At 40.9% G+C, this 72,089-nt stretch overlaps 1 protein-coding gene and 1 pseudogene across 1 annotated transcript; both read left to right on the forward strand.

Moving 5' to 3' along the window:
• The first annotated feature begins 10,865 nt into the window (after positions 1-10,865).
• Positions 10,866-12,026, forward strand: LOC142440640 (ZZ-type zinc finger-containing protein 3 pseudogene; annotated as a pseudogene).
• A 157-nt stretch (positions 12,027-12,183) lies between these two features.
• On the forward strand, positions 12,184-37,709 carry LOC142440641 (cell surface glycoprotein CD200 receptor 1-like). Its single transcript, XM_075542951.1, has 3 exons — positions 12,184-12,223; positions 37,079-37,333; positions 37,456-37,709. The coding sequence occupies exons 1-3, from the start codon at positions 12,184-12,186 to the stop codon at positions 37,707-37,709; spliced, it is 549 nt and encodes a 182-aa protein (XP_075399066.1).
• Positions 37,710-72,089: the final 34,380 nt, after the last annotated feature.

The raw sequence follows: 72,089 nt of genomic DNA on the forward strand, positions 1-72,089 counted from the left end.
GTTGACATATCTGTTTATGGCCTTTGCCCATTTTCAATAGGTTTTTTGCCTTTTTGTTAAGGTGAAGATCTTTCTATATTCTAGATACTAAACTTTTATCAAACCCAGACCAAAGCAATCCCATGGCTATCACATTGGTTCTGACGCATAATGGCCTTGTTGGGCAGAGTAGAACTGCCCCTTGGGGTTTCTGGGGCTGTAATATTTTTATTACTTGTCAGTTAGTTTGCAGCAGGCATGCTGCTGTGATGCTGAAACCTGGTATTTCCATTACTGGCAGGGCCAACGGAAGTGAAAATGTTTTAGCAGAGTTTACAGACTAAGAACAGACTACAGAGATGAAACAGACTGTCCAATTAAGAGGATTTAGCCACTGAAAACCCTATGGGTAATATTGAAACATTGTCTGTTACTGAAAAACGAATCAACAGAAGCAGAGCATTGTTAGAGATGGTGCCAGAAGATGAGACCCGCAGGTAGGAACACGCTCAATATGACTGAGGAAGAGCCGCCTTCTCAAAGTGGAGTCCATCATAATAGCGTGGATTGAGTAAAGCCTACAGGAGTTAATGGACCTTCATTAGCTGATGGGGCATGACTCAAAGTGAGAAGGAAATGAGTTTCTCAGTTGCAAATATCAATTAATAATCAGAACTTGGCACGTACAAAATATGAATCTTGGAAAATTGGAAAGTCATTAGAAAGGAAATAGATTGCATAAAGACTGATTTTTGAGTCTTGAGGTGTGTTGAGATTAACTCGTACAAGCCATTTGAACCATAACATCATATGATTTAGTATGCCTGGAATGATACATTCAAGAGGAATGGTGTTGCTTTCATTGTCAAAAAGGGCATTTCAAAATCTATCTTAAAGTGCAATGCTGTCTGTGATAGGATACTGTCTATACAACCACTGGGAAATTCAATAAATACAATTATTATTCAAATTTATGTACCAACCACAAACGCTAGTCATGAAGAAAGTGAAGAACGATACCAGCACCCTCAGTCTGTAATTGATCAAACATACAATCAAGATACATGGATAATTATTGGTGATGGGAATGCAAAAGCTGGAAAAAAGAGGAAGGAACAGTAGTTGGAAAATACGGACTTGGTGATAAAATAAGTCTGGAGATCATGATAGGAAATTTGCAAGACCAATGACTTGTTCCTCGCAAATACCCCTTTCAACAACACAAAAAGTGACTGCACACATGGACTTCTCCAGATGGAATACGCCAAAATCAAATGGACAGCCTCTGTGGGAAGAAATGATGGAAACGCTCAATATCAGCAGCTAAAACCAGGCCAGGGGCCAACTGTGGAACAGACCATCAATTGCTCATAGTAGGTTCAGGTGGAAGTTGACAAGTTTAAAAAATCACGTGGGCCTAAACATGACCTTGAGTATGCCTGACCTGAATTTCAAGAACATCTCAAAACATATTTGATGCACTGAACATCAATGGCAAAAGGCTTGATGAATTGTGGCCGGGAATGAGGAACATTATCTATGAAGAAAGCAAAAGGTGATTAAAAAACATGAGTGAAATAAAGATCAAAGTGGATGTCAAAGAAACCGAAACTTACTTTTCATTGTAGAGTAGCTAAAGTAGATGGAGGAAATGATAAAGTCAAAGAACTGAACAGAGCATTTTGAAGGGCAGTTCGAGAAGAAAATATTATAAATACTATTATAAAGAAATGTGAAAGATCTAGAATTAGAAAACCAGAAAGATAGAACATGGTCAGCTTATCTTCAACTGAAAGAACTCATGAGGAAATTCAAGATGCCTCAAGTTACATTATAGAAAAATTCCCTGGGCAAAATATTGATGCAGGAAGTATACAAAGAAGATGGAAAGGATAGAGTCACTGTATCAAAATTAGTCAGCATTCAACTATTTCAGAGGTAGCCTATGAGCAAAACCCAACAGTGCTGAGTTTTACCCATTGCTGCTGTTACCAAGGCAGGCCATGGAACTTCCAGGCAGGCTATTCAACTTTAAAATTTTCTGTTTGACTTTTGACTGTATCATTAAATAGGCATTGAACAAAAATATTAAGATGTTTTGATGGCAAGGGAAATCACTTACACATAATCTTATATGGAAAAAAGCACATACCTGCTTGAGATATTTGCCACTGTCATTGCACTTGAAATCACACAGTAGAATCTCCACTCTAGGTCTGTCTGTTGCTAAACCCCCGGATCTAACTAACCACTATGTATCTTAACCTCTATGTGGTGAAAACCAGAGTGGTATTTTAAAGATTGTTTCTTCACTCATCTAGTTAATTTTTTTCTGACTATAGATATATATGGCAACAGAAATGTTACAACTAGTCATTTAAAAGAATAACAATGCATACTTTAAAATATTTTTCTATCTGTACTGTTTTTTTCAACTTCTTGAAAATGTTTGCCTTTGGGATTAGAAATTCATAACACAGCATTCTTTTGTGTTAAAGATGATCTGAATGAATGTTAACTAGCAACACTAAGGTACTGTTTTTCTTGTTCATTCAGATTCCAAATATGTGGAAATTAAAAAGAGAGTGTTTAGTTGCATCTCTTTAAAATAATCAGTTTAGCTGTTCAGAAGGGAAGGTGAGTGGTAATTAATTATTCAATATTTAGGTAAAGAGAAGAATATTCACCATGTTGCCCACCACCTAATCCTTGAAACTTGTAAATAAGTTACCTTATGTTATATCATTGACCTTGCAGATGTCCTTAAGCTAAGGATGCCCTTGACTGGGTTCAAGAGTTCTTGGAAGAGAGGAGGTGTGGGGCAGTCCATAGGCAACATAATCAGTTAATTGCTCAGCTCCTAAAGTTTTCTTCATCTTTTCCATATTCCAAGGTGCTGTGAAAAAAAGTTTTAAAGACATTTCTGAAAGATCTCAACCACGGAAACTATTATGGAACACACCTGTGCTCTGACAGAGTCCAATTTATTGGATTCCAAAATCTTGTTGCGAAGGCAGTCATAATCAAGAGAACATAACAACTGACTAGAGGTTTGATTTGACTGCCACTGTCATCTATAAATTCACATATGATTTGGAGAAACTGTTTTATTCTAAGTATCATACTAGAGCTATCCAGTTTTTCTTTTTTCATGCCTACATTGTTATTCTTCAAATAAAAATCTGGAATTAATATGTTCTCTATATAGCCATCATGATTTTCCTAACCTAATTATATTGCATTTGATCATAGTAATATTTTCTCTCATATAGTTTACTTTAATAGTTTTATTGAGATATAATGAACATATCATACAAATCAATAGTTCAATCATACTAAGGAAGATTGTACATTCATCACCACAATCAATTTAGGAACATTTTCTTCCTTATTATACCCATTGCTGTTGACTCCCCATCTCTACCACCCTCTCTGTGTCCTCAAGTATTTATTAATCTTGTTTCTGTCTTCCCTATACAGAAAAACATACAAGGCAAAGAAAAAAACAAAACAAAACAAACCCTATCAACAATGACCAAATGAAACAGAGAAAAATACCTCAATTGAAAAGAAAGCAGAACATATAAAACAAAACGAAAGAGAATAAGTTCAAAATGGGTAAAAAAAATTACAAGGAGTTACATTCTAGCCTAACTATGGCTGAAAACACCCTTTACAATGCTCTTGGTCTGTTATGCAGGCTTTTCCCCATTCCTACACTATGGTCAGTGGGGGTTTACTGCAGAATCAATCCACACAGCGACCCTGCAAAGGAATTTTTGGTTTCCGCCACCATCCTTAATGTTACACAAATTGGGTGTTTAGAGCCTCTGGGACCACTCCCTCCTCCAGCTTTGGATTTTATTATTTGCAACCTCTGGATTACACAGGGCTTGTGTGCTTCTCCTCTAGCTGACTCCACATTTAGATGGCTGTTTACTTTGAGACAAACCTTATGAACTCAAATGCTATGTTTTCAGTGATCTCCTCAAGAGTGTCAGTGCCCAGCGGGGGCCACATCACAGAACTAATGGTTCTCATCTTAGCACTATGATCAAGTGGGAGCTCACAACCCATTCCTATAGCTAGGGCTCATATAGTTCCACGACCTGCTTAGAGACATTATTATTTTATTGGAGTTCATTAAAAAATCATCTCCTTGGGGCTTAGGTAATAATATTGTGAGATAGTTAAAGTTTATTGTGCCAATCTGGCTGATAAATACATGCGGGATTAATTTAATGGTGAAGAGATAAATGGCTCAGTGAGCCTCACCTTTCTAGTTCTCGGGTCTCTTGCTTTCTCATGGTTGGACCAGGGTGCTGCTGCCGTAGCCAGTTCCCTGTTTCAGCTTGCAAGGCTCACTTCCTGCAAGACATTCCTGAGGAGAAGCCACATGGACCTACCTTGATGTAGCCCTGGGTGCTGGAGCACCCATATGGAGACCCCTGCCTGCGCTGAGATGCTTACATGCTCACTGATTCAGCTTTCTGCTTGCAGCCGGCATCATTGCGTGTGTTTTGTGAGATTGGGGAGGACGTTCTAGATCAGTGTTGGACATATGGGTTAATATTGAACTTGTGGGCTTGGACCGCACTGAGTTGGGATGCTTTCTTGATGTGCACTTACCCTTTATATAAAACTCTGTCTCATTCATATATGAGTTTCTGTGGATTAGTTTCCCTAGTTTACCCAGACTACCACATATTGAAAACTAAAAAATAATTTAAAAAAAAGATAAAAAGCTTCACTATCAATCAATGTTGACTAATGGCAACCCCATAGGTCAGGGTAGAACTGGCCTTTAACTCTTTATGGGACTAGAAAGCTCTGTCTTTCTTCTGTGGAACAGCTGGTAATTTTGAACTGAGGCCTTGCAGGTAGCAAATACAAGTAAACCTGTGCTACTAGGCTTTAGTTTTATTGATAGTGTCATTAATTTAGTCAAGGTTATGGAATTTAAAACACTACTGAGAAAAAATACTTTATATATGTGCAGAACATCCTTTTAGACTATAATATAAGAATTATTAACTTGTGACTGGACACTAGTTACAGAAACATTGAGCCTTGCAGATATAGCATTACTTTTAGTGAGATTTATTTATAGAGGCAGAACCACACATGTCAGAAAACAGCAGAGAAAGTATGAAAACACTTCTATGTTGGTTCCGGGTGGCCATTCATAGAGCACCCAAGAAGCAATAGGTTTGAACCAAACCAAATTCCAGTACCCACCCATTCCCTGACCTTGGGATGGCGATCATCTGCTTCTCCAGCTAGGGCATATCCTATTGACGTCCAGGGAGTATTTTAGTTCCTTTAAATCTGCTACAAGTAAATTCAAGGTAAAGTCCATTTTCCTTAGTCGGGTCTTCGATTCGGGTCCTTTGCTGTGGTCTAGGCAGGATGTGGTGAACCTATGAAAGGACAGAATCTAATGTCTCAGTTGTCTATAGCGCCTTGCCTGTGCTCACCAGGGACTGCATAGAAAAAGAAAACAAATTCCTCCACAAAAAATTTTTAATGAAAATATTTAAAAGGAAAGTAGGTCACAAGTGCCCAGTTAGGAACACAATGTTGGGAGTCTTTTCCCCTTGGAAGTCTATGTAATAATGTTAAGTATTTTTCATACTGGCAGGTTGCCTCCCTCCTGGCTCCCCCTGTACACCCCACCAACACATACTACCTCCATTTCACCCACCATCAGAAGTATAATTGTCTTCTAAGATGCAGACATGTCCCCCACCGGCCCCCTCCGCGTGATTGGAGTTCCCAGTAAGCCTTACTAATTACTCTTGTAGGAGTGTCTGTTGAGTTGGTATGATCGTAGAGCACCACTATATGGCGTGATCTTAGAGCACCACTATATGGTGTGATCATAGAGCACCAGTATATGGCGTGATCTTAGAGCACTACTATATGGTGTGATCATAGAGCACCATTTTTTGGTATGATCATAGAGCACCACTATATGGTATGATCATAGAGCACCACTATATGGTATGATCATAGAGCACCACTATATGGCGTGATCATAGAGCACCACTATATGGCGTGATCTTATAGCACTACTATATGGTGTGATCATAGAGCACCATTTTTTGGTATGATCATAGAGCAACACTATATGGCATGATCATAGAGCACCACTATATGGTATGATCATAGAGCACCACTATATGATATTATCATGAGCACCACTATATGGTATGATCATAGAGCAACACTATATGGTATGATCTTAGAGCACCACTATATGGTATGATCATAGAGCACCACTATATGGCATGATCATAGAGCACCACTATATGGCATGATCACAGAGCACCACTATGTGGTATGATCATAGAGCACCACTATATGGCATGATCATAGAGCACCACTATATGGCATGATCACAGAGCACCACTATGTGGCATGATTCTCCCGCTCCTCATAACATGAGAGACTGACCCTCATCAGGAATGAGGCCATCTCCCCTGAGGTAGTTTTAAAAATATTCCATGTGTACATATGTTGCCATCACCATTTCTTTCCACTGGGGCCCTTGGTATCAGCTAAGTTTCCCTCTTCCCTGCCCTCCCTCCCTTATGAACCCTTGATAATTTATATATATTTTTCATATCTTATACTGAACAGTGTCTTTCTTCACCCATTTTTCTGTTTTCTGTCTCCTGGGAGGGGGTTATAGATAGATCGTTGTGATCTGTTCCCTCTTTCTCCCCCACCTTCTCCTTCCCCTCTGGTATTGCTACTCTCATCATTGATCCTGAGGGGTTTTTCTTTCCTGGATTCCCTGTGTTGTAAGCTCATATCTGTACCAGTGTACATTGTCTGGTCTAGTCGGATTTGTAAGATAGACTTGGGTTCATGATAGTGGTGGGACAGAAGCATTCAAGAACTAGAGGAAAGTTCTATGTTTCATGGGTGCTATACTTCGCCTTGGATCATCTCTTCCATGTGGCCCTTCTGTAAGGAGATGTTCAATTGTCTACAGGTGGGCATTGGGTCTCCACTCCGTGATCCCTCATTCACATTGATATATATTTTTTTTGTTCTGGGTCTTTGATGCCTGATAGTTGATCCCATTGACACCTCTTGATCACACAGGCTGATGTGCTTCTTCCATGTGGGTTTTGTTGCTCCTTACAGCTAGATGGCCACTTGTTTGTGCTTGATATAGTGGATATGTGTATGGACTGTGATAAGAGCTATACAAACCCCCAATAAAATGATTTTGAAAATAATGATCTCCCAATAAAGAGGGTTTAGATGTTTTGTGGGCAGTGGACAAGCATGCTACCTCATTGTTTGGTGCACTATATTAGAAGATTATAATGCTTGAGTATAGAAGCGATTACTTGTGTTTTATCCTTATAGGAGGGAACTCATACAATATTTGTCATTTGTGATTGGCTAACTTTGGTCAGCATAGTGGTTTCTAGGTCCATCCATATAATGAGGTGGTTCATTAGTGTTTTTCAGGGATGCATAGTGAGATAGTTAATTTTGCCAACCTGGCTGATAAACACATGTGGGTTAATTGAAGGGCAGAGAGATAAATGGCTCATTGAGCCTCACCTTTCTAGTTCACGGGTCTCTTGCTTTCTGATGGCCAGACCAGGGTATAATTTGGATAAATGGTGTACTTATAGGTATTTTTCCATTTCTTCTAAGTTATCGAACTTGGGTGCTCTTGACAGCCATGTTTTTTTAAATTTCACTTGACTCTTTTGTGGTGTCATCCATTTCATCTCTAGTTCTATATATTTACATCTTCTTTTTTATTTCTTTGTTCAGTTTGCTGTTTGTCAATTTTCTTGATCCTTTCAAAGAATCAATATCTTGTTTTGTTGATTTTTCCATTGCTTTTCTGTTTTCCAGTTTATTAATTTCTGATCTAATCTTTATGATTTCTTTCTCCTGTTGTGGGAGGGTTTATATTGTTGCCTCTTTATAGTTGTTGGAGATGTTGTGTTCTGGTGTTGATGTTTATTTTCTCCTCTTTCCACTAGTGTTGTAAATTGCCTTCTTATAACTGCTTTTGCTATACTCTAAAGGTTTTGATATTTATGTTATTGTTTTCATTTTTCAAGGATTTTCTTATTTTAGAGGTCCCCAACCTGTGGGTCGCGACCCCTATGGGGGTTGAACGTCCCTTTCACAGGGGTTGCCGGCTTCATAACAGTAGAACAACTACAGTTATGAAGTGGCATCTAAAAACATTTTATGGATGGGGGGGTGGTCCCCACAATGCAAGGAACTGTCTTAAAGGGTCGTGGCATTAGGAAGGTGGAGAACCACTGCCTTATTTGGTCTGTTACTCCATATTTCTTAAGTCGTTGCTGTTCAGTCTCCATGCTTGTGTTTATGTTCCTGTTCTTCCTATTGTTGATCTCCATTTTTATAGTATTGCGATTTGCGAAAATGAATTGTAGGGTCTCAATGTATTGAACTTGTTCAGGTTAGATTTGTGGCCTTGCATGCACACTATTGTAAAGTATATATCATATGTATGTACTGGGGAAGAAAGTATAACATGCTATTGCTTGTTGAAATACTCTGTATGTATTGAGGAGGTCCAGTTGGTTGATTGTATTGTTTAGTTGTTCTGTTTCTTTCTTGAGTTTCTTTCCTAATGATCTGTCTTTCCTGGAGAGTGGTGTATTGAAATCTTCTACTATTATTGTTGAACTTTTTTTTTCTCTCTTCAGTTCTGTTGGTTGATATATTTCAAGAGTTGTTCACTGGATGCATATACATTAGTTATGGTGATATATTCCTTTTCTATTGCTCCTTTAGGCATTGTGTACTGCCCATCCTTGTCTCTCCTTATATTATTTGACTTGAAGTCTGTGTTAGACAGGGTTCTCTAGAGAAACAAAACCAGGCCACTTATGATTGTGTATGTATATATGTAAATATATACAGCATGAAGGAATATACGAGCTAATTAGTCCACATAGCATGATAGATGGCTCAGTTCAAATCACTTCCGTGAAACAGTTAATATGCTGGAAATCCTTCCACTCAGGAGGGCTGCTGGGTCCAAGGTTAAAGAAGCAAACAACTGAGTCTTCTGTAGGGCAATGAGGGCAATCCAGCCACAGGCAGCTGACAGCAGGGCTGGTCACCAACAGACAGCCAGATGACAGACTCATGAAGCACTTACAATGATGCTGAATGCAGGAAGATCACAGGCCAGTGGGTGGGAAGTCTTGTGGATCCAGTGACATTGGAAGCATCTCCGTGCTGGCAGGGTTCTCCATGTGGCTTCTCCAGCTCAGGGCACTAGCATAATTTGACGTGTCTTGTCAGCTGCTATGTCTCCCAGGGAGCCCTCACCTCCAAGCCAAAAAATAAAGGAATGCCCAAATTCCCAGGAGAAGTCCATGTCCACACAGAGGCCTCATTGGCTCTGGCCTGATTGACAGACTAGACTCCACCCCTTCCCTCTTAATCCTGTTAAGTCCCAAATTGACACCAGATTATATAACTACCACAGGGTTCTCTCAGTTTCTTCAATGGTTATTTTCTCCAGGTTGATGGTATTGGGGAGGTATTTTTTCATGCATTTTCATACTATTTTGTAATTTTTTTTTGGTGTCTTCTAGCTCTGGAAACCTGATGGGATGTAGATTGTTTCTCTTGATAGTTTCCAACATTATTCTCAGTTTTTTCCCTGAATTCTTTAACTTTTTGAGTTGATGTTTTTATAGGGTGTAGTCAGATGATTGTGAGTTCCCGGATTTGATTTCCCCCCCCCTTACATTCTATTCCTTAGATTTTTTTTTACCATGTTACAAATTCTGTTTTCTCATTGTTTATCTTTTGGGATTCTTTTTGGCTTGAGGTTTTTAATTTATTAATTTCTTTCATTTTTCATGAGGGTTCCTTGAAGGGACATAAACACCATTCTTTTTCTGCTAGTTCTAGGACCTTTCCCAGAGTACTCTATTGGGCTTGGATGATTTTTGATAATGTGATTTTGTTTTTCCTTCTTTTTGTCTTATGGTTGACAATTGTTTCCATGGCACCGTGGTACAGTTTTTAGTAGTGTGTGGGATATTGGTTTGTGTGAGGGTACTTGGATCTTGAGTTACAAGAGAGCTGTCTAATGGGAGTGGAAATGAAGGAAAAGGGAGAGAGATGGGTAAGTGGAGAAGGTGGGAAGGGAGAAGAAAGGATGAAGTAAGCTATAAGTAATGATTCTCTGCCATCAAGTTGATATCGACTTCTAGAAATCCTTTAGCATGGGGTAGAATTGCCTCTGTGAATTTCCAAGACTGTCAGTCTTCATGGGCCTAGAATGCTCTGTCTTTCTCTCACAGAGTGGCTGGTGATTTCAAACTGCTTACTTGCCAATTCGCAGCACTCTTGTGTTGGGGAGGATTTCTTTCATGAATTCTCATACTATTTTGTGTGTGTGTGCACTACACCACCTGAGTTTCACCTGATAGACCAGAAAGATTGAAGAACAGATCGAAAAACAGCGGTAAAACATGTCCTAAGAGTTATAAAGCTTGGTAGAGCTTTCTGTGGCAGCGGCTCCCACAGCTAGTGCCGTGGCAGGAGCGTAGAATGGCCAGGGTGGTGGTGCTTCCTTGAGCATCTGTGGTTTCCAGGCCCGTGCGAAAGATATCAAGTTGTGCTAATACAGCCATATAAATACTTAATACGTGCAGTCTCAGTGCAACCTGGGCATTAACAATGATGATTTATATATGCAAACACTGGGGAATCAAATACAAGACAAAACATTTATAACTAGACATGACTTCAAGGGGTTTTAGTGTTCTTCACAGCTGAAGCTGAAGCTCTAATGCTGAAGCTTTATTGGCCATCATAGCTCCAACTCCTTCAGGATATAGAGAAAAGAGATAATGTTTCCACAACGAGTAGATCTTTGGTTGTACGGTTACAGAGCAGAGACTTACAGACGATTGCTGTACTTGAGGCTCGGTGTTCTCAAGCAGTTCAGACCTTGAACGTTTAGGCAGACACCAGATAGAAGCATTAAAATATCCAATTGGATTTGTGAAAGAAAAAAAAACTCCAGAAGAAGGCTAATATAGGGTTTCCATATCAACAGAGAGTTGTTCAGTTACCTCACATTTCATGGGACCAATATCCCAATAGTTTTGGAACTTTTAAAGAGAATTTAAAACTGTAAAAGACATACTAGGAGAGTTAAACTAGTTTTTGATAAAGTAGGTTTGCCTGCTAGACCCAAAAGTCTTTTAGATTCTAAGCAGGATGGGCAGTCTCCTTCATATTCTACACTGCCTTTGAGCAATGGTCCAGAAGGCTCAAGCAGTCATCCTCAAATGATAAGGGGACACCTCTGCGGTGATATCAAACCTGAAACATTATCCAATTACCGACTGTAGATGAATGATAAAACTTGAACCGTTATTCCTGAAATACCCTCCTGAAGAAGCAGAATCAGCACTGGCCGAAGATTGCAGAAGAATTGGGCAATAGGACAGCCAAACAGGTTGCCAGCCCAGTGCACAAGTATCTCAAAAAAATAACAAAAGCTGGCATTTCAGTCCCAGGGAGAACACCAAACTTATACATGTACTCCCCACAGCTTACATGGATGAAGAACATGCTTGATCCTATTTTCATAGCCACCTGGGCACTGCTGTTGAAGAGCCATCAGATGAAGAAATTATTCCTATTTTGTATGGAAATTTACCTGTATATGAAGAACCATTACAGTTTTAAAAGTTAAAGAAACAGAAACATCAACAAATGCAAACAGAAAATGGATTTGTACAACATGTGGGCTTTAAGTGTGAGAACTGCGGCATAGAACCCATCCAGGGCATTCGGTGGCACTGCCAGGATTGTCCTCCAGAAATGTCTTTCGATTTCTGAGATTCTAGTTCCAGCTACCTATATGAAACAGATATTCACAGGAAGATCACCAATTAGAACCTGTTCATAAGTCAGAGACATTAGAAGACAGAGACTACTGTGTGTCCCAGGGCACCGGTTATAATAACCTTGACCCAAACTACTTTCCAGGGACCAGATGACATGGAGGAGCCCATTGTTTATTAGTCCTCTTCAACACATAGCAATGGTCTCATTGCTAAATATGTGCACTGTCTGGAAAATGTCCCTGCTTTCCCTGAACTGACACTCACTGCATGACAGCTTCCTGAGTGTTCTCGTCAAGTACAACTCTGCACGATGCGGCTCCAGACCACTGTTCAGCAGCTGAACATTCCTGGTGAGCAAAGAGTTTCCCTGGTGAAGATGGTTTCTACCCACTTTTAGGTAGTTGCTCTTAAATGGGTGAGATGGGGATGTGAGCACATAATGAAGAGAGAGGAAAATTCCAAAGGTTTCAATGAACTTGGTCCTAAATATGATAATGAGAAGACAAAGTATTTATATAAAATAGTTTAGTAGCATTCGGTTTGCTGTGTAAATAGTTTTCAGCACAGAAACTGACTTCTTGAGACAAAGTTTTAACCGTAATGGTGTTTGCCTCTAGGATATTCACTTTAAAAGAACTCAAAGTCCCAGTAGTGGCCACTATGGCCATTAGTAAATCAGAGCTGCTTCACCATATTGATGGCTAATTCCTTTTAACCACATGAACTGTCCTCATTACCAGCAGTGACGCCCTAAAGGCGGCAGCTGTGGCAATACATCCTTAATCAGCATAATACTTCCTTAATCAGTTAAAAAAATATCACTCAGATATATTTTTAAGTGTAATATTATACAAGATGATCATGTAATGTGTACACACTGTGGTGAAAAGTGCTTGTGGTATTAATGGTGTAAATTCTCTAATGCACAACATTAATTCCTTTAAAATACACAACCTTCTGCCTCTGTATTTGGAGTTGTTGGTACCACTCATCAAAGAAAACTGCCTAATATAGAAATCATGTATAGGGTAATAATTTTCCTCTTATGTAGTCTGCACAAGATCCATAAAAGGTTGTACTATTATTACTATTTAAACAAGTGATTAAATGTAGTCTGCACGGTGAGCAAGAATTCACATGTATTCTTTCATTTAAGAAAAAGCGGTATACGACTTAATAGCTACAGTGAAAATATTTGTCACTAGGAGAGGAAGTGAAAGAGCAGGAGGAGATCGTGGGTTGGGGAGGAGGAGAGTGGAAGCACGTAATTCCCCCTGGAGAAGAGGAGAGTGTGTGTGTGTGTGTGTGTGTGTGTGTGTGTGTGTGTGTGCGTGTGTGTGTGTGTGTGTGTGTAGGGAGGAGCAGGGAGGAGACAGAAAAAGAAAGGGGAGGGAGGAAAAGGAAGGAGGGAAGTAAGGACAGAGGGAGGTAGTATCTATGGGAGCTGGGCTTAGGTGTAGTTAAGTAGTTGTAATGCTATGGCAGTGTGAACATGCGTGCATCTGTGCCCTCAGAGGCCGGTGTCTGTTTGTGTCTTCCTGAGAAGCGTGTTTACTCACAGAGGAGGGAACATAGCATCCCGGAAGTGAAAAGTAATAAGTCCCTGGTTTGGGTGGGGACTGCTGCTGCTTAGGCTGGGGTGGTTCAGGCAGCCATCTGTTAGATGGGGTAGGGAGGTCGGGACGAGGGGCATTGAGTGAAAGGAACTTAAGGAAATCTAAGAGAAATCGACAAAATGGCAAAAATGTGTACCAGGCTGCTCAGGTTGTCCACCTTCCACCCCGGGCTCCCAGAGGCCAGTGAGGTAGGGCTATGGCTGCCTTGAGACAGAGTGCCGGGCAGTGCATTGAGTGTGGCTCTTCCAGCCCCAAATCTCTAACTCCCACCAAACGACCTTTCCCTGAATGTGGCTGGTAAGAGGGTTGGGGAAGACGCTGATAGGATTCATATTTAGTAGAGGATTATAAAAAACAACCCGGAAACAATTAAATGAATTGACACAGTGATTTCCACAATGGCCATTGTGAGCATTGTGCCAGACCTGAAAATATTTTGTACTGTTGTTCATACTATTGTGATTTAGAACTAACTTTATGGCTCCTAACATTAGCAATAATACATAGCTTTTCAATGTAAAGAAAACTTCTAGAAGTCATCATGACTGGAAATTTAAAGGCATAAATCCAAGTTAGATAAATATTCTGCTTTACATTTAAATTCAAATTTCCATGATTCTGCTTATCTTGGGCATCTTCAATGCCACGTGGTAATGTTTATCGATGTCAGAAAGGAGTGTAAAGCATGAACTTAAAAATAAATCAATAAATTGTATCTTCTGCTTCATTTTTGTGCAGGTAGATATCTATTTTTTCCAGCGCCATTTATTGATGAGGGCATCCACTTCCCATTTGATATTTTTAGGCCCTTATCAAAGATCAGTTGTCTGTGTGATAATGACTTTATTTCTGGGTTTTCAGTTCTTTCCCAGTGGTCTGAGTATCTGTCGTTATACCAGTACCACACTGTGTTGACCACTGTGTGTCAGGTAAAGCAAGCTCTCCCACTTCGTCCTTCTTCTTGAGGAGTTCTCTGCTAATTCTGGGCTTCTTCCCTCTCCATATGAAGTTGATAATCAGTTTTTCCAATTCTTTGAAGAAAAATGATGGTATTTGTGTCCGGATAGCATTAGATTTATATTATGCCTTGGGCAGAACTGACATCTTTACTATATCAAGTCTTCTGATCCACAAACACGGGGTATTCTTCAATTTGTTGAGGTCACTCTTGGTTTCTTGTAATTGTATTCTATAGTTTTTCTTGTACAAATCTGTTTTTTTTTAGTCAGGTATATCCCTAGATATTTCAATTTGTGCTTGGCTATTGTAAAGGGTACTACCTTTATAATCGCCTCTTCTGTGATCTTGTCTGATGTGTATAGCAGTCTGGTAGACTTCTGTTTGTTGATCTTATGTCCTGCAACTCTGCCATATTCCTTTATTGCTTCCAACACTCCACTTGTGGAGTTTGGGGAATTTTAAATATATAAAATCATATCATCTGTGAATAACGATAGTTTCACCTCTTCCTCAGATGAATGTATTTGATGTATTTTCTTTGCCTTATGTTGTTAGCTAGGCCCTCCAGTTTGATATTAAAGAGGAGTGGGGACAAGGGGTATCCTTGTCTGGTTCCCTTTTTCAGTGGTATTGTTTTAATCTTTTCTCTATTGAGTACTATGTTGGCTATTGTTCTTTCACATTGTGTTAGACGAAGTTCTCTAGAGAAACAAAACCAAGACACTTACAATTATATACATATAATTGAGAGATATAATATATTAATACACCGATAATATTAACATTAATAATATACTATCAATATTAATATATTATATATTAATGTATAATAATATTATATATGTAATAAAGAGAGAGAGATACATATATAGAGATATATACAACACAAAGAATTAAACAGCTAATTAGTCCCCAGAGCAGTACAGACGGCTCAGTTCAACTCATTTCCATGAGACAGTTAACACACTGGCAGTCCTTCAAGTCATGAGAGCTGCTGGGTGCAAGTCAAGGAAGCAGACTGCTGAGTCTTCTGTAGAGCAATACAGGCAGTCCAGCCATAAGCAGCAAGCAGCAGGGTGGGTCACCAACAGTGAACCAGTCAGCCAGATGGCAGGGTCCAACAGTCCCCAGATCAGGTGATGCATACACCAGTGGTGTGGCAAAGCAGGTCTCGAAGGAACCTCAAAGTATAGCGACAAGGTCCATGGGTTGGATGTCCCACAGGCAGTGTAGCTCGCAAGCTGAGGCAGACTGGTCCGATCATCAGAGAGCAAGAGACAGAAAGGCAAGACTCGCCAAGCCATTTATTTCTTTGCCCTTCAACTAAACTGCAGTATTATTAATCCCACGTGTGTTTATTGGCCAAGTTGGCACAATAAACCTACCTATCACACATATATAGCTTGCATTATACTGAGGATTTTTCCTTCCAGTCTTATTTTCTTGAGTGTCTTAAACAGGAATGGGTGTTGGATATTGTCAAATGCTTTTTCCACATCTATCGATATTATCATGTGGTTCTTATACTTTCTCGTGTCAATGTGGTAAATGATACTAACGGACTTTTGTATTTTGAACCTTCCCTGCATCCCTGTATGAATCCCACTTGGTCATGGTGAATTATTTGTTTTATATGTTTTTGTATTCTATTGGCTAGTATTTTTTGTTTGTTTGTTTTTTGGCATCGATGTTCATGGGGAACATTGCATCAAATTTTGCATCAATGTTCATTAGGAACATTGGTCTGTAATTCTCTATCCTTGTAGGATCCTTGCCTGCTTTAGGTATCAGAGTTATACTTGCTTCATAGAAAGAGTTTGGGAGTTTATATAGTGATAGGGAAATGGATCTATGTACATATATTTATATGTAGAGTATTAAGGTAGCAGATGGACATTGGGCCTCAGCTCAAGTATTCGCTGAACACAAGAATGCTTTATTCTAATAATCCAACATTCTGTGATTTTCACCTTCCCAATACAATCGCTGAAGACAAAATGGGTGCATAAGCAAATGAAGCAAATGTGGTGAAGAAAGCTGATGGCGCCCAACTATCAAAAGATATAGCATCTGGGTTCTTAAGGGCTTGAAAATAAACAAGTGGCCATCTAGCTGAGAAACAAAGTCCACACTAGCCTGTCTGATCATGAGGTGTCAATGGGATCAGGTATCAAAGGCCCAGAATAAAAAAAATCATATTAATGTGAATGAGGGAGAGCGTGAGTGGAGACCCAAAGCCCATCTGTAGACAATTGGACACCCTCTTACAGAAGGGTTACAGGGAAGAGATGAACCAGTCTGGGTGCAGTGTGGCACCAATGAAACATACAACTTTCCTTTAGTTATTTAATGCTTCCTTACCCCCACTGTCATGACCTCAATTCTACCTTACAAATCTGCCTAGTCCAGAGCATGTACACTGACACAGATAAGAGCTTGCAATACAGGGAATCTAGGACAGATAAACTCTCAGGACCAATAATGAGAATAGAGATACCAAGAGGGTAAGGGGAAGGCGGGGGAGAAAGGGGAACCCGATCACTATGATCTACATATAACCCCTTCCTAGGGAGATGGACAATAGAAAATCAGATGAAGGGAGACCACGGTCGGTGTAAGGCATGGGGGGGAAATTTAGAAGTTATTATGGGTTCATGGAAGAGAGATGGTGGAGAAGGGGGGACATGAGAAGCTGATAGGAAGGGGTCAAGTAGAAATAGAGTGTTTTGAAAATGATGATGGCAACATATGTACAAATGTGCTTGACACACTGGATGGGTGGACAGATTGTGATACGAGTTGTACGAGCACCCCAATAAAATGATTTAAAGAACTGTTATCTTCTGTCTTTGCTTCAATTCTTTGCACAGGGAATCGATTGCTGTGTCAGAGTGCAGAAGTCTATTTCCTGTGTCAGCTGACTAGCCAGGTTCCAACGCTTAAAGTGAAACAAAGAGGCAAAGAGGAAGAGGTGTCCACTCTTCTAGGGCTAGAAATAACCAGCACAGAGCAGTAGGAACACCCAGAGACAGCCTCACCCAATCTACATCTGGTGAGTGGAGGGCAGGGGGAGAGAAGATAGAAATGTTCTGTAGTAGGAGAACAGCTGACCCACGGCTACTGTCAGTTATGGCTGTTTTCTTAGTTGGTAAGTTTGCCTTCTCTCTTTTTTTAAATTTAATAGATCTTTTTGTTGGGGCTCATACAACTCTTATCACAATCCATACATACCATCAATTGACTAATGCACCCTTATAGCTTCTTAGCTAGATGGCCGCTTGTTTACCTTCAAGCCTTTAAGTCCCCGGACGCTATAGCTCTCAATAGCCGGGCACCATCAGCCTTCTTCACCACACTTACTTATGCACACATTCGTCTACAGCGTTTATGTGAGGAAGGTGATCACACAATGATGGTTTTTGTTCCTTGGTGTCTGCTACCTGGTCCGTTCAACACCTTGTATTCGCTTAGGTTGTGCACTTCCTCTCTGTGGGCTTTGTTGTTTCTGAGCTAGATGGCCGCTTGTTTGCCTTCAAGCCTTTAAGATCCCAGACGCTATATCTTTTTGATAGCTGGGCACCATCAGCTTTCTTCACCGCGTTCGCTTACACACACGTCTGTCTTCAGTGATCATGTTGGGAAGGTTTGTATCATGAAATGACCGTTTAGCTGGGCAAGGTGCTATTGTATTGAGGAAGTGGGCGTGAGGAGGCCCAATGTCCACCTGCTACCCTACTACTGAACCTATAAATATATGTACATAGGTCTATTTCCCCCATATTCATAAATATATTTACATATGTACATGTCTGTATTTAGGCTTCTATGTATGCCCTTTGCTTCCTACGCCTTTCCTCTATTTCCTTACACTTTCCTCCTGTCCCACTACCATGTTCAGCCTTCATTCTGGTTTCAGTAATTCCTCTCAGTTACCTCGCCCTTGGTCACTCCCTACCAGTCCTCCCCTCCCTCCTCTGGTTTTGAACCACTCGCTTTTCCCTTGTCTCTGTGTTGGCCAACACCTCCTCCCTTCCCCTACCTCCCACGCTCTCATGTCCCTCCAGGACCGTTGGTCCCGTTATTTTCTTCTCACATTGTTTGTCCAGCCTATCTTGTCTAGGTGGACCTGCAGATATAGTAATATGTGCATACAAATGCAGATGACTTTGACAGCACCCAAGTGGCACATAAGAACATGGCTTCGACAGCAGCAACACTGACATGCTGATAGACAAAAAAGCCACTAACATACAAAGTTTACAAGGTAAAAAACAAAAAAGAAAAAACAAAACAAAAAGCAAAAGAAAAAAAGAAAAAGATTCTGTTAGTAGTTTGATGTCTGTTTGTTGGCCTTTAAGAGTGTTTTCCGGATGAGTCTTGTGGGGTGCCATGTCCTGGCCCCAAAGTCTATCCTTTATACTCCCTCGGGATCTCTTTGCTTTGCTTCCCCCGCTGCTCCATTGCACGCCCCCAGTGTTTGCCTCAGTGTGGTGGGGTCAGCTCAGTCGCACATCCCCCACTGTGTCTCAAGTTTTGTCCCGTGCAGGGCTATGGGTCGGTGCAAGATGTTGCATCTTGCAGTGTCGCCAGCTGTAGGGTCCTCTCTGTACGATGGGCCCTTTGAGCCGGGCTATCATCCTCTGAGCTTGGTGGCCCCAGCTGTACACCACTACATCCTTTCTCCTTCCTTTGTTTCAGCTTCCTTCTGGGTCTGGTGTGGTGGGTCAGTTCCTTTCCCACACCAGATGATCTATTTTCATTTTCTGTATTACTCCCTTCGATTGTGGGCGTCAGGCTAATTCTGGATGGGGCCAGCGTATGGTCCAGTCTCTTTGTGTAATCCTCCATACTTTACGTTGCCCTCTTTGTTTGGTGTGTCATGGTGTGGTCTGTATGCATGTTCCAGTTCTGTGGGGGCACAACCAATACTCTCCCCCGGGTGGGTTAGTGCCCTGTTCCCCCCATACCATCCACTCGGATTCTCCCCATCCCAGTTCTTCCTCCCCCTGCCCTACTTCCCCTTCTTTATGCTGGGTTCTCATGTACCTCCCTAAGTGTGGCCTGCTCTCCCTCCAACTATCTATGCTTCCCCCCGTTTATTGTGGGATGGATGTTTATTCTTCTATTTCTGTCATGCTGATTGTACTTACCTCAGGGGACTCATGTTATACCTGTCCCTTTGAGTCTGACTTACCTTGCTTAACACAATTCCTTCCAGCTCTTCCCATGAAATAACGTGTTTCATGTGCTCATCCGTGCTTTTCAGTGCTGCATAGTACTCCATTGTGTGTATGTGCCAAAGTTTACTAATCCACTCGTCTATCGATGGAAACTTAGGCTGTTTCCAAGTCTTTGTGATTGTGAATTGTGCCACAATAAACATTGGAGCGCAGATGACTGATCGTGTTTTATTTGTTGCTTCTACCGGGAATATGCCAAGTAGAGGAATGGCTGGATCAGAAGGTAGATCAATTTCTATTTTCTTTAAATATCACCAGATTGCTTTCCACAGTGGCTGTACAAATCTACACGAGCACCAGCAGTGGAGGAGGGGTCCTACTTCACCACAGCCCCTCCAACACTGGCTGCTCTCTGATTGAATTTCTGGCAGTTTCTTGGTCGCATATTGCTGCGATCCTGTCTGAATCAACTTCAGAAGGGTTTAACTTGTGTGTTATATTAGGATCATTGCTCAATAATTCCTACATTCTATAGCATAACACTGTTCTGCAATGGGCACAAATATAGATCTCCTCCCGTCGGTTGAGCAGGTAATCACTTCTGAATTTGTGGGCAACACAGAAATACAGTCCCTCCAGTGCCGTATTAGTGTGCTGAAACATTTCAGTTAGTAGCCTGTCAATTCCTGGAGCCTCCATTGTTTGCTTTTTGTTTTTTGTTTTTGTTAATACCTCTGGTGCAGCTTGCGCTTCTTCTTTACATACCAGTGGTTTGTGAAATGGTTGATTGTCATCTCAGTTACTGAAATAACCCAGTTTCCATTTATTTGTTGCAGCTAAAAAATGAGTTGGAATCAGGATTAGGATGTGCCCTGTCAGTATCACTGCATTTTAAACACACTATACATTAATTTTTTTAAAAGTTTTAACAGTTCTTATCAGGAGCTCTGGTGGCACAGTGGGTGAAAGATACGGCAGCCAGGGAAACTCTCTGTGGCAGCTCGACTATGTCCAGAGTCACTTTGAGTTAGATTGAACTAGATGGGAATGGATTTGTGTTTTAACTATCTCTCTGAGGGATCCTCAAAAGATTCGTCAAAAAAAATGGAATGAAAAGATGACAGAACTTTCCCCAAGGACAGGGACTTTGTTCATTCACCTGCCTGGTGTCCCCATGTTTGCACAGCGACCTGATGCTCATACTCAGAAAACAGTTGGCTAACCTATATCTGCTGTACCTATTATCTTTTATGCCCTTCATTAGAAGCATCTGCTGTGCATTCTTTGATGAGTCCTTTCATTTTTTAAAATATCATGTTTGAGATTTATCCATGCTGAAGTGTACAGCTGTTCATTAATTTAGGTAAAAATTTAATCATAAAATTTTAACATGTTTGCACACTTTTTCCTTCCACCAGCTTTGGAAAAAATGTAATGTGGAGAAAAGATATTATTTATAATAATAAATTGCATATTTTATAGTTCGGCCCTTTCCTTTTGTTGGTAGCAAGATTTTATGATGATGGAGTGGTACTAATAAAATAGATTATTTTAAAAGTCATATTGTATTTTATATTGTTAAAATGGCAAACATTTTATTTTTCTATTTATTCTCCTTCTAATGCATTTTTCTCTGGGAAAAAAATTCCAAAATCATTCTGTGAGGCAGTGATTTTGTTTGTTTGTCTGTTTAGATATACTAATTGAATAAACAAGTATCAGCATCATTTCTCTCCTTCCTCCACAGCTGCTTATTTACTTTAATATGTCACTCAGGAGTGAAAGCCTGATCATGAAATTCTCAAAAAATAAAAAACTCAAACTCTGATGCTGACTCAGAGTGACATTTCTTTTGTTTCCAACATTTATCTTAAAATGAATGCATTGGTCTGACATGGCTTCAGTAGGAAAGATCTTATGGGGCCTTATAGCCAGACATTACTTTTGCTATTTAGTAAAATAAAATTTGGGGGGAAAACTAATAATCCATAAATCTACAAATTATATTGCTTTTGAGTTACTTCTGAGCTATACCATAAAAAACGGCAAGAGCCCCAACTTGACCAGTCCATCTTACTTAGACCGATTGAGAAAGGTTCCGAACGTCGAGAGGGGCAATCTCACAAATTTTCTGTCACCCCTTTTGGCAAAGGACATTTGCACTGTCCTTCTCTGGCATCGTTGGCGCTTATAGTCGCCGACTTTCATAGATTTTACTGTATGCCAGAAATAAAACATTCACTTAGGCCCCCTCTCTTCACATTTCTAACATTCATAGACTTTCTGCTTGGCCCTTCTGGGTTTCCATGAATTTGCTGACCACACTTTGAGAACCACTACTTTAGATGAGATCTATTTTTAGGCAGACATCAAGTTAACCCATTTTCTTGACAATTGACCCACATCTTGACAAAGTTGCGGCAGTCTGCTTCATTGAACACTTTCAGGCTTAGGAACCTTGTATGGCCGTTTCTGCTGTCCTCCTGGATCTGGAGGCGTTGGTCCCAGGCAATGGGTGAGAAGTAAGGAATATCACTGAAAAGCAAAACTCACTGCCATTGAGTAAACGCTGACCGTCTGTGGATTTCTGAGACTGCCCCCATTTAAGGCATAGAAAGCCCCGTCTTTCGCCCATGGTGCTCTTGGTGGTTTCAAACTGCCTACCGTGCAGTTCTCAGCCCAACACTTAACCACCGCATTACCGGGGCTCAGTGAAAATGAGGGAGACCCTCAAGGCCACGAATTGAACCAGTGGCTGCAACAATGGGTTGAAAACACCAATGATTATGAGGATAGAGCTGGAGTGAGAGCGGACTTCAGCGTAACTGACTACGAAGAAAATAATGAGGCAAATAAATGCCATGATTTCCAATGTGTATTCACTCGTAGCTTAAAAAGTGTTGGGAAAGAAACATTTAGATCGTACCTACATTCACACTCTTCGGTTTTTAAAAATGTCGGACAACCAAAATCGCCAACCACAACACTGAGGTTGACATTTTAACCTTTCTAGAACCAAAGAAATTCATGAGAAAAATTCTGTTTTGTCTTTTTATTTATTTTATTTTTTTTCTTTTCTTCTGCTTTGTCTTTTATCATATCTGTGATTAGAAAAAAAAACAGCTATATGCTAAAAGTAAGTAAATAAAACTGCTCTGCCAATGTAATTTGAAATTCCTCTGGGTAATAAAGCTCTCGGTCACAAAGTTGCACTCATTTTAAATGAAAACAAGAATCTTTAGGAGAAATCATTTTAAATTCTAGCCACTTAATGGCTCAGTTTGTAATGTCCTCTGAATATCTTTCATTAGTTGTGATAAGAACGATAGTCCAAGTTTTGAAGACACGGTTTTGCACATAAATTCATCTCCTTACATCAAAAGTTAAATATGCACTAGTATGCATTAAAGTTAATATGCATTAAAATCATTTCCTCATATTTTGAAACCATTGCTTAAGTTATTGATAATTACTTGCATTTTGAAGTTTGAAACTTGAAACACCAGATGAAGAGTAGAATAATTCTGTTTCTTAGTTTTTCTTGTTGAGATCAATATCTTGTCACAATTTTAATGAATATTTATATCACTCAATTTTTCATAGCAAATTTATTAAATGCTGGGTAATTAAAAAAAATCATTAGTTGCAAAATTTATAAGGAATAAGGAGTGCTAACTGTCTCAGTCCTAGTGTAGAGGCCTTTTTGACATCTTGTCAAGAATTGTCAATATAAGTTTCAGATAAAACGAGTCCATACTATTCTCTTTGGAATTTTATGGTCATCACAATAAAGTAACACTCTATTTTTTTAGTCTAAAATGTTGCTCCAAATTAAGTTTTCTCTTAGTTTAAATTTCTTGTCTTCCCTCAAAGTCCTTAGAACGGTTTATATTCTCCAGAACAACCTGCAAATTGATAACCAAAAGGAAGAAAACATTATTTTTTTGTTTTCCTTCTCAAATGCTAGAAATAACAACTAAATTGGATCAACTATACCACTACTGAAATCTGGCACTATCCAAGCTCTAGTTTGGTTCATAATCGTTAATAAACTAACAATTTAAGTCGAGAATGAAATAATACCAAAAATCCCAAGTGCTCCTGTCAATAGAGCACAGCGGAGCATAGATTTTATCGTAGACACTGTTTGCATCCCAGGAAAACGTTGTGCTGTTCTGAGGACCCTTTCATTCTCACTAGAGGAAGGCTTCTGAAAAACAGACTTGCACGGTCATGTCCATGGCAGACTTGCACGGTCATGTCCATGGCAGACTTGCACGGTCACGCCCGTGTCAGATTTGCACGGTCACGCCTGTGTCAGACTTGCACGGTCACACCCGTGTCAGACTTGCACGGTCACGCCCGTGTCAGACTTGCACGGTCATGCCCATGTCGGGCCTGTGGGGTGGATAGTGGGGTCTTGCTCGGGTATCTGACTGTGAGGCTTTGAGGAAGCAAACTTCTGGTGCTCAAAGTCAGAAGGTTCAGTAGTATCGAAATGACAAAACAATCTTAATTCTACTAGTGATTTCACTTAAATGTAAGACTTTTCTTTTAGAAGGTGGCTTTTACGTGTCATGAATTTCTCATTTGTATTTTATGTGTGTTCATTGGTGTGGGTGTGTTTTCTAGCGTTACGTGACATCTGAAAGCTGATGTTTGATACTATTTTCATTGCCATGTTTAACTCATTAAGATGTGATTATGCAAATTTACTGTATTGATTTAAAATGTACAGTTTTATGAGTTTGGACAGTTGCACACCCCTGTAAATGGCCACTCCAAGCCAGACACGAAATATCACTTTTAAAATATTACTTACGTATTTTCCAGTTCTTCCCCGCCTTTTTCCCAATTTGCAGGCAACCACCCATAGGTATTTATCACAAAATCAGTTGGATTTTAAGTGAATTATATATGTTCTCCTTTGTGTCTGTCTTGCTTCACTCAACCACATGTTTCTGAGATTCATCCATGTACTCTACTAAGTGGGTAGTTTAGCCATTCACCTGTTGAAATGCATTTTAGCCATTCACCTGTTGAAAAGCATTTATTTCCCGGTTTGGCTACTCGATTATTTCCAGGTTGGGGCTATCCTGAATATTCACACACACGACCTTGAAGGTGCATACCTAGCCGCATAATGGCCAGGTTATATGGGAAGCATATGTGTGATTTTTCAAAAAACTGCTCAAAGTTTTCAAATGTGAATATAATTATTTGCATTACAAGCAGCAATGTAAAAAATTCCGGTTGCTCCCCAGCCTCGCCAGGACCTGGTGCTCTGTAGCTCATTCTTCCGTGTGTAATATCTCTTGATGACTGAGATCCAATTTTATTTGATGATTACTATGAATTGAATTGTGCATACTGCCAGCCCCCGCAGCCCCCCTGCAGAAAATATATATAAATATAAGTTGGAATCCTACCTCTAGATCTGTAGATGTAAGCTATATTTGAGAACAAGGTTGTCTTTGGTGCTTCAATGAGACCGCATCAATGTCAGATGCGTCTTGTCTTAATGAGTCCTAATGATTGCTGAGGTGTTAAAAGAGCAGTCAGAGAGAAGACAAGTAATAGAAAACCCAACTCACTGTTATTAAGTCCATTCTGACTTAGCAATTCTATAGCCCAGGAGCTGGGGTACAGAAGGATTGCAAGGACCATTAGAAAATTTTCTGGGTCATAGAAATGTTCTACAGCTTCACTGTGGTTGTGTTACATGTAAGTGTATACATATATATTTACAATAAATCAAACTGTACACTTAAAATACATGCATTTTATTGTATATGCATGGTCCCTCAATGAAATTTATTTCTTAAATTAAAGACAGGATATTGTTTTAAAAAGCAAATCGCAGAATAAAACAAATAATAAGACACCGTTTACTAGTGGTGGGAACACACAAGCCACTCTGATGCATATTTTGAAGAATGGGTGCCTGTAGATATGACTATTTATGTGTAAGTTGTTACATATGTATATATGTAAATGAACCATGAGTTACACCAAGCTTATGTAATGGAGCCCTGATGGTGCAGTGGGTTAAGTGTTAGGCAGCTAACAGAAAGGTTGGTGGTTTAAGCCCATGAGTTGCTCTGTGGGTGAACTGATGAGGGAGTCTACTTCTTTGAAGATTTTTTGGGGGGATAAATCATTTTATTGGGGGCTCTTACAGATCTTATCACAATTCATACATGCATCCATGTGTCAATCACAGTTGTACATATGTTGCCATCATCATTTTCAAAACATTTTCTTTCTACTTGAACCCTTGGGATCAGCTCCCCATCCTGCCCCACACCCCGCACCCTACCTCCCTTGTGAACCCTTGACAATTTATAGTTTTCTCTTTTTTTCTCTCATGTCTTACACTGACCACTGTCTCTCTTCACCAACTTTTCTAATGTTCAGCCCTCTGGGAAGAGGCTATATGTACATCATTAGGATCGATTCTCCCTTTCTTCCCCCACCTTCCTCTTTCCCTCCTGGTATTGCTACTGTCATCATTGGTCCTACGGGGTTTATCTGGCCTAGATTTCCTGTGTTGCAAGCTCTTATTTATACCAGTGTACATGCTCTGGTCTAGCTGCATTTGTAAGGTAGAATTGAGGTTATGATAGTGGGGGAAGAGGAAGCATTAAAGAACTAGGGGAAAATCGTATGTTTCATTGGTGCCACACTGCACCCGGGCTGGCTGGTCTTCCCTGTGATCCTTCTGTGAGAGGATGTCCAACTGACTAGAGATGGGCTTTGGGTCTCCACTCTGCACTTCCCCTCATTCACACTGATATGATTTTTTGTTCTAGGTCTTTGATGCCTGATACCTGATCCCATTGACACCTCATGATCACACAGGCTGGTGTGCTTCTTCCATGTGGGCTATGTTGCTTCTCAGCTAGATGACTGCTTATTTATCTTCAGATCTTTAAGACCCAGATGCTATATCTTTTGTTAGCTGGGCATCATCAGCTTTCTTCACCACATTTGATTACACACCCATTTTGTCTTCAGCAATCATGTTGGGAAGGTGAGCACCACAGAATGCCGGATTATTAGAACACAGTGTTCTTGCGTTGAGGGAGGACTTGATTCAAGGCTCAATGTCCATCTGCTACCTTAATACTTAACATATAAATATATGTACATAGATCTACTTCCCTATCATTACATATAAATATATTTACATCTGTCCTTGGGAATCCTGTAGAGTAGTTCTACTCAGCCCTACAGGGTAACATGAGTTGGAATCAAAGTGAAAGGAGAGAGTTTTTAAGATTGACTTATTTGATGTAATGGTTATAGCTGCAAATGGGACAAGAGAAGTTAGTGAAAGGAATTTCAGCTTTGTCTACAACTGCATATATTAAATTGAGAAAGCATTCAGGTATTTCACATATAAATCACAAGTAACGAAACAGCCCAACAAGCTAAAAAGCAAAGCCAGTGTTTCATCCTGAGATTGGTAGTTTATATGTTTAATGTAAAAATGTTAACTGTGTTCTTATCCTATTGATAGCATAATTTCTAATTTTGTTTTGTAAGGATGTTCATGAAATTTTAATTTGGGTTAACTGATTTTCTGCTGTGTCTTGTTTATGCTTTTCTATGAATATTTTTCATTCCATTTGAGAACATAAATTCTTTTGAGAACATTGATTCTTTTTAGAATATTATCCAACTACAGCAATTAGTGCACTTGTGGATGGAAAGCAGATGGAAATCAGTTCAACCCTTCCTATGCAAGGTAAAACTATCTAAGGTTCAGACTGGGGGAATGGAGCGTTGGACTTGCTTAGAAACATTAGCTAATGGCCTGATCTCATGATCGATGAAAGAATTTGGGTGCCTAAGTGTTTGCTGCGAGGTATTCTGAATGACTCACTTCTCGAAAGCAGTTAAATTTTTCTTGAAGATACACCGGGCTTTTTCTATTAGGCACCATGCTAGGCTTCATAGGGAACACAAAGGTAAGCATCTCAGTTTGGTAGCGGAATACAGACATGAAAACAATGAAAGGACACCTCCTGTACCAGGCAAAATATTAACATAGAAATTATGAACGCATGATCGATGATCATGATAGGCAAATAGATCAATGACATTAAACTGATTCATTTATATGCATATATCGGGCCTTAGTTCGTGTGAAAGATGAAAGTTGAGAAATTCAGAAAGAATAGAAATTGAGTGCATGCTGTTTGAATAACTGACTATGCCCAACAAACAAAAACCTAAATACAGACATGCATCTTGGTGGCGAGAGGGAGTGGACAGGATGGGAGTGAGGAAGGAAAACAGTAGATGCGATCATAGAATAACCAAAAAGAAATTCCAGGTGGATTAATTGGAAAATATTTTTAAGCGAACCAATGAAAATATTAGACAAAATATTGGAAAATCCCTTTAAAATTAGAGAGGAGAAGGGCTTCCCAATGCAAGTCATTATACTCAGAAGTCCTATAAAAGTGGTAGGAAAGTTTTACTAATTGGAAAGCAAAAAATCTTAGTAAAGGTTTCCTAGAAGTATGGTGTGTGCAGATGACTTCTAGAGAATCAACTCATAGAATAATGGAACTGAAGGAGTCAAGGTGAGACCAAAGGAAAGCTAAGCAAGAATGCAGTCTCATTTGGAAACTAGTTTCAGGCTGCTACCTTGGCAGCTCTGGAACATTACAATGGGAGTTTCCATTTTGAGATAAGGATTGCCTCTCTCTTTGTGTCTGTGCATCACTTGGCTCTGCTGGACTGAGGCAGACTGGTAAAGCCACTCTGATTCAGTTGAAGCTAATTCACCAGAAAAAGGGACAGTTGAATATTTTAGACTCCAGCCCCATCAGCAGTTGAGAGATGAGTGTATCTGCCTCGTAACGGGAGTCTGGGGGAGTGTGTACCAATGTATACAATATAGTCCATCCTTTAAACCATGCTGATTCTCTTGGGTTTTGCTATTCATTCTTCTCAGCACGATTTCTTCCAGGATTCCTTTTGATTATAATATCTGGGAAATCATGTAAAAGCTCAATGGTGAGGCAATGCTATTGTAGTTTCTCTGCTGTCACAAAAAATGTGCTGAAAAACTGGGGTTTGGCTTGTACATGGGTCAGTGGTACTCCAGCGAGGTGTAACATTTCAAGGGTGATTGGCATTCCTCCGCTGTTCATTCAAAGCCCCACTGACACTGCAGGACTTTGAATGTTTGTTTACTCACATCTAACCAATCAAAGCTGTCCTATGACATGGACGACTCCAATTCCCAGAAGCACCCAGAGTGATTCACTTACGCTGGCAGCTGAACTGATAAGGATGTGTCTGTGGCTGTGCTCTTTCTCTCCCCTCTGGTCTCTGTGTTAATTCACATCCTGCATTTCCCACCCTAGGCTTATACTCGAGTCAATCTGTTTTTCTGGTTTCCCAGGTAATATTTAGGTACCTCGGCTTATACTCGGGTTGGCTTTTTTTTTAGTATATACGGTACTTCTAACACCTATTCCAGACTCTTTTTTCTTAGAGATTATACATTTAAACAGTGATATTCATGGTATTCAGGTCACAAACAGCAGCAGCTCCGCGGGAAAAAGACTGTGCTTTCTACTCCCATAAACACTTACAGTCTCAGAAACTCACCTATGGCTTACTATGCTGCCCATTGGAATTTTCTGTTCCATTCTTTGACTTCATCATTTCTTCCCTTTGCCATAGCTACTCTGTAATTAAGAGCAAACTTCAAAGTCTCTTCTGACATCCACTTTAATATTTTCTTTATATTTTCAAAGCAGAGGATCTTTGCTTTCTTAATGTATTACATTCTTGATGCCCTGCCACAGCCCATCAGTCTTCTGTCATTGTATCAATGTATCTGTTCAATGTATCAAGTCTGTTCTTGATTTGTTCTCCAAATTTGGGTTGGATAAACTCAAGGTCATATCCTGGCTTTTCTGCACTTGTTTAAATTTTCTTCACCTTCAACCTGAACTCTCATATGAGCCATCCATTGGCTGCTCCACAGTTGGCCAATGGCCTGGTTCGATCTGCTGATATCAGCTTCTCCATCATCTTTTCCCACTGATGTAGTCAGTTTCATTTCTCGTATCCCATCTGGAGAAGTCCTTTTGCGTTATTGAAAGAAAAGGTATTTTTAATTGACGAGTCATTAGTCTTGCAAACTTCTATCATGAAATCTCTATCTTTGTTCTATTACCAAGACCATGTATTCTAACTATGGTTCCTTCCTCTTTGTTTCCAACTTTGCATTCCAATCACTAATACTTATCAAGTCATCTTGATTGAATCCTGTTTGATCAATTTTAGACTGAAAACATTAGTAGGATTCTTCAATTTTATCATTATCTTTAGTAGCTGGTGCATAAATTTGAATAATAGTTGTATTGACTGGATTTCCTTGTTTGTGGATAGGCATGTTTATTTTTGTTGGTTGGTTGGGTGGTTTGTGGCTGTTGTTGTTGGTGGTCTTATGGGGTTTTGTTTCTGTTATAATACAAATGCGGAGTAAACCAGTAGTGCATAACCCGTAGACAAGCAGATAGATTCTGGGCTCCCAATTAACTCTAGCTCCAGCTCCCAAACAGTTAGTTCTGATCACATAGCCCTGCTTAGTACTTGCCTTCATGAAATGATCACTGAAGATAAGGGTGCTTCAGCAAAGTGTGGTGAAAAAAGCAGAAGGTGCTCAGCTATCATTTGAAATAGTGTCTGGGGTCTTAAAAGCTTGCATTCAAATAAGAAGCCATCTAAGTGAGAGGTCAACTAAGTCCACAAGAAAGAAGTACACCAACCGGTATGATCCAAAGATGACAATAATAAAATTCAAATATGAAGAAGAAAGTATCAGAGTGTAAATTGTGAACACCCAATTTGCAGGAGGTCAGTGGAATCCCAAAATCCATCTGCGGATTCTCTAGTCTCATTAAGACTCTTCTAGATGCCCTCTGGCCACAGGCAAGGGCCTGAAACAGCTTGGCTAACAGACAGAGACTATTGTAAACTTGATTATGGTAGATCAATCTTGGTATAATATGATAGTCGACCTCTATGTTGAGCCAACCTAAATTTGCTCTAGGCTTAAATATGTCTTACTTATCGCACAACAGAAAGTTCTTCTGTGTTTTTTTAAAAAAAATATTGTTGGTGGTCCTTCCCTTTAAACTCTTTATATTCATATGATTAATATTGTTATTACTACTACTTATTTCTTTTTTATTTTTATAGTTTATATTAGTTTCTCCAGTATATGAAACACAAATGGAATTGATGACTAGAGACAATAACCAATGTAATAATTTATTGGAGACAGGGAAGGGGGAGGATGAGGACAATGGAGGAGAAAACAGTGAATTCAGGAGGGCATAGGGAACGCGAGAACTGATTGTGATGATGGATACCCAACTCTTCAAAAGAGTGAATTACCACGGGAGTGTATGTTGTGTGAATTTTATATCAAGAAAACTACTAAAATAATAAAATAAACCAAATTCACCAATGGTTATCACGAGGAAAACTTTTGCCTGGGGAATATTGAATTTATGTTAATGGTGGTGGAATAATTTGTAAAGGAAATCAATAACAGTTCCATAACCAAGGATAATCAATGGCACTGAAATATATATGCAGAAGGTGTCAAATTGGAGAATTGTCAATAAACTAATAAATAAGTAAATAAAAAGAGTCAATTGAGCACCCACAGATTGGGAAAATTCTTTAGTAGTAATACATCAAATAAAAAATTAATCTCCAAAAATTCATAGAAAATTACGTCTAAACAAGAAAAATAACCCAATCAAAATATGGGCCCAAGTCGTGATTAGACAGTTTGTCAAAGACAACATCCAGGTGGCCAACAATAATATGAAGAAATGCTCGTGATCATTAGCTATAAAAGAAATACAAATAAAACAACAACGAGATATACCCTCCTACTGACATTTTGGCAAAATGCAACAAAACAGAAAATAGTAAATGTTGAGATAATGTGGAGAGACAGAAATACTTTTACATCGCTGGTGGGATTGTAGAATTCTACAGTTACTGTGAATGTCAGTGTGGCACTTCCTTAAACAAATGCAAATACCAGCACCTTCTGATTTGGTAGTGTCTCTACTGGATATATACCCTAAAGAAATCTAGAATGCAAAATGAACAGACATAGTTACTCCTACATTGATTGCAGCAATGTCCATAACAGTCAAAACTTGGAAACAACCAAACACCCCAACCATAGAGGAATTAATCAACAAGCTCTGGTACTTTCATGCTATGGAATTTGACACATCAATAAAAAATAATGACAACTCTCTCAAACAACATAAGACACCGATAAAGCTGGAGAACGGTTTGCTTAGCAAACTCAGACACTCTAACAAAGGTAAATATTTAATATCAGCTTTGTCATAGGCAAAACAAAAAATAAACATGGTTTGACAAGACTATCAGGAGGCCAGGGACAGGGAACTGCAACAGGAGGGGTGGTGTCGGGAGGGGAGGCAACGAAAACTAACAAACACATGTATGACAAGTTTAAAAGGATATTGTTGTTGTTTTATTTTCTTGAGATGGGCTCTATAAACATAGTTAGTATGTTTCTTTAAAAACAGACAAACAAACAAACAAAATCCTTCCAGACTCCTTATCCTTCAAGCCTAAATAGTACTTTCAGTGACTTAAATGTTCAAATGTGCTTGACACGATGGATGGATGTATGGATTGTGATAAGCTTTGTACGAACCCCAATAAAATGATTAAATAAAAAAAGGAGAAAAATAAAATTGAAATGGACTTGGGGTCTTTAGTGACAAACAGATTCATCTAAAGAAATGCATTAATCCGATCAATAGCTGTATATACCACCACCAGAAGTTGTCTTAATATGTCCAGGTGAAGATAAGGTATCTAGCAGAGGAGTTGCAGCTGGGTACCATTTCAGTAGGTTTGTCTTGGTCTGCTGTCATTCACAACCTCATACACTACAAGGTTCATACACTACAAGGTTCATACACTACAAGGTTCATACACTACAAGGTTCATACACTACAAGGTTCATACACTACAAGGTTCAAACACTACAAGGTTCAAACACTACAAGGTTCATACACTACAAGGTTCAAACACTACAAGGTTCAAACACTACAAGGTTCATACACTACAAGGTACAAGTGGAGGTATGATGGGAACCACTATCCAAATATCCTTTAGAGCTAAATCTCCCTCATTTTCCTAGTTCTGCAATATTGATTTCCATCTATTTTCTTGGGCACAGTTGAATGTTTCAAAGGTTTTCTGTTGTTGTTTTTTAAAGAAGAGTATCATAGCTCTTGATACCAATGGGCTCTACCAATGGTAATTATGCACATTCCAATGAAACCTTGACAACTGGGAAAATCAACATTAGTTGGGCAACTGGACTAAGATGGTCCATTGCAATTGTATCCAGTCCAGATTCCTCCTTATATGTTCCTACTTGAGTAGGGCTCTCAGTATGATGCTCTGTGCTTTGGGATGTCAAGATCACATAACACTCGAGAGTTGATATTCCTCTTTTGTCAGTACATGATTATACAAGAATATGCCATAGGTGGTTTGAGGAAGAAGGAGGAGGATCACTATTGTAGTGGTTCTCCAAGTGTGGTCTTAGGATGCTTGGGGTTCCCCAAGGCTCTTTCAGGAGGTCCACAAGGCCAAAATACATTTCTTACTAATCGTGCAATGGTATTGTGTTAGTCCAGGCTGCCTAAAGAAGCAAATCCAGAGATACTCATATATGTGTAAGAACGAGCTTTCTATCAAAGAGTAATTGTATACTAAGAAAACATTCCAGCTCAGGCAAGATCAAGTCCATAAGTCTGATATTAACCCATATGTCCAATACTAGTCTATAAATTCCTCTTCAGACTCACACAGCACATGTAATGAATCCGAATGCATGAAGATCATAGGCCGGTGGATGAAAAGTCTTGTGGATCCAGTGGCAGTGGACAAGCATCTCAGGGCTTTGTCTGCCATCAGCAGCGTTAATAGAGGCTTGTCAACAGGAAGGTGAAGCAGAGAGAGTGGGTGTCCTGCCTCCAGGAAGGAAGAAAGTTCCCAGAACTCTTATGAGAAGGCCACTCCCACAAGGAGGCATCGCTCTGTGACCTGATTGACAGACTAGACTCCGCTCCTTCACTCTTAATATCCTCTAGTTGACACGAGATTACACAATCACAGGCATGATTTGCCCGTTTTACAGTGCTGACATTTTCCACCATAGGAATGGTGGGTAAAATTGCTGGGCCACAGCATACTAAGGGCAGAGACACCAACTTGCATTCATAACCCTTGCATTCTTCATTGCCACACACAACCACATACACAGACACAATACCAATGTCCCAATGAGGCAGTAAAAATGATTAATTTGATTAAATTTCAATGCTTGAATATACATTTTAAAATAGTTTATGTTCCAAGATGAAAAATAGTTCCGTAAAACATTTCTGATGGCTACCCATTTTTGATGATTCTCTTAAAAAACAAACAAGGTCTGGCTACGCCCATTTTTGTTCCCAAGGAGTTTATCTGTCCTGGATTCTGTGTGTGGGGAGCTCTTATTTGTACATGCTCTGGTCTAGCCAGATTTGTAAGGTAGAACTGGGGTCATGATAGTAGGGGGAAGAGAAAGCATTAAAGAACTAGAGGAATGTGGTATATTTCATCCATGCTATACTGTATTCTGGCTCGTTCGTCCTTTCCTTGTCACCCTTCTGTAAGGGGATGTCCAACTGTCTACAGATGGGCTTTGGGTCTCCCCTCCACCCTGCCCCCTCAACCCATTCTCATCAATATGATGGTTTGTTCTGGATCTTCTGAAACCTGATCCCATTGACACCTCATGATCACACAGGCTGGTGTGCTTCTTCCATCTGGGCTATGTTGCTTCTCAGCTAGATGGCTGCTTGTTTATCTTCAAGTCTTTAAGATGCCAGACACTGTATCTTTTGATAGCCAGGCACTATCAGCTTTCTTCACCACATTTGCTTATGCACCCATTTTATCTTCAGTGACCATGTTGGGAAGGTGCGCATCACAGAATGCCAGATTATTAGAACAAAGTGTTCTTGCATTGAGGGAGGGCTTGAGTAGAGACCCAATATCCTTCTGCTACCTTAATATTTAACATACAAGTATGTAGATCTATGTCCCTATCATTATATATAAATATATTTATCTATGTATGTGCCTATATTTATACCTCTATAAATGTCCTTTACCTTCTAGTTCTTTCCTCTATTTCTTTTTACTTTGCTTTTGTCCCACTCTGGTGTTTGTCATTCATTCATCTTCCAGTGATTCCTTTTGGCTACATTGCACTTGATTAAGCTCCACCAGGCATTCGATGCCCTCCTTGTCATTGATTTTACATCACTTGCTGTTCCCCTGTCCCTGGGTTTGTTGTCTCCCCCTGGGGCGTTGAAAAAGAGGAAGGCCTTTGACAGATGGATCGAGACAGTGGCTGCAATAACAGATTTAATCATAAGTGCACCTGTGGCGGTGGCACAAGACTGGACAGTATTTCTTTCTGTTATTCATATGGTCACTGTGAGTCAAAACAGACTCAACAGCACCTAACAACCATCACCTCCACCACCACTACCACCACCAAGGGTCCTTCGTAAAGGAGTAGGGTATATATGCAGGGAAGGGTATATGCTATTATTTTCCAATATAAAGGACAGTTTCTATAATAGCATTTACTTACATAATTTATTAACTAAATCGATCCCTACTAAGTGTCATATTTCAGAGATCTCCTTCTCCATACTCGCAGGTTGCATAAATTATTGTATTGTGATTCTTTGATGAAAAGGCACAGTGTGTGCATTCATAATGATCTAATTTAAGAGATGTGGTTGGAGGGGGTGCCAGCCCCCACCCCCACTAATCACGAGTTCGATAGGCACAATTGTACAGTTGAGATATATACATATTACATTAAAATCATCGAGCGCATGAGAGATAGAAGAGATATTGAAATAATGGAGTCAGACACATTTCATGGTAGCAATGCTCATCTCAGCCTCGTTTGGTGGTTCAAGTGGAGAGAGGGGGAGGGGAAGGAGAACAAGGGGAAAGGGAACAGGGGAGTAAGATGCGAGAGGAAGAGCTGACAAGAGGTCAAGGGAGGAGCCGAGAGAGAGCTCTTTATTGCTAACCCAGGTCTATATAGCTTTGGGGGGAGTGCAAGTCCACTAATCACAGGTAAAGACATACGTCACAGGAAGGGGTTGTACTATGGCAATACAGCCATGAGAGGGCGACAGGTTAGGGATATACACACAATGGGAAGAGGAGGGATTGGGGGTATACATGTGACAAGATGGGCGGATCCTAGATTCAGGAGGGCAGCTTAATTTGGATGGCAAGAGTTGGTTTGACCTGTTCCCTGGCACAATTATCAGTCTGGTGTAAACCCCACCTACAGGAACCAAGCCATTGGTCACAAGCCTCAGGGATAGCCATTGTCCACAGCACCAGGGATCAGGCCCACCTGTGGTGGGAGGAGACAGCAGTCTGGCAGCTGATTGCCTCAAGGGAAGTAACTTTTACCATTAGCTGCAAGCAGTGTCCTAAGTCCAACATATTTGTGGGAGATGACTTGGGAGAAATCTTTCTGTTTCTCACAAATAGGCAACTACAACTACAAATTTCAGTAAAATCCTTGTTATAGTTTAAAGAGGAATAAAATAATCGTGTCATTTTCAGTAAAACCTAAGGTAAACTTTAGAGCAAGATATGTGGATATCCCCTCTGCATTGCAAAACAGAGCATTTACAGATTGATGGAGACATTCAAAATTGCTAATGTCAAGGTTAAGTAACATGCTGATGCTAACTAAATAGCAGGATCAGTTACGGACTGCTCCTTGAGGTGGGAGGTGGGGTGGAGTTCTTTGGGAGTGATCTATTGGCCCATTCGCTCATCCAGAATAGAAAGAGATCAGTTGTCAATTGCTAATTATGCTTCTCTGAGTATTTTTCCAAGAAAAATTACATGATCACTGAAGCAACTAAAGAACAGCAAACAGAAAACATACGTTGTCTTTTCATTTACAATTCTGTTTTCTAATTTTGTTGTTCTATGGATATCACAACTCTTAAACTAATTTTAATGGATTTTGTGTTCTAATCTTTGGATTTCATTTGACATATTACGTACATGTTATGCATGTTTAATTTGTTATATAGATCTAATATGTCTGGTATACGATTGCCACTCAAATGACAATTTGGTATGCTGTTAAAATGAATACATTTAACACATGGACTCTATGTCAAATTTTAAAATCAAATCACCCTCCTCTGTGTGTGTGTGTGTGTGTGTGTGCATGCAGTGACTGTATCACTGTCGGTGCTGGTGGACACAAAGGCGGAGCTCTCCTGCCCTGCTCTCCCAGTGACCACAGGCTACCTCTCAACTTGGAAGATACTCCTCAGAGACAACACTTCCTGCTACAGAGCCTACAGGAGGGATGGAAATGAGACCAAGGAAACCAACTGCGCTGTCAAGGGAATCAGCTGGGTCTCCAGCCCTGAGCAGCCCCTGGCACTTCACATCGATCCAGTCACCACCAGGCACGATGGGTCGTACACGTGTGAAATCACATATTCTGGTGGGAACTTCCACCGTGACTATGACCTCCGAGTGCTAGGTAAGACCATCACCCACGGTGGCATGTCAGACAGCCAGGGCCGGGACTGCACCTCCTGTCTCTCTAAGTTCCATCTGTCGCTTCTGTTCCGACTGAAGCCTGTTTGCCCTTCGTCTCTGCAGTGCCCCCCGAGGTGAGCCTGGTCGAAACTGAGCCCGGAACTGCGCTGTGCCAGGCCCTTTCAGGGAAGCCGGCTGCACAGATCTCCTGGACCCCGGAGGGGAACTGTGACTCCGAGAAAGTCACTCGGGACCACGGGACAGTATCTGTCCGGAGTAGCTGTCGCTGGAAGGACAGCAACGTGTCTACCGTGATCTGCTCTGTGTCCCACGTGACTGGGAACAGGAATCTGTCCCTAGAACTACATCCAGGTTAGTGGTTGTGAACTGGGCTGAACTTTTTCTCCCATTGAGGAAGGATGAATATCCAAATTAAGAAAGCTCAAGCTGCTAATTTATAACTTTTCCCTCTGTGTGCTCTACCACATTTGTGGGCATATTTCAACACATGTAAATAGTCATGTACATATTCTCTGTCAAACCTATGTATGTTTGTGGGCCTATTCCCACTCTTCCTCCCACACCTGTTCAGACCATGTGTCTATTCTTAGACTTTCTCCTAAATGACTGTGTATATAACAGTGTTTAACCTGAGCAGTGTTTTCAAAATCCATCTTACTGTAAAATGCATGAGTTTACTCTCTTGCCAGTAATTGATCCCCCCTTTCCTTCTTACCTCTAGTAACGATCAAATAATTTTTCTTTTAGTGTGAAAACCTTTTACCAAAGCAACGCTCATAATTTTCCCTTTGGTGACTGAATTATTTAATTAGCATAATATCTTCCAGATTCACTTATGCTATGAGGTATTTTGCACATTCTTTGTTAGCCATTAGTGTTGTGTAGCATTCCATTGTGTTTATATACCGCAGCCCAAGTTCATCAAAGTTGTTTTAACCCATGCATCTATTGATGAACTTTTGAGTTAATTTCATCTTTTTGCTAATATGAGCATGACTGTTCATGTGTCTATTCATTTTGCATCTCTTACTTCTTTATGATATATACCAAGTTGAGGGCTTGTTAGACCAAATGTATATTGATTTCTAACTTTTTAAGAAGTGCTATCCTTTTTACAGTTGTACCCTTTAACTGTCCCACTAGTAAAGTATGAGGGCAACAATTTCTCCTCACCTTTGCCAGCATTTGTTGTCTTCTGTTCTTTTTTTTTACACTTTGCGATTATTATTGGGATCAGATGATACCTCATGTTTTAATTTGCATGTCTCTAATGGCTAAGGGTCCCAGCATTTCTTAATATGGTAGTTGTTGCCTGCGTAGCTTCTTTTGTGAAGTATCTATATATGGCCTCTCTCCATTTTTAAACTGTATTATTTATTTTTTGCTTGCTGATGTGTTGAAATTTTTTATAATTATAGATTAGTTCCTTGTTCAATATGCCATCCATTGACCCCCAAATATTTTCCAGTCTGCAGGCTTTTATTTTACTCTTTTGATATAGTCTCTTGATGCAGATACATGTATTATTTTTAGGGCATTCTGGTCAACCACTTTTTCTTCTCTTTGCATTTTAAATTATATTTAACAGTATACCATAGGGCTCCAAAGTTTGTTTCTATTTTTCCATTGATGATCTTTATAGTTCTGTACTAAATTATTTTATAATTGGGATTTTTTGTGGTATCCTGAAAAGATAATTCATAAATTAGTTTAATGATAATCATTTAAATTATTTCATAGATCTCAGACTTTTACCTTGAGATTATTTTCTGATAGAAAACCAACAATTTATGCACTCTTTATTATTGTAAAAGTATAGCTTAATGCATTAGCCAATTCAATGTTTTTCAGATGTATTATTTAGCGATATTGACTATATTAATAATATTTATTCAGCTCATTGATGAAAACAGCATTTATTCCCTTATTGATTTGTTCTTTCCTCCATTCCTTCCCAACTGAAAATAATCCATTAATTAATTCACCAAACATTTATTGAATTTTTTTTGGTATGAGGTTTAGTGAGATAAGATGAAAAATCAAGGTTCGTGTGTCATATTGTTGAGTGCAGTTTAGTCTTTGGCAGAACACGGCTTCTCATTCACCAGCGGCGTGACCTTGGGGAGTGCTTCATGTCACTGTCCCACTGGATTTTCATCTGTTAAATGGGGATAAGGGTTCTCATCTCTTAGGGTTACTGTATTCTAATTGAAGAAGCTAATACATCTAAAGTATTCAATACCATGTCTAGCAATTGGCATGTCAATAAGTATTAGCTTTATGTTTATTGATATGAACAGATATTAGCTATTATATTTATTTATTATATACCAGCAATTATAATAAGTATTACAATCAGAACCAAAAGTGGCATATTCATAATATAGAATTATCATAATCATATTCTGTTCATTTTTCCTTATAACTACCATGTCTAGTCTTTACTTTTTGTTTTCCCCCATGAAGCATAGGCTCTTATTTCATACTTCTTGCTCCTAGGTCTATTTGTTAATTTCCTGTTCCACCTGAATTTCCCTTATGTAGCTCAAGACTAAACACTCCCCCTACACACTTATGTGTCTCCCTTTCTAAATCCTCAGAAGTTTTTCTTCATCACTTATGCTTTTTCCTCTGTTCTGTTTTTCCTGTTTCAGAAATGCCCTTTCTAGCGCAAAGCATAAAACATGCCCCTTTCGCTCCCATTTGAAATCACTTGATGCTATCACTTCCTTGGACTCTCAGGCTTCCCTCCTGCCTCCTATTCGAGCCAAGATAGTTTACAGTGGTGTCCACACTCACTCATGTTAGTCAACTCACATCTAATGTTTAGCTCACTTTCATTTTCCTATGCAGAAAGTGTATCATATGCAGAAATACTTCCAGGTGCCATATAAAATATAAATTATTCACTCATCGTTACTATTTATTTTTGTAAAATTTCATACTATCTTCTCTCCTCTCATCTGCCCCCCCCCCCATTTCTTCTCTTGATTTTCTTCTTAATATTTGGTTAACTTGTTCTTTCCTTTCTCGTTGCCATCATCTTTCCCAGTACATAGGAAACCTATAGGACAGGGTAGAATTGAACTGCCTCTGTGGCTGTCTGAGACTGTAACTCTGTACAGGGGTAAAAAGCCTTGTCTTTCTGCTGAGGAACCTGGTGATTTTGAATGGCTAACCTTGCAGTTGACCAGCCCAACTGGTAATGGATTATGCAATCCTTTTCCCATGAATGAGAGCATGCCTAAGAGTTCCATCTTTGGCTTCCTTCTCTTCTTACTGTAACCCAGTCTGTCAGTGATCTTATCGGTGCTCATAGCTTCAGCTCTTGCCTAATTCTTGACACTCAAGTCTGTACTTCTTGCCCAGATTTATCTCATTGGTTACATGCCAATCAAAACCAACTTCTTCCTGGACAGCACCACCTGGATACATCAAAGAAAGGCACTTCCTCCTAAATATTTCTAAAACGGAAGCCCTTTCTCATATTTCCTTTATAAGACACCCTGATGCCCATATGTGGTTCAGCATGTGGCTGCTAACTGAAAAATCAGAGATTAGAATTTATCAGCTACTTGCTGCTTCTGCAAAGATTACAGTAACGATTGCAAAACCTTCTGAGACACAACTGCAGAGGGCTTTGTTGTTGGGTTGGAGTTTGTTTTATTTTGGTTTTCTCTGTTTTAATCTCCACATCTTTATTCTACATTTTAATACACAACTCAAGCCATAGACTTGAATGTATTCCACATCAATCCTCTTCCTTATTCCTCAAATTCAAAATTGTGTTTTGCTTTAAATCTTTCTTGAACATGAACTCTTTCTTTCTGCCCTCTTATGGCTTTATTTGAATCTATAATGATCTCTCAATGCTAAATAGACTTTAGCAATGTCTATTAACACCTAATCTGTATCCTAATTTAGCTCTCTCCTATTTATCCCCATCTACTGGTGTAAGAAAAACTCTTTTAAAACAAACAAACAAAAAAAGGAAACCGAGCTGATTCCAGGAACCCAAGTGGAAGGCAAATTTTGAGAATGACGAGTGCAACGAATGTATAAGGGTGCTTTGCTCAATTGATGTATGTATGGATTGTGATAAGAGCTGTATGAGCCCCAATAAAAAGATTGATTAATTTAAAAAATAACAAAAAAGCTAACTCCCTTTGACAACCTCAACCTACATCTCTCCTGCTCCTTGGTCCACTGTTTCTAGCCCTCCTGCTGTATGTGACATGATGTCTCACCATCCTTACTTTAAGGAGTTTTCCGTTCATTTCTTCCAAGACAGATTTGCTTATTTGTTTAGAAATCCATGGTGTATTCAATATTCTCCCCCAAAATTCAAATTCAGATGTTTCCATTCTTCTTTAGTCTTCCAAATTCAGCCTTCAGTAGGCTTTCTCCTCCCATAAAGAGTCACAGCAAAAAAAAAAAAAAAAAGAGTCACAGCTCCCCAAACCCACAGGGGCAGTCCTACCCTGCCCTTTAGGCTTGCTGTTAGCCACAGTTGACTCGAGAGCAGTGGGAAATTCAACTTGTGAATAATTATTTATAATTTTTCATGCTTACTTATAAGCTTAGTTATAAGCTATTCTTGCTTAGTTTGCTTAGTTATAAGCTATTCTTTCATTTACATGAATTTAAAAGCTGCACCTGAATTGTGAACATTTTTAAGGTTCATACACATGCCTTGCTCTTATTTCCTTTGAGGATCTCAGAGAGTATCGAACAATCTGTGATTTCAGTCACTGAGCAGTAATTTAAAGGTGATCACATGACTCTTGAGAGTAAAAAATCAAGTGTGAATTTAGATCACATGGTGCTTCAGCTGCCATTATCATAGTCCCAGAGTCTTTTCAATTCACAGATGAATAGAGGAAAGGAAAAATAAATAAAATAGCTGGATAAAGGGGTGACACCTATTCAGTGAGAAAAGCAATTCACTGTATGGAAAATATTATTAGATAGTTCCCACTCTATTAGGAATAATTCCTGTCAATCAATATTTACATGTAAAATGATACTGTACATTTCCTTGGTCTCATAAAATTGAGGAGTAATGAGCAATGCTGTCTTTCCTTTTTGTCAAATTGATGAACACTTGCTTTTTATTTATTTATTTTTAAATCATTTTATTGGGGGGCTCATACAACTCTTATCAGAATCCATCCATACATACATCGTGTCAAGCACATTTGTACAATCGTTGCCCTCATCAATCTCAACATGTTGGCTTTCTACTTGAGCCCTTGGAATCAGCTCCTCATTTTGAACCCTCTCTCCCCAACCCTCTCTCACTCCCTCCCGAACCCTTGATAATTTATAAATTGTTATTATTTTGTCATATCTTACACTGTCTGATGTCTCCCATCACCCACTTTCCTGTTGTCTGTCCCCCAGGAAGGAGGTTATATGTAGATCCTAGTAATCTGTTCCCTGCCCCCTCCCTTTATCCCCACTCTCACCACTGGTCCTGGGGGTTTCATCTGTCCTGGATTCCCTGTGTTTCCAGTTCCTATCTATACCAGTGTACATCCTCTTGTCTAGCTGGATTTGTAAGGTAGAATTGGGATCAAGATAGTGGGGCAGGGGCGGGGGGAAGCATTTAAGAACTAGAGGAAAGTTGTATGTTTCATTGTTGCTACACTGCATCCTGACCTTTCTGTAAGGGGATGTCCCTTTCTCCCAAGCTTTCTGTTAGGGGATGTCCAGTTGCTTACAGATGGGCTTTGGGTCCCCAATGTGCACTCCCCCTCATTCACAATGATACGATTTTTTGTCCTCTGATGCCTGATAACTGATCCGTTCAACACCTCGGGATCACACAAGCTGGTGTGCTTCTTCCATGTGGGTTTTGTTGCTTCTGAGCTAGATGACCATTGTTTACCTTCAATCTTTTAAGATCCCAGATGCTGTATCTTTCTTCACCAACTTTCATCAACTTTCTTCACCACATTGAGCAATGTTTTTCCTGTATACATTTATTCAAAAAATATTTCCTTAAAACCTTGCCAGTTACTGCTGAGTCAACACCAATGTTTGGTGTGACCCATGTGATTCAGAGTGGAACTCTACTCTAAAGGAATTTCAATGGCATAGCTTATCATGATTTTAGTGAGAGGAGGAAAAACTGTTATTCAGATTGGTGAAACAATAGACTTCAACAGACTTAATTGGTGATATGTATTAAATGTCTTAAAAATGTTTAGTCTTTAAACAAGCAATTCTACATATGAAAATTCATCCTAAAGAATTAAGGATGTATTCAAAGATAAATGCAATTTCATTTATACTAGTGAAAAAAATCAGAAATAACTCTAATATGCACTGACAATGGGATAGGAATTAGTCATTGAAAGGTATATTATAATTAAGTACTTTTATTATCGTGGAATCTATTTTTACAAACAATTTTCATAATATAGTCAGCTAATTCAGTTCTATTGATACAAAAGGAAAGCAATTAACGCATATAAATGTACATCAAGTGTTGTTGTTGCTGTTAGGTGCCATTGAGTCATTTCCAATGCATGACGACCCTCTGCACAACCAAATGAAGAACTGCTGGGTCCTGCGGCACCCTTACAATTCTTCCTATGCTTGGCCCATCACTGAAGCCACAGTGTAAATCCATTTCTTGAGAACTTTCCTCTTTGTCTATGCCCCTCAACTTGACCAAACATGATAGCCTTCCCCAGGGACTGGTCTCTCCGGATAACATATCCAAAGAATATAAGACAGAATCTTGCCATCATCTGGTCATACTTCTTCCAAGAGTCTTGTGTGTCCTTTTGGCAGCCCTTGGTACTTAGAACATTCTTCAACAGGACAACAGTCAAATGCACCAAGTCTTCTTCAGTCTTCCTTATTCAATTCCCAACTTTCACATGCATACGAGGCAATTGAAAATACCATGGCTTGGGGTCAGGCACACCTTAATCCTCAAAAGTAACATCCTGGCTTCTCAACACTCTAAACAGGTCTTGTGCAGATGTGTTTTACCCAAAGCGACTCATCTGTTGATCTCTTGACTACTGCTTCCATGAGCATGGATTGTGGAACCAGACAAGATGACATTTTAGACACATTAATCTTTTCTCCATTTATTATGGTTTACCTATGAACACAGTGAAATGTTCTGGAATTCCCATTCTTCTGATCCACACACTCAAATGCCTTGGCATAGTCAATAACACTCAAGTAAATATCTTTCTGGTGTTCTCTGCTTTGAGCCAACATCAATGCAATGATATCCCTTGTTCCACATCCTCTTCTGAATCTGCCCTGGACCGCTGGTATCTCCCTGTCAATGTACTGCCACAACTGTTGTTGGATAATCTTCAGAAAAATTTTATTTGTCTGCAATACCAATTATATAGTTCTACAATGTGATCACTCTGTTGGACCACCTTTCTTTTGGATGTGTACAAATATGGATGTCTTCCAGTCAGTTAGCCAAGTAACCATTTTCTAAATTTCTTGGCATAAATGAGTAAGTGCTTCCAATGCTTCATAAGCTTGTTGAAACATTTCAACGGGTATTCCATCAATTCCTGGGGCTTTGTTTTGGCTCATGCTTTCAGTGCAGGTTGAACTTCTTCCTTCACTACTATTAATTCTTGCTCACATGCTACCTCCTGAAATAATGGAATGTCGACTAAGTGACTGTGTATTCTTTCCATCTTCTTTTGATGTTTCCTTCATCGCTCAATATTTGGCCCTTAGAATCTTTCTATCTTGTCACTCAAGGCAAGGCTTGAAAAAAATTTTTTTAAGTTCTTTCAGTTTAAGAAATGCTAAATGTATTCTTCCTTTTTGGCTTTTTAACTCTAGAGCTGTGCTGTTCATTATAATATTTTACTTTGTCTTCTTGAGGTCACCTTTGACATTTCCTGTTCAGCTCTTCGACTTCATCATTTCTTCCATTTGCCACGGCCACTCTATAATTAAGAGCAAGTTTTAGGGTCTCTTCCTATATATACAGAGACGTTTTCTTTCTTTTCTTTTTAATTACCTTTTACTTTTTCATGAATGATGCTCTTGATGTCATCCCACAGCTGATCAGGTCAATACATCAAATCTGTTCTTGATATGTTCTCAAAATTGCTGTGGGCTATAATCTAGTTCATATTTTGGCTCTCATGTATTTGTTTGAATTTTTTCAGCTTCAACATGAACTTACAAATAAGCAATTGATGGTCAGTTCCACAGTCAGCCCCTTGCCTAATTTTAGCTGCTAATATTGAGCATCACCACTGTCTCTTCCCACAGATATAATCAATTTGATTTCTGCATATTTCATCTGGAGAAGTCTGTGTGTAGTCACTTTTGTGTTACTAAAAAAAGGTATTTGTGATGAAGAAGTCGTTAGTCTTTCAAAATTCTATCATGAGGTTTCCAGCTTCATTTCTATCACCAAGACTATATTTTCCAACTACTATTCCTTCCCCTTTGTTTCCAGTTTTTGCATTCCAGTCTCCAACAACTTTCACTGCACCTTCATTGCATGTTTGATCAATTTCACACTAAGAAGTTGGTAGAATTCTTCAATTCTTCATCACTAGCTTTTGTGGTTGATGCATAAATTTGAATAATAATTGTGTTCATTGAATTTCCTTTTCTGGAGGCTGATAGATATAATTCTGTCACAGTAGCATTGTACATTTCAAAATAGATCTTGAAATGTCTATTTTGTCCATGAATGCAAAGCTGTTCTTCTTGATTATGTCATTCCCACCATAGTAAGCCGTAGGGTTTTTTTCATTCAAAACGGTCAACACCAGTCGATCTTAGATGACTGATGACTAGGATGTCAATCTTTATGCATTCTATTTCATTTTGACTTCCAGTTTTTCTAGTTTCCTACTCTGTCCATGACAAGTTCCAACTACTAGATTTTTGCAGCTGTTTCTTCTGGCTTTGAGCCATGCTGCGCCAACAAAGGAAGACCCCGAAGCCACCATAACTACACTCAATTCCAGCATATTTCTTTCTCCTTATACTCTTCGTTGTTAGTTTCCTATTTCCCACCAGCCTCTCCTACAATATCCCTTCGAAGCTACTAATCTAGTTGTTATTTTTATAGGCATAACTAACCTGGCTTTCACCTACAGACAAAGGAACAAATCAAGACAAGGTACAAACAAACAGCCCAAGAATCATACACACATAACAATAATACATATATTGGATCAAGAGGGAAATTTGCCCTAACTGCAACCGCAGTAATTGGCCTTACAATTTACTCTGTCTGAAAACAAGGCCTTTGCCAGCTCTTGTCCACAGTCGGGATGGACTCAGCAGAGACTTAGTCTGCCCAGGAGACCAGTGATTAGGTTTGGAACTTTCTCAAGTTCTGGCTGTCTATAGGACACAGCCTAGGTCACCAAAGGCTAAATACAAACTAGGTCAAAAGCACCTGATTAGGGACACGATGCCCAGATTATTTTCCTGTTGGTGTATATACTAAATACTGAGCATTTTCCCAATGGCATGCTGCCCTCCTCACCCCCTACCCACCCCCCAGGAATTTACCCTCCTTCCCTGTAGTCGCCTTTTCTGAAACAGACATTACCCTCTACCACCTCTTGACTTGGGTTTAGCAAGGTTCACCAATCGCTCCTATAGGAGTATCCATTACGTTGAGGTGAGCATAGAATGATGTTTTATGGCAGGAACTCATTGGTCTTTTCCCTCTCAGCATCATGGGAAGCCAACCCAGTGGAAGTGAGGCCTCCTCTATTGAAGTTGTTGTGAAGATGTACAAACGAAGGGTGGTACACGTTTCATGAGCTCTAGGCAGGCCCACCACCACATCGCCTGGGAAACTGGAATAGAAGCTTAGATGACTTAAGACCAGAAGTTTGCCTTTGTCTTGGTGTTTATTTTTATAGCCGTGGTCTCAAGACAATATTTGTCATTTTGTGATTGGCTAATATCAGTCAGCATAATAGATGCCATGCCCACCCATTTCATGGGGTGTTTCATCGTTGTTTTTTTAAGGGCTGGATAGTATTCCATTCAGTCTCTTTATCCATTCTTCTACTGATGAGTATTTGGTCCATTTCCAGCTTTTTGCTAGTGAACTGTGCGAGCTTGTGTCTGTTCACGGTCTCTCTCTTATTCCTCTGGGCTGTTTGACCAGCAAGGGTATTGCCGGGTCATATGGTATCTTTATTTCCAGTTGTTTTAGGTAGTGTCATACCACTTTTCACAATAGTTATGCATGTTTATAATCCCACTAGCAGTGTATAAGAGTTCCAACTCTCCATATCTGCTCTAGCATCCGTTGTTTTCTAGTTTTAAGTTGGACTCTTGGTGTGAGTGCAAGGCAATGTCTCATCGTAGTTTTAATTTGCATTTCCTGGATGGCTAGTGATCATGAATGGGTTTTTATTCATCGTAGTTTTAATTTGCATTTCCTGGATGGCTAGTGATCATGAATGGGTTTTTATTCATCGTAGTTTTAATTTGCATTTCCTGGATGGCTAGTGATCATGAATGGGTTTTTATTTTCCGTGAGTTTGTTGGTCCTTTTATTGTCTTTTTTTTTTTTTTTTTGGTAAACCATCTGTTTAAATCTTCTGGCCACTTTTTAATTGGGGCATTTGTTACCATATTGAGTTGTAGAATTCTATAGAGTTTGGTAATTAGACCCTTGTCGAATTGCTAAACTTTCCCCCCTCTAATCTGTGGGCTCCTCTTTTACTGTTTTTGACGAAGTCTTTGGATGGCATAAGGGCGTTATGTTTCGCAGGTCACGCTCATCTATTTTGTCTCTCTCTGTGTGTGCTTCTTTCATTGTACTTGGTTGTCTTTGTACACTGTGCAATGCGGCCCTTAAGTTCGGTCCATGTTTTTCAATTGGTGATCCTAGGATTTACATTTTGGGCTTTAATCCATCCAGAGTTTGTTTTTGTGCGTGGGGAGCCGTGGGGGTCCTGTTTCAGTCTTCTTAATGGCAGTGGATTGCCAAGGTTTTCTTCGGAGCCACTGGCTGGGCTTGACGCTGCAATCTTTAGGTCACCAACCAAGTACGTGAACCATGTGCACCACCATGCACAAAACAGAGACTCGATTTCTTCAACACTGTCATAAAATGATGCATTAACCGCAACAGAATTATGATCTAGGCAGTCTTTCAATTGTTAGGAACTTTAAACTTTAAGACTATTTTAAATGCTCCTTGAAATTGTTGAGAGTGATTTGTTAGTTAGAAGAGCGTTTTAGTCTTGGAAAGCTAATCATATACATGATTGCCCTTGTCTCTTAAAGGTCCCAGAGTCGCAGGATCTCTAGAATGGACCTTAAGCACCATTTTTGTTGTGAAATTCTTCCTTCTCTTGATCCTTCTGGTCCTCGTGGTTTTCGTTTTTTTCAGAGAACAAATGACTACAGGTACAAGCTGGATTTTTCCTAAATTGCAAAGTATAATGAGAATAACCGATCAAAGGGGTTATAAGAAATGTAGGGGTGGGTGTGGGTGATAGGGAGGGAACAGAAACGTGGGGAGTACATAATTAAGGCATTAGAATGGATTGAACCACACATTTTAAAGGCGATTTGACTATGGGGGTGGGGGGAGTTGATGTGGAGGTGATTGAACAATCCTCCTGGATATGATTGAACTATTGAGTGGTATGATATGTAAATTATGTGCCCCCCCTACCACCAGAAAAATATTCATTAAGAAGATTGTCATTGCAGCATCCGAGTTTACGGTGTCCTGGGGAAAATTTAAAACGGTTTGGGCGCATGCATCTACTTCCCCATAAAGACTGGCTGATAGTGGGGTCCAGGCTTTGCAACACTGACTAGGGCCAGAACGTCTGCTTCATAGTAGTTTCTCCCTTGGTTAGTCCAACCCCAGCTGGCTTGTTGAGAAGCTAGTGGGAGGAAACAAAGTAGCTGAGATGTTGAGTGTTTCCTTTACATTTTCCTGCTTCCAAGGACTTCTGTTTGTTCCCGATTAATTATATATATTGTATCTTTTTTTCCTAGAGCATGAAAGTTAAAAAAAAAAGTTGTAAGAGAGATTGAAGAATTTCCGATGGACGTCGTGATGTAGCCTAACAGTAGCTATCACTTCTGCTCATAGTCCCACCGATTAGCACTCTAGCACACAGTCAAATGCATTTCCATAGAGTTTGGGAAATGTAGGCTGGGTGTCGAGTGAAACATGGAAACAGGCTTGGTGTGTATGTGGTCAGTCTCTGTAGTAATGACATAATCTCCTGTCAACTTAGGTGAAGGGGTAGTCTAGCCTGTCAATCAGGTCATAGAAAAGGAGGCCTCTGTGTGGACATGGCCTTCGCTTGAGGATTCTGGGAACTCTGCTCTTCCTCCCTGGAGGTGGGACATACTCCTTGCTACCCATTTCTGTTGACAGCCCGCATCGTGGTACGCTGATGGAGCCAGAGCCCTGGAACAGGAGAAGCCACATGGAGACCCCTGCCAGCGCTGAGATACTTCCACAGCCACTGGATCCATAAGACTTTCCACCCACTGGCCTTTGATCTTCCTGCATTCAGCATCATTGCATATGCTGTGTGAGTCAGAAGAGGAATTTGTAGATTGGTATCAGATATATGGGCTAATGTTGGACTTATGCACATGATCTGGACCGGGCTGGGATTTTTTTCAATATACAGTTGCTTTTTTTAATATAAAGCTTCTTCTTATACACATATGAGTCTCCCTTGATTTATTTCGCTAGTCAACCCAGACTAACATAGTCTCTACCCAAAATAATATTTTTAAAAAGAACTAATATTAGCACTGCATTAGTAATTGAATATGAGTCTATCAATAAATTAGTAAATAATGTGTTGCATTTACAACACATGCTTTCTTTTTCTAAATTTGCTTTGCTTCATGTTTAAGATTAGAGATAAAATAGAAGGAAATCTACTAATACAATTCTGTAACACTCAAAACTGTGACAGAGCTTTCTACTTACCTGGCCACTCCCCCTTCTCCTTGGAGTACATAATTATGTGAATGACAAAGTCTTCCTTGTGCCCTCCACTCCTGTATGTTGTCAGTTCACTTTATACTCCCCCCTTGACCCCTATAAAGAGAGTGTATCTTTCTTCACCACGTGCAATTTGCTTTAGGCAATGAAATGAGGAAGAAGAGGCAGTTCTGAGCAGAGACCTCAAGAGGTCTTGCCGGTTTTTCTATTCACGATTTCATGGAAACATGCCTGGTCTCATCTGCTGGTGGGTGATGAACACACAGCAGAGCTAAGTAACCCAGTGTCAACTTGTACTTCACTGTTGAGGCCATCTGAGACCATCCATTCCCTAGCCCCGTGAGGAAGTTCAGACAAGATCAACAGCAGAGCTGCTAGCAGAAAACAGTTAATTGCAACATATAAACAATTGTTGCCATCGACATTTTGTGGTTGTTATGTAGTATTATCAAGGCAACAGGTAAGTTATATATTGCTTAGGGATATACCTGGCTAAAAGACATTTCTCAATTTTCATTTGTCAAAGAGCACTCTAAAACAGAGGCACTTGGCATCAGTTACATGTCTTACACAAGTCTGAATCAGGCTCCATTTTGTCCTGGGCCTAAATTTCTGATTTTTAGCGTCTATGATCCATGATCATACTCTGTCAAAACATGACTTGATCTGCAACATTATGATGCCCCCCTGCACCCCCAGAATGGCTGCAGAACCCAGCTCTGAAATACAGGAAAGCGAGGCAAAGGTGGCCTCTCCCAGCCAATAGAAACTCTTGATAAATGAGAACTGCAGAGACTCTTGACTATGAGCCAATCAAATGCACCTCAGGACTCCTTCCTAACTCTTTGCATAGTTCTGCAAAATTGCGCATAAAGGACGTGAGCTTATGCCCCCTCTTTTGGTACCTCCCAATTTGTAAACCTTTGAATCAGAAAAGGAGACTCCTATTTCACAAAGTTTCTGCTTCATTTTTAACAGCTGCCTATGACTACCCTTGGAAAGTTGGTCAGAGGAGATGTAAGCAGAAGCCTTGTGCAAGATTTCTAGGAGGGCATTAAAGAGAAGGGGGAAGTCTTCTTTTTGTAAGATTTCTAGGAAGGGCATTAAAGAGAAGGGGGAAGTCTTCATTTGCTTTTCCTCTCGCCACCCCCCCCCCCTCCCGCCACCCTCTGCTCCAGCTCAGCAGCCTCTCCGACCCAGGGTGACCTTGAGAATGCAAGTACTCGCTAAGACAGTGGAATAGAACGTTGGGAATATCCTCAGCCCTGCTGATCATGGAATTACCATGCCAACCATGGATTGCTGAACTATGAATTTCTGTGATGTGAGAGGAAAAGAGGAAATAAATTATGTTGTTCTAGTCACTGATACTTTGAGTTTTCTTCTATATGGAGCTAGACGGAAGCCTGAGGGAGAAACAGAATGAGTGAAATCCATGGGATTTGATTGTGTTAGTCATTTCCCCACTATACACACCCCATCCTTCCCAAAAGATATATATAGGAATTCATGCCACCTCTTCTTTGCTCTTAATTCTAATTGTGCCGAAGAATAATATTTTTGCTGTCAGGGTTTTCTGAGTAGATTGGAAAGGTCAAAGCAACAGCCATCCCACCTCGTCACTTATTTCAGTGCAGAAGTGAAAAAAAAGATTCGATATATACATAATTCATATAGATAATGGATATATGCACCCATTTGTGAGTACAAAAAATTGATTATGGACTTACCTGTATTTAAGAAAATGGAGAATAATTTTTAACAAAACACAAGTGAGTGCCACTAGGTGGTGCTTCAACTTAATTCTTCTAACATTTTTGCAACAAGCTAACATAGTATATTAACTTCAGGAAAAGTATCCTGTGTTTTGGTTTCTTTAATTTTTTCATACATCTGCTTCTCCATTTACTAATTCCTGTGTCTTCTTGGGTGGCAGTCTTGGAATAATTATAGAGGGAAGTGAATATGGTTTAAATTAAAACCAAGGAGAAGAAAAACACTTCTCAGCCTCAAACATGAATTGGACCACCCCTCTCACTTAATTTAGTATAAATATTTTGTTTACTAAAGAAAATAGAGGTATTTATTAATAGTCTCACTTCAGGGGAGTGGGAAATACCAGGATTTCTGAGTTGGTGGTAAAGCCAAGATGAGTACTCACTTTTTCTTAAAGTGGAGAGTTGAGATCACTCAATAGCTACAAGCCAATAGCGACTCCCTCGTGCTCATGGCAGTAGATTGGCACACCTGCCAACAACGTTGGCTGACCTTCCTTACTTCCTGGGGTTCCTCTCAGATTTTCTCCCTCCGCATATTTTAGAGTCTAACACGGTATTCTCGAGCCGGAAGGAAGCTACAGCTAAACTAGACTAACATCGTCGTCTGTATTCTGCAAAAGAGGAAACCGAGAGTCTCAGAGATAAGTACCCTTCATTACAAAGAAACAAGCTTGTGCAGAAATGTGCTCTGCTTTTGGAAGAATACTCACAAAGTTGGTTGTACAGTTTTGTTTGTTTGGGGTAAGCTAAAAAAAAACCAACCAAACAAAACCACTGCCTTTTGGTTGATTCAACTCATAGGAGCCCTATATAGGGGTTTGGAGGTTGTAAATCTGTATGGAGACAGGCAGCCTCATGTTTCTCCCACGGAGAGGCTGATAGGTTTGAACTGCTGACTTTTAGTTATCCAATGTTTATTGGATAGTGCCTCGAGAGCTCTTGCGATTAAGAACTGGAGAGTAATAGAGAATTATGGGAATCTTTTAAAGGAACACAAGACAAAAACCGAAACAACCTTTACAGTTTTCATAGGGTTGATGTTCTAGCTTCAGTGAAGGGGTTGAAAGTTATCACTATTCAAATGTGAATGTGATCGCATATATAGTAGATCACATGCTAAACTTGGAGAATATAAATTCAACGGAGAGATTTTTTAAATTGCTAAAATCAAACTTCAGCTGTTTCTACCATCTGGAAGGAATGGGCAGATCATCTGCTTGCTTAGGCAAATGCATCCTCATTTAGACAGGAGAGGCCCTGCTAGAGTGTGGAATGGATTGTTGTGGCTGTTGTCGTTAGGTGCTGTCCAATTGGTTCCAATTTAGCGTGACGCTGTGCACAACTGCACAAGCATTGCCTGGTCGGTCCTGTGCCAGCTCCACCATTGTCAAGTTTGCGCCCCATGGGAATCACTTCCATTTTGTTGAAGGGCTTCTTGGTTCTTTGTTTGTTTGGGGTTAGGGACGAAGGAAGCAACAAGACACAGCATAGTAAAATTTCAGAAATGACCTCACTAGGTTCTAAAGGGAATTGGGGAGTCAGAGAAAGAAGGAATTATGTAGAATCCACCCCAGAGGCATGAGAAAGTTGGTTAGTCATATATTCTCTATATGACTAACTGGAAAAATTATGACTATAATTCATAGACTCAGTTCGTCTGTCTGACTAACGGGAAAAAATGGGTAGCTGGAAAAATTCTAGAATGAATGCTGCATCTCTGATAACCTTCTGTTGAAGTCCATTACATTAACAATCTTCTTGGGTTTTTTAAATTAAAAATGTAAATAAATCATGTTATTGGGGGCTCTTACAACTCATAACAATCCATGAATCCATTGTATCAAGCACACTTGCACACATGCTGCCATCAAAATTTCCAAAACATTTTCTTTCTACTTGAGCCCTTGGTATCAGCTCCTCCTTTTTTTCCCCTCCCTCCCCCACCTTCACACCCTCGTGACAATCTTAATACGATTAATGATGCATTGAGAATGAAGGAGGAAAGAATTCTGCCCACTTTCAGGGTAAATTTGAGGCTGAACTTTAACTGCACTAGGCCAATTGCTGGAAGGACTAGTGCTGAGAAAATTTGGGTAAGCAAGAATTAGTCTGGGATTGGCAATTTAGGGGGAGAGGTGACAAGAAGCCACAAGGTGATAAGGCGTCCATCAGGCATCCTTGGGATGCTGGGGAGAGCTTTGAACATCAAACATTACACTGGGTGGGGTTTGAGTTATTTAGAGAAGCCATGGGGAGATCCCTGCCAGCTGAGATGCTTACAACCACTGGATCCACAAGACTTCCCACCCACTGGCCTGTGATCTTCCTGTATTTGGCATCATTGCATGTGTTTTTTGAGTCTGAAGAGGACTTTATAGATTGGTATCAGACATATGGGGTGATATCAGACTTATGGGATTGATCTGGACTGGGCTGGGATGTTTTTTTAATATTCAACTGCTCTTGTGTATAAAGTTCTTTCTTATACACGTATGAGAGTCTCCCTGGATTTGTTTCTCTAGTCCACCCGGACTAACACAGTCGGTACTTCATTTTGTTGTTTATAGGATCACAATGGGTCTTAAGAGACTTGATGGCACCCAACAGCAACAGCAACAACACGAACAACAACAATGTTTCCTATCTTGTAAATGCTAGACTGTGAACAGCAAAGTCGGCAGTTGAAACCCACCAGCCACTTTTCTGGGGCAAGACGAGGCTATCCTCCTCCCATAAAGATTTACAGCCTTAGAAGCCCCATAAAGTCACTATGTGTCAGATTCAGGGGTGCCAGTGGGATGTCCTAGTAGAAGAGCAAGAATTGGTACTTACCTGTCTGGTCCACCATGGTTTGCAGTTAGTAATGTTCTAGACTAGAGAGCTTTCACATGAGGAAGGTAGATGCAGAAGGGGATAATTAAAATTCAGTATGCCGCAAAAGAGGGAGCACTTTCCATGCAAGAGACTCAGGTCTGGTTCCTAGCCCATGCATTCCATTTACATTCACTGCTCATCTGTCAGTGGAGGCTATGATGCTGAACAGGTTTCAGTTGTGCCTGAGAGTCTAGAAAGACAAGCCTGGCAATCTACTTCTGCTTCTGAAGATCTGTCTCAGAAACCTTATGAATCACAACCATAGCAGTAGGACCAACCCAAGGAAGAGAGGCCTAACTCAGACTGAAGATGTGACTTATGACTTGGAGTTGAGGAAAGCACTGGATGTTCAGAAGCCGTTTAGTTGCAAGGAACAAAGTAGTTTCTCATTTAAATAGAATGTTTACGAATAGACATTTTAATGAGTACAGAAGTAAGGCCAACTTCAAGTTTGGTTGTTCCAATGGTGCCTTTGAATTCCATACCATTTCTCTGTTCTGCCAGTCATCATTGCTTGCCACGCTAGAAGCAAGAGGCTGGCAGATCACATCCAGACCCAGTGTGTCCAAAGGCAGAGAACCACGTTTTCTTTCTGGGATCCCATCTTACTAATGAGGATCAAGGTCACTGCAGGCTTCCCTGTTGTCTGACTAGCCAGTCTCACATAAAAAGCCTGCCCCTAATCTCCAGCAAAGGAACTGACATGCTGCTGACATTGATTGGGCATCTATGAAGTGAGGGCTAAGGTCAGCCTCCCTGAGAGACACATCCTGACGAAAAAGAAGCAAACATGATGGGGCCCGGCTATCAAAAGAGATAGTGTCTGGGGTCTTAAAGGCTTGAAGATGAACAAGCGTCCATCTAGCTCAGAAGCAACAAAGCTCACATGGAAGAAGCACACTAGCCTGTGCGATCACGAGGTGTCGAAGGGATCAGGGATAAGGCATCATCATAAAATGAAAACATCTTACCATAGTGAATTAAGGGGGAAGTGCAGAGTGGAGTCCCAAAGCCCATTTTCAGCCAATGGAGATCCGTGAGTTAGTCAGGGTGTGACGTATCACTGATAAAGAATAGAGCTTTCCTCCAGTTCCTAAATGCTTCCTCCCCTTCGCACCCCCCTCCCCCACTACTATGATCCGAATTCTACCTTGAAAGTCTGGATAGAGCAGAGGATGTACACTGGTGCAGATAGGAGCTGGAGACACAGGGAATCCAGGGTGGATGATACCTTCAGGACCAGGGGTGTGAGGGGCGATACTGGGAGGGTAGAGGGTGAGTGGGTTGAAAGGGGGAACTGATTACAAGGATCTACATGTGACCTCCTCCCTGGGGGACAGACAACAGAAAAGGGGGTGAAGGGAGACGCCGGACAAGGCAAGATATGACAAAATAATAATCTATAAATTACCAAGGGCTCATGGGGGGGGGTGGAGAGGGAGGGGGGAAAAAGAGGACCTGATGCAAAGGGCTAAAGTGGAGAGCAAATGCTTTGAAAATGGTTAGGGCAAAGAATGTACAGATGTGCTTTATACAATTGATGTATGTATATGTATGGATTGTGATAAGAGTTGTATGAGTCCCTAATAAAATGTTTTTAAAAAGAAAGAAAGAAAAAGAAGCAAACACCTGAACAAGACTGGGCTTTATTAAGAAGGTGGAACAGAAGAACATTTGTGGAAACCTGGATAAAGGAGATAGTAGCCAAGCTGAGTTTTCAAAGATGTATAAGAACTCCACAAGTGGGACCAGAACAAGGAAGTGAGGGTAGCAGGGGTCTAGACAGATGGTATACCAGGAAGTGAGAACAGTGTCCCCTTCCACATACAGTCTACATTTCATGAAGTCATTTTAGGACAGAAGACAAAGCCTGGGGAGAAAGTGACTGCTATTCTGTTAAGGTTGCCAGGAGAGTTTTTGCAGATCCAGCAAGTCTTGACTAATTCATAATGTTTTCTGAACAGAATGTTCATGTCTTCTGACTGATTCACCCATCACTGATTTTAAGATGCAAAAGGGAGCCAAGAACATTGATTTATACCCAGTGGAGGATCAGCAAGAGGCTGGGGGCTGTGTCCAGCCCGGGGAGACAGTAGGCCTGATGGATGTTACTACTCATTTCAGAGTTGTGCACCTCTAGTTCTGACTGGGAGAGTCAGCCCTGGCTTCCCTTTTTAATATAAAAATAATCTCTAAATCCAGTTAAAGAGAGGGTTTTGAAGATATTCTTTATATGTTTACAAATGTCCTTGTGAAAAGTAGAAACACAAAGTCATTATTTCTCATCCCTGCCCTCATGAACAGCAGTATATAGAAAAAATATGGTGGTGGATTCGTCCTTATCACTTCTCTCTTCCATTGGACACACAGATCCTGAACTCCACACACCCCAGATCCAGGAGCCCCATTCGTGTTGGATCATTCAAAGCGCTCCAGAGGCACAGCAATTGCTCTTAAACTTAGCTGCCATCAAATCAGTTCTGACTCAGAGTGACCCAAGGGCAGAGGGGAACTGCCCTTCTGGGTAGCCAAGGCTGTGAATCTTTATAGGATCAGAAAGCCTAATCTTTCTCCCTTAGAGAGGCTGCTGGCTTTCAACTGTTGACCATGTGCTTAGCAGCCCAACTTGTAGCTCAAGTTAGGACAGGAGAAATGAGGATCTCTGCAGAGCCAGAAGAAAATCATTGACGAATAAGAAGTTTTACAAATTTGACGGGCCACAAGTTCAGAAAAAGAAATGCAAACAAGAGACACTAAAACAAAACGGATTGTTCATTTGAAGCAGCTGTGACGACCTTGGGCGGGGAGGAAGAACATATGCATCACTTTCTGCCCTGTGGTTGACTTGTTAATTGGATCTCTTTTAGGGAAACCAAGGTTGCATACCATTATGAGACCAATCACGTATGTTTGCTTTTTAGGATGATGAAACTTTGGGAGTATGTCAGTGTGCCTTAATTTCTCTTTTATGTTGCCTTTGTGAAAATACTCATGGAAAGAAAGAGATCTAAACAGAAGGGTGGTTTGTGGCTAAGAGCCGCGCTGTGCTGTTTCTGAAGGGCATCTTGTCTACAGAACCTGAAGAGGAAGTGGGCTTCCTCTGGTGTAGGCAAGTCACACTCTTATGAAGACGAATCTTTTATGTTGCTTGGTTACCCATGGAATGAGCCGACGCACTTCTGTAGATCTGAGTGACCATGTGTTGGAAAGAGGGAGCCAGGCCAGATTTTGCCTTTTATGTCTAACTATGAAAATGAACGGGTTCTTTCTAATTCATGCACGCTTCATATTGGAAGGCCTTGGGCAGCAGGCCACCTTCTGCTACACAAGACCTTTAAGGAATCTCTCCCACAGACGTGCACATATTCTGGGTCATGGAAGATTGCAACACCATTTACAAGACATTTGAAAACAAGGGGCCGTCCAAGATGCAGCTCCAAGAAGCTACAGTAACTGCCTTGGGAATAGAAGAAATGAGGAACCAACTAGTATTCCAACAAGAAGCATCTGTCTTTTGTCATTCTCCCCAAAGCTACATAAAACGTGTCGAGGAAGGCAGCCATTTCTCTGGGGGTGAAGCAGGTCAGCTGTTGGTAACATTTTCCACCATTCCTTTACAGCTCAAACCAAATCCCATTCGTTCCCAACTGCCTATCAGGGAAGGGCATTTGCTGATGCGGCTCAAGGCAGCCTCCACGCTGCCCAGGATAAATGCTGATGGTCTCTGTGCCTGGAAGGTGATTAAATGGCCGAGCCTAGGAAGGAGTTGGATGTGAAAACTTATCCTCGTGCCAAAGCTGGCTTGGATTTTTAATTTTTTCCTTTCTTTCAGATTTCTATCCCAAACATGCTTTCCTTGGCAGCCTCCCCAGAGGACGGTGAAATCATAGCACACACGCAGTCCAACTTCTGCCTCCGTAGGATGGTAAAATTGACATAAGATTTACGAATCGCAGCTGTTCTTGGGCAAGGGCTCTGAGCAGTCTGAGCGTAACAGATACACAGACAGTGCACTCATATACCACACGGCTGAGTGATGACTCGTCTTCCGCCTGCCATGCGTTCTCCTAGCCGGTGGCATTTTGTTACTCTTTAATGACTTCTTTTCAGAGAAAGTGGGAGGTGTTGAATTTCTCAACCTATTGCTTACTTGGGGGCAAAATGCCAAGCTCGTTCTACCTACCTTTTCAAACTAGCCTCTCATTGGGCCTGCTCCTTTTACTTTCTACCCACATACTGGTTCTCTGCCATTTCCAGAAATTTCTTTCCAGTTCTTCCTCGCTGCGTTTGGCTTGTGGTGTTTCTCCGATAACAAAGGCTGCTGCCCCTGATCTCTCCCAGACTCGTGGTTGCCTTCTCCTCAATGCTAGGAGATCCACGAAAACGTTCCAGAAGCCTCTCTCGGAGCTAGGAACCCCCATCTTGTTTTAAAATCATATCTTGAGGAGTCTTGGGACATGTACGTTTAGACGGGAGTACCTGGGGGATGCAAAGAGCTAATATTCTGGGATGCCAGCCCCAAAGTTGGAGTTTCAAATCCGTCCAGAGGTGCCTCAGAAGAAAAGTCTGGCAATCTTCCATAAAACCAGCCATCGGAAATCCTATGGGGCGCCATTCTACTCTGACACACACATGTGGGGCCTCCCTGTGAGAGAGTGGAGGAGATGGCAACTTGTCCTGGCGTCTCCCTCTGCAGAAGCCAGGAGACAGAAGGCCTCACAGGGACTTTAGCATGAAGGAATTTGCATAGCACTACAAGAATAATCTGTTTAATAGACACGACGGGTGGAAGGCTGATCCTTACTCTTCCAACGTTAAGAGGACAAATGCAGTCTCCACGTTCTAATGGGCTTGGCAGATGAGCATGAAGATTTTCAACACAAATGCCATGCCATAGAAGACCTGGAGCACCATATGCCTTATCCCACAAAATTTAGATGTAACCAAAACATGGAGGAGGGAAGGGCCTGATGGGCTGGGAATATCTTTTTTCTGATGCTAGTAGAATGTGTTCTCTAAATATTAATATTTTCCTTGAACACTAACTAGAGTGTAGGTTGAGCTTTACCCCTGTTCCTATATTTTATGTGCACATGTGTATAGGTACAGATATATTTGCACGTGTGCATATATACATATGTATGTACATATACACAGGCTTATACATGTGTGCTCTTGTGTGTATATACACCTATTCTTCGCTTATAGGCTATCTCACTAAGTGACATTTTACATGGATGACAATAGTAAAAGATCTAGTATTCACATTAACAATGCACATGTGGGGGCAATGAATGCCAATGTGTGAGGCTAATGATGCAGTTTAGCACTTATGCTATGGTATCCTCATCCTCTGCTTTGTGAGTTGATGTGGTCATCTTCCATTTTCTCATGCTGTTGATTTTCCCACAACAACCTGGTCTCTGGAACCTACCCATGTCAATAGGTGAGAAGTGAATGCATCCATACCCTTTACATACATGTATGTGTATAGAAGAAAACTGGAAGGAGGAAGTGGCTTGAAACAGCTGCTAGTGGCAAGGTTAGCGGTTCAAACCCATCCGGAGGCTCTATTGAAAGCCCTAGCCATTTGCTTCCCTAGAGGTCACTGCCAAGAAATCCCTATGGAGTCGCTCTAATCTGCAACACCTAGGGCCACCATCAGGCTAATGCTGACTTGTGGGCAGCCCATCACAGCAAACCCACACCCATAGACAAGCGTCTGGAAGAATTCAAGCCCTGGCAAGGTTGGGTTGTAGTTGGTAAGAGAGGCTTCAGCTTGACCTGTAATGTTTAAGTTTCTGTTCTGCAAATGCACCCACGTACCCATTTGATTAGGTGTGATTCAAAATAACAACTACAAAAAAGTCAGGTAACCCAATTTGCGTTCTTGAGCGGAGGTGCCCCTCCTTTTAACTTTGCCAGACGCCAGGGGAAGAACTGAAGGGTGGTGTTACGGCTGAAAGCAGAGCTGGAGGTGACTGAGGACAGACGTAAAGGAGGCTGGCCCAAGGTGGGTTGCTTTTAGAGGAGCGGGGTCAAATAAACTCACAGGAAGCTGTGAGTCTGCATTTTCCCCTGTTCCTCATGCAGCAGTACCTCTGCCTTCCTTCCAGATCTGCCAAGCAGCCTGAAAATACCAGCATTTAGGGGGATTTGTAACATTCAGATTAATTAGAGACATATTAAGAAAAAGAACAGACATTAAAGCGAAAAGTTTTCATGGATATGTGTTTTGAATTATGTGGGAACACAGTACAAACATTTGATATTTATGACTGTTTCAACCTTTTGTAGCTGGTTTCCATGCTAAGCAAAATTAGATCATGTACAAATTAAGTTTTCTTTTCTGAGTACCCCTGCTTTTACTTGTACAATTTGAAAATGGATTTTGTTTTCCTTTTTTTTTTTGTTCATTGGTGACTTGTGATGGTCGGAGCTCATGAAAGAATGTACTTTATTTATGGGAATGAATTAGACATTTAAATGTCAAGTCACTGAAGGAGAAGAAGGTGAGAGCTGAAACACATTTCATTTATAAGCCATTAGTGCTTGAGAAAGGGTGGAGATGGTTCCATGGTGGAATGTTTGCCTTCTGTGTGGAAGACCCAGCTTCGGTTTCCAGGAGGCTGACCTGCTGACACGATGCTCACAGGTTCCACTGAGCTTCCCAACTAGGATAGACTAGGAAGAAAGATCAGGTCATCCCCTTCCCAAAGCTGCTGGATCAACTCTATGGCCTGTCAGATTACCCACGATGGTTCTCAATCTGTGGGTCGCGACCCCTTTGGGGGGGGGGGTTGAACGATCCTTTCACAGGATCGCCCAATTCATAACAGTAGCAAAATTACAGTTGAGAAAAAGCAATGAAAATAATTTTATGGTGGGGGGGGGGGTCACCACAACAAGAGGAACGGTATTAGGAAGGTTGAGCAGCTGGCTAAGTTGCTAATTTATAAAGAACAATGACATCTTTTTCATCACATCAAAGATTTTGTTTCTGGTATTATGAGAGTCTATCTTTCTCCAGACCCTGCAAAATCTTTCTGTAGGGCCAAGAGCTCTTTTCAAATGTATAAATGCAGACAGGGACAGGGTACCTAATGAAGCTAAGGGAGCAGGGGCACGCTTGTGCTTGCTTATGAACTGTAGTGAGTAGTGAACTACAGGTTAGTGCATAAGTACAAGGCGGTCCTTTTTACTGTGCTCACTGGACTAGTGCTCCCTGCAGTGGAACACCGACGTCCAATCCCATGGGACACAGGATCCCAACGAGTTGGGATTGGAATCAGTGGGAACCAACAACTGCATCGGACAACCCCACCTTCCTGTTCTGCGCCCCTCTCATGACCCCTCTCATGGCATCCCTCTCAGGGACTCTTCCCTTGGACTTGTGCATTTCATTGCATATCGTGATTCAGCTTCTCCCTGACTTTTTCAGACCTGATTCAATCCACCAGAATGATGCAATCCTCCTGTAGTTGCTTCCTACGAAGAGCAGCCTTCTGACTGATGTGCTTCTGTCCTTGTCCCTCCCAGGGCACTGACTCTGCTGCAGTGGTGTGCACAGCAGAAGCTGATGGAAGCATTGAAGATGAGAATGACAGAAAGAAATAAAGGAAGGAATGACAGACTCGGAGAAAAGAAGGATGAGGCACTTCCTAATAATTAAACTCTGCGCAGAGGGAGTGGGCAAGCAGCCTGAGGAAACCAGTGGAGGTGTAGTTCACCTTGGGAGGACAGGAAGTTTACTAAGCTCAAGGAAATGTCAGCCATTTCCCCTACAAAGGGGCTAGAAAAGACATGTGTCCTTCAGGTTGGAAGCAGGCCTAGGAAGGATTGATAGCTATAGAATTTCAACAGACCCTGTGAACCAATGGAAGGAGTATTTGGGGCTGAACCTATATTAGCTCTATGTGGGGGGAGGAGGATCCCCCACAAATCACCACAGGTCCGGTAGGCTCAATTATACAGCGATAAGTAAAGATGACAGTAAAGTCATCGAGAGCATGAGTGGTAGGGGAGAGAGTCAAATAATGGGGTCAGACACAATTCATGGTCGCATGCTCACCTCAGCCCTGCTTGGTGGTCCTTGGGGGAGGAGCCCCGCCGCGAGAGCAGGAGAGCGCCCGGGTCCGAGAGCAGGAGGGAGCCCCACTTTATTGCTAACCAAGGGTTATATCTCATTAGGGGACATGATTACAGGTAACCACATGTCACAGGAAGGGGCAGTCCAATAGGCATACACATCGTAGGAAGGGATGTACAATGGGCAGAGGCGTAACAGGAAGGGGATGAGCTAGGGGTGTGCCCATAGGAATGGGAAGGTCTAGGGGTATACATGTGACAAGATGGGCAGACCCTAGATTCATGATGGCAGCCTAGCCTTAGTCACCTTTGGGCGGGTTTAACCTCTCTTGTGTCTCCTACAAGGAAACAGACAACTACTATCCTTATCAGAAGGGAGGGGACCCTACTTGTTGTGGGATAAACAGTGGTGCCTGCTTGCTCTGGATGGCTGATAGCTCTTAGGGAGAATGACCCCTGATCTACTCCTGATGACCTCCAAGTGTATAGTCAATCGCTAGCAGCTAAGTCTGACATCTATTTGGGGGAGACACCTTGGGAGAAATCCTTCTGTTTCCCATAGCTATATGCTGGAGCCAGCTCTTACTGTCTCTTAAGCTTCATTGTTAAATAGCCAAGAAATTTGCCATTTCTTAAACTATCGGGAGGTTTGAAATAGGCCACAATGGACATGCAAGTGTTCTAGAAGCAGCCACTTCCAGGACTCTGAAAGCTCCTGAAAAGCTAGTCTAGAAAGACAAGAACCTCAGGAGAGAACTAGCTGAGCAGAAGCACACTTCCCACCAAGAGAGGAAGATCCGCTCACCGAAGAAAAGAATCCGTTAGAGAACCAGGAACGTCTGGTAGAACTCCGTGTAGTCGTTTCAGGATCCCAGGCCTCTCTTCCATAAATCAGACCTGGGCTGCCACATTGCAGCTGAAAGGTGCAACAAGCTTGCGTTCTATACCTTGCTTGAGGGACTCAAAGATCACTGGGAAGGAATCCACTTTGGCTTGGGACTGACTGAACAGGACTCTGTACTCTCCTCCACTTGAGTTTATTTACTTCCATTACCTTTTCTGAACTTTAGGTCTTCAAACTATCACGCTCTGAGTATGGAGAAGGGGCATTAAAGAAAGAGAGGCTTTTACTGCCCTAAAAGATGATTTGCTCCTAGTGGGCGAAGACTTGAATCTGTCCTTTGGTATGCTTCTTGAAGGCCTGACGTTTTAGGTGAACAAAACTCACTTTTAAAATACATGTGCTCAATAGACACTTAAAGCCTGCTAAAATAGGACGCTGGCTTCAAGTTCTGGAGCACTACCTCTGTGGTCTTACTGCACAAACACATGTTTTAGATCTTGCAGTATTTGAGCCATGTGTTCTGCCCTATTATTTCTAACAAATTGAAATGGAAAACGCAAGCAAACACGTCTAAAGACTTTGCCTGAGGACTACCGGGGGGGGGGGGGGGGCACATACAGGCTATGAAATGGCCCGACTCGCAGATGCAGGATAATCAGAAATTGTTCAGTCAGGCCTTGTGGCCCACGATTCTTGGATGCGCTCATTCCTGAAGGACTCCCCCTCTATGTTTCCAGGCTTCTGTGGCACCCACCGGGACAAAATTGCAGAACTTAAGTTTCCAGGAAAAGGCACAAGCCTCGTGGATCTTCTAGGTTTTAGATCTGACTTTGTATCTTTTGTGGCTTTGTTTCCTCCTCTCTACAAAATGGAAAGATTAATCCTTTGATGACAGGTTTGGGATGAGATGACAATTTGCAAAGAAAAAGTTCTCTAGCATAGACTCTAGACGAATGTAAAAGCTCCCCCTAAAGCATATTTAAAGGATTTAGTAATTAAACAACTGTGAAATCCATATCGAAGCTACAACTCGGTTAAAAGAAGTGAATAGAACCCAGAAAAGGTTTATGTACATATTTGTATACAGTTTTTTAGAAAATGCAAATACCCCATACATCATGAAAAGTCGTTCTGTATCACTAACTAATCAAATAAATACAAATTAAAATAGCAATCCGATGCCATTTTCCTCTCATTATATAAGAAATTGAACCCTTTGATATCAAGCGATTGTGGTACAAAGGAAAGTAGGTGAGAATATAAACAAATACAGGTATCTTTATTTTTAAAAAAATATCTACGCTATATATTCCTATCAATACATGGTTTTATAAAAGAAAATACATAAAAATAATTGTGGAAGGATATGCAATAAGCTCTTTTCAGAAAAAGGGTAGTCTCAAAGGGGTTCCAATTCTCTTTTCAATTCTTTATTGCGAATTTGGTGGGGTGGATAAGAATGTGGTCATATATTATTCAGAAATTGGTTCATACTGATAATGAAATCTTTTTCTCAGACCGCATACCAGGAAGTGGTGCAATAAAACTTCAGACCTAAAAGACCGGGTTCAAACAAATGTTTTTAGTTCAAGGAGGGCGCTTGAGCTGCATAAAATACAATCCTTGGATACGTTGGTTTTTTTCCCCTCAAATAGACACACGCCCTTCAGTCTAGGTCACCTGCCTGGTTGTAGGATACGTGTCAAGCAAATCCATGTGGATCAGTGTGTTTCTCTAAGGCTTCCAGCCAGCTGGCCAGATTAGCAAGACAATTTCTAAATAATGTCCTGGGGAGCCCACAAAAGACCCATTCTTTCTCTCCTTCTCAGGGGTTCTCTTGGCCTCTGCCTTGGGCTCTCCTTAAGCTGACCTGGAGTAATTTGTTTAAACAAAGTCTGGATGCTCTGAGGTAATGGTCTGACCTCAGCTAGTGCTTCTAGGGAGAAAGAAATACAAGTAGAGCAATTTCTTTCCTTCTTTTCTGCTTTTCAAAATAACTAGAAGGGTGACTATCTAATAGCAAACTAGGGAGCGTGTCACCATGAACTATGAAAGGGATTTGAATGAATATATGTAGTTATAGGGCCAATTTAAAACTGAAAGTCACCTGGGAGAACACAGTGAGACTTTCCTAGACCGGTGAAACGATGATGGCAGGATTTGTGAGTACTTACTACCCGTCAGGCATCTCGCCTGTGGTAACTATTGTTGCCCTTATAAAAATCCAGTGAGCTAGGCATCTTTTGTTACTTCCATTTTACAGGTGAAGAGACTGAGGCCATACAGAGTCAGGGGGAGGGTTAAAGTAATGCTTCTTTCACTGGCTATCAGGCTTAGGGCAAAGGCATGGTCTCCACATTAGTTGGAGGTTGTTGACACGGAACAAGGGTGGTGACATTAGATAGCTCCCCATTCCTCCAGAGGAGGGGCTTTTGAGCCATGTTCAATGTTTTATCTGTGACAGGAACTCAGAAAGTCATGGTCAATGGAAGGCAGCACACTGCAAAAACGATAAATAGTTCTTTCACTTTGCACATGTGGACAGGGAGTATTTGTCTCCAAGGCACTTAAAAAACTCATGACATATGTAAGGGAGAAAGAGAGAGAGAGAGAGAGAGAGAGAGAGAGAGAGAGAGAGAGAGAGAGAGAGAGAGAGAGAGAGAGGTGAACAGGAAAGGATAAAAAGCTCACCCACCTCTAAGTTTGGCAAACTCAGCTGAAGCTCTCTGTGTGCCCAGATGCAACCTATGTCCTGAATTGAGAGTTATTACTGCTTGGAAATTCTCTATAGCATCCTATATGTTTGTATTTCTATAAGCTATATTGGCTAATTTTACACACTTTTGAATTCTACGTAAATGGACTCAGCTATTTATTCCTCTCACAGTTCTCCTTTTTGCTCCACATTGTGCCCATGATGTAGCTTCATATTGATGTGCATAGTGATAGGTCATTCATTTTCACTAGAAGTGGATATTTCGTTCCCTTCCCCAATCTAGCAGAGTGAGGAAGTGATACAGTGATGAAGTGATACGTCATCGACAAGATGAAGTGATACAGTGACTGAAACAATGGGCTCAAACATAGCAAGAACTGGGAGGGCGGCTGAAACAAGACTCACACAGTGTCTCCTTCTGCTGTCCGTACAGTTGCCCTGAGTCTGAACTGACTTGACAGCACCCAACACCAACAACCGTTGACTAATTTCCTCCTAAAATGTTATTATGTCAGAGTGCTGCATGTGCTTCATGATGTATATACCAGGGGGATAAAACAAATATTCAAGCCTTGAGTTGCTGTATTGAAGGATTCTGGGGGCAAAACATTTCTCGAACAAGAAGAAATAAAAATTTCAAGCCTGAAGGATTCTGTGAGCAAAATATTGAACCATGTAGGAAGTACCAAAAAATGATGGAGTTGATACAGAGTCACTGTACTGACCAAACAAAACAAAACCTTGATTGACATTCCACCATTCCAGGAGGCCACATCTAGCAAGAACTAATCACACTGGAGGAGCAAGTCATGATTCGGTGATTCACTGGCCAAAAGAAAAAGCTTCAAGAATTGATGGAATATTTTTGTGGATGTTGCAACAAATGAATGTGGTACTGGAAGCACTGACTAGTGTATACCAAGAAATTTGGAAGAAAGTTACTTGGTCAATTGACTGGAAAAGATCCATATTCATGTCCATTCCAAAGATAAACAGAATGCAGACATCATTGAAAAATATTAATATCTCACACAGTAAAATTCTGCTGAGCATGATCCATAAACAGCAGTAGGAAGCTGCCAGATTCAAGTCCAGATTCAGAAGATCGGGAGGAGTGATATCATTGTTGATATTAGATGGAACCTAGCTGAAAGCAGAGGTTAAGAGAAAGATGTGTATCTGATTCTCGTTGACTGTGTACAGTTGTTGAACTCTGTGGATCATCACAAGCATATGTGAATAACATAGCAAAGAATTGGAGTTTCAGAACACTGAATTGCGCTTAGGTGAAACCTGTACATAGACCAAGAGGTTGTTACTTGAAGAGAAAAATGGATATGGTGTGTTATGTAATCTGTAAAACCATGGATAGTGTGCATTGGGGTAGTATCCTTTCAAGGTATTTACTCAACCTATAGGTAAAGCAAATAATTCAAGAAGCTGAAATATATTAAAAGGAATGAGGCATCCGTATGTGAAATACTCATTAGCAACCTGCAATATGCAGGTGACAAAACCTTGCTTGTTGAAAGTGAAGAGGACTTGAAGGACTTATTGGCAAAGTTCAACATGGACTCTACGTCCACATAAAGAAAATAAATATCTTCACCTCGGGATCAATAGGCAACATCAGGATAAATGAAGAAAGTGTAAGTTGTCTAGGGTTTCATTTGACTTGGATTCCGAATCAAGCCCCATGGAAGCAGCAGTCAGGAAATAAATAATGCACTTCATTGGAAATATCTCCTGCAAAAGCCTTCTTTAAAAAAAATCATTTTATTAGGGGCTCATAGAGCTCCTATCACAATCCATACATACATCAATTGTATAAAGCACGTTTGTACATTCATTGCCCTCATCATTCTCAAAACATTTGCTCTCCACCCAAGCCCCTGGCATCGGGTCCTAATTTTTTCACCTACCTCCTCACTCCCCCCTCCCTCATGAACCCTTGATAATTTATAAATTATTATTTTGTCATATCTTGCTCTGTCCCACGTCTCCTTTCACACACTTTTCTGTTGTATGTGCCCAGGGAGGAGGTCACGTATAGATCCTTGAAATCGGTTCCCCCTTTCCAACCCACTCTCCCTATGCCCTCCCAGTATCACCACTCACACCACTGGTCATTAGGGGATCATCCTCCCTGGATTCCCTGTATCTCCAGTTTCCATCTGTACCAGTGTGCATCCTCTAGTCTAGTCAGACTTACAAGGTAGGATTCAGATCATGTCAGTGGGGCAGGGGTGGGGGGATGTGGGTGGAGGAAGCATTTAGGAACTAGAGGAAAGTTGTATTTTTCATAGTTGCTACATCACACCCTGTCTCATCTCCTCCCCAAGACCGTTCTGTAACGGCATGTCCAGTGGCTTACAAATGGGCTTTGGGTCTCCACTCAGCACTCCCCTGCTCATTCACTATGGTAAGATTTTTTGTTCTGATGATGCCTGATACCTGATCTATTTGACACCTTGTGATCACACAGGCTGATGTGCTTCTTCCATGTGGGCTTTGTTTCTTCTGAGCTAGATGGCCGCTTCTTTACCTTCAAGCCTTTAAGACCCCAAACGCTATATCTTTTGATAGCCCGGCACCATCAGCTTTCTTTGCCACATTTGCTTATACACCCATTTGTCTTCAGCAGTCTTATCAGGGAGGTGAGCACACAATGGTATGATTTTTTGTTCTTTGATGCCCAATAACTGATCCCTTCGACACCTCGTGGTCACACAGGCTGGTGTGTTTCTTCCATGTGGACTTTGTTGCTTCTGAGCTAGATGGCCACTTGTTTACCTTCAAGCCTTTAAGACCTCAGATGCTATATCTTTTGATAGCCGGGCACCATCCGCTTTCTTCACCACATTTGTTGTTCACCCTCTTTGTCTTCAACGGTTGTGTCAGGAAGGTGAGCAAACATAGATTGCCAATTTAATAGAAGAAAGTATTCTTGCATCGAGGGAGTACTTCAGTGGAGGCCCAATGTCCTTCTGCTACCTTAATGCTAATCCTATAAATATATGCACATAGATTTATTTCCCCATCCTCATGTATAAATATATTTGCATATGTACTTGTCTTGATCTAGACCTCTATAAATGCCCTTTGCATTGGGGGAGGGTGGGGATATAGTGAAGAGATGGGTGAAAAAGCAACAATGTAGCTGAGTCATGATCCCAGCCAGTTTTGTTGCAAGGGTTTAGTCCCTGCTCTGAGGTGGCAGCAGCAAGCTGTGGCTGTGTTGAGTAAAGACCCCTGCGCAGCCCTCCAAGATGGAGGGGAGGGGGGCAGAGAGGAGACGCAAGGGTCCAGTCCCTGCCCCGAGACGGGTGGTGGCAAACTGTGGCTGTGTTGAGACCAAGCTGTCCTACATGCTCCAAATGGTCCCAGACACTGGCAGAGACAGTGGCGGGGCCAAGGTCAAGCCCCAGCTGGCCTCCACTGAGGTAAACCAAAGCCCCCAGCCCCTCAAAAACCTGTGGGTCTGTGCCTACTTATCTTTATGATCCTCCGCCTGCATCCCAGCAGTGTTGAATTTCCCTCTAAGCAACTCTCCTGGGCTGAATTCTGCGGAGTCTCTCTGGTATGTGATACTCCGTCGCCATCTTGCCGAAAGTCCCCAAAAGCCTTCTTAAAAGTGTTAAAAGTAAAGATTTGAAGCCTAAGGCCGGCCTGACCCAAGCCATACTATTCTTAATCACCTCTATAGATTTGAAAACTGCAAAAAGAATAAAGAAGACTGGAGAAAATTGATTCCTTTGGACTAAGGTGTTGGCTAGGAACATTAAATATAATCTGGACTGCTCCCTCACTGCCATTGAGTCAATTATGACTCATAGAGATCCTAACGAACCGAATGGAACCGCCCCTTGGATTTCTACAGTTGTACATCTGTATAGGAGCAGAAAGCCTCATCTTTCTCCTATGGAGAGGCTTGTGGTTTCAAACTGCTGACTTTGTGGTTGGCAGCTCAGCACACAATACACCAAGCCACCAGGCAGAATGCTCCTTAGAAGTAAGAAGAGTAAGGGTTTATCTCATGTTCTTTAGACATGCCATCAGGTGGGACAAATCACTGGCGAAGAACATCATGCTTGGCAAAGCAGAGGGTCAGACCAAAGGAGGAAGACCTTCAATGATATGGACTGATCTATGGGCTGTAACAATGGATTCAAGCATAATGTGGGAATTACACAATCTGGTATCAGTTTTGGACTTGAGCAGATTAAGAGTGAAGGAGTGGAGTCCAGTCTGTCAATCAGATCATAGCCAAGCAGGCCTCTGTGTGGGTATGGCTTTCCCCTGAGAATTCTGGGAACTCCTGTATTTTCCTCCTTGGAGATGGGAGATACTTTCTCTCACCCCTCACTCCCTTGGGAGTGAGCCACTGAGAGAACACATTGCACTACGCTGATAGAGCCCATGCCCTGGAAGCTGAAGGAACCATATGGAGACTCTGGCCATCACTGAGATGCCTTCACCACCACTGGATCCACAAGACTTTGCGTCAACTGGCCTGTGATCTTCCTGCATTCAGTGTCATTGCGTATGTTTCATGAGACTGAAGAGGACTTCATACATTGGTATTGGACATATGGGCTAATATCAGACTTATGGACTTCATCTGGACTGGGCTGAGATGTTTTCTCAATATTCAATTGCTCTTGTATATAAAGCTCTTTCTTAAACACATATGAGAGTCTATGAATTTGTTTCTCTAGTCTACCCAGACTAACACACATAGCAACCGTGGTGAGGATGGCATAGGACTGGGCAGTGTTTCTTCCTGTTACATGCAGGGTTACCATGAGTCAGAACTGACCAGACAGCAGCAACTAACATGACGAGTACTGAGACAGCCATTTGTGTCACTGATAACTTGTAGCCAATTTTCTATGAAACTCCCCAGTTGTAGGCCCATTTAAACAGCCAAGAAAAATATTTTTTTTAGGACAAAACAGTCTTTATCCAATCAGCTCAGAATGTTTTCATGTGAACAATACAAATAAAAATTTTGTGCCTTTTTCTCATGTAGAGAAAAGAAATACTTTTCTACAAGGCAATAAATCCAAATTAATTTTTTAATGCACTAAATGGAAAAATATGGCCTATACTTACAGGAGCAATTTCTCTCAAAGTAGAAGATGAAGATGAAAATTGTTTTCTAATTTAGGAGGATGGCTACTGACAGCTTGATGCTTGGTCATCTAGAGGAGTCTTCTCCCATCTACCCTTAGCTCCATCCTTTTCTATTGGACCTGTGGGGGCATATTATTGAAAATCTTAGATCCCAGGTATTTTGCCTGAAAACATGTAGAGGCTGCCTTTGCCATCAGCCTTCTTCGGAGATGAGGCAACGTCTGTTTGGTGGATGTGCATAGCAAACATTTGATTTTGATTTAATTATTATTACATGAGCCTAATGAAAGTCTCATCCTATGGGGGAGGGGAGAGCTGCCGTCA

The sequence above is a fragment of the Tenrec ecaudatus genome, chromosome 2 (assembly GCF_050624435.1).
Source record: "Tenrec ecaudatus isolate mTenEca1 chromosome 2, mTenEca1.hap1, whole genome shotgun sequence".
NCBI lineage: Eukaryota > Metazoa > Chordata > Mammalia > Afrosoricida > Tenrecidae > Tenrec > Tenrec ecaudatus.

Bases quoted from the DNA above. Each gene is read 5' to 3' on its own strand.
- LOC142440641 (XM_075542951.1), top strand. From the start codon at position 12,184: ATGCGGCTCCAGACCACTGTTCAGCAGCTGAACATTCCTG. The intron at 12,224-37,078 runs GTGAGCAAAGAG...CTGCTCTCCCAG, and splicing joins TCAGCAGCTGAACATTCCTG to TGACCACAGGCTACCTCTCA. The intron at 37,334-37,455 runs GTAAGACCATCA...TCGTCTCTGCAG, and splicing joins CTATGACCTCCGAGTGCTAG to TGCCCCCCGAGGTGAGCCTG.